General features: G+C 45.7%; 1 protein-coding gene across 1 annotated transcript; it reads left to right on the top strand.

The window, feature by feature from the left end:
• Positions 1 to 25,241: 25,241 nt before the first annotated feature.
• On the top strand, positions 25,242 to 47,676 carry LOC144822628 (ferroportin-like). The gene is made up of 8 exons (XM_078680362.1): positions 25,242 to 25,668; positions 28,260 to 28,327; positions 32,466 to 32,625; positions 33,022 to 33,137; positions 33,588 to 33,714; positions 38,144 to 38,389; positions 39,239 to 39,889; positions 44,538 to 47,676. Exons 1-8 carry the CDS (start codon positions 25,641 to 25,643, stop codon positions 44,855 to 44,857), a joined length of 1,716 nt encoding a protein of 571 aa, XP_078536488.1. The 5' UTR covers positions 25,242 to 25,640; the 3' UTR covers positions 44,858 to 47,676.
• The last annotated feature ends 24,413 nt before the right edge of the window (positions 47,677 to 72,089 follow it).

Raw genomic sequence — 72,089 nt, 5'->3', positions numbered from 1 at the left:
CAGGTCAGTGATGCCCCAACTGACTAAAAAAAGTTCCCTCCCTTGCTTAAGTATGCCCAGGTCAGGTGACCACTCTAAGGTGGCAAAAATCAGGTCCGCCTTCCTTCTGGAAGGTTCCAGGAGCTTCCCCACTCTACCTATGGACAGGGGAGGGGTGGCTGGCATTGCAACATTGTATGGGGATCCAGCCTGCTCCTGGCAGCTAGGGTGCTACACTAAAAAGACCACGTTGCTGTAGCAGGGGCCAGTGGCAGCCATGTTTGAAGTAGAGAGCACCTGCACCCTAACATAGATTAGCCATGAAAAGGTGCCCGAAGACCTAAGGGTCAACAAAAAGAAGGTGGGAAAAATGAGGCAAGGGCAAAAAAAAAAAAACACAGGGAAAGACCACCCTAGGGCTGACAGGTCTAACATGCATCCCCCCCAGCCGAAAGAGGGGAGAACTACCCAGCCTCTATGGAGTTCTCGTCGCTAAGGCGGAAAAACCGGGAGAGACCGTCAGCATTGGCGTGGTCAGCTCCGGGCCGATATTCCACCCTAAAGTCCATCCCCTGTAGGGAAATGGACCACCTTAGCAACTTGGGATTTTTGCCTCTCATCTGCATGAGCCAGCGAAGGGGTCGGTGGTCGGTCTGAATCAGGAAGTGAGAGCCAAAGAGGTATGGCCTCAACTTCTTCAAAGCCCAAACCATAGCGAAGGCTTCTCGCTCGATGGTACTCCATCGCTGTTCCTGAGGGAGGATTATTCAGGAGATGAAGGCCACAGGTTGGTCTTGGCCATCATCGTTGAGTTGCGACAGCACGGCGCCTACGCCATGCTCTGAGGCATCTGTCTGCACGATGAATTCTTTTTGGAAGTCCGGAGTGGCCAGCACCGGAGCGGTGCACATCGCGCGCTTCAGTGTTTCAAATGCCTCCTAGCAAGCAGCTGTCCAGATGACCTTGCGTGGCTGCTTCTTGGACGTCAACTCGGTCAAGGGGGCCACAATGGTGCCATACCCCTTGACGAACCTACGGTTATAGCCAGTGAGGCCGAGGAAAGCTCGGACCTCAGTCTGCGTTTTGGGGGGCTCCCAGGCCATGATGGTCTCAATTTTGGCCTGGAGGGGTTGCACCTTACCTCCGCCCACCAAGTGTCCCAGGTACACGACAGATCCCTTTCCAATCTGGCACTTGCTAGCCTTGATGGTGAGGCCAGCATGTTGTAACGCCCGCAGCACCTCCTGGAGATGCTGCAGATGGTCCTCCCAGGTGCTACTGAAGACAGCTATGTCATCCAGGTATGCCACTGAGAAGGACTCCAGGCCAGATAGCACCTGGTTCACCAACCGCTGGAAGGTGGCCGGAGCATTCTTGAGCCCGAAGGGCATCACTCGAAATTGGAAGGGGCCCTCGGGGGTGGAGAACTCTGTTTTCTCCTTTGCTCCATCGGCCATGCCAGTACCCTGATGTCAAGTCGATGGTGCTGAGGTACTTGGCTGCTCCCAGCCGGTCAATCAGCTCGTCTGCCCGTGGTATCGGGTGAGCATCTGTCTTGGTGACAGAATTCAACCTCCGATAGTCCACACAGAACCGAAGCTCTGGTGTGGTGCCCGGTGGAGCCGCTTTCTGCACCAGCACAACCGGACTAGCCCACGGGCTGCTGGAGGGTTCGATCACACCCAGCTCCAGCATCTTGGCCACCTCACCCTGAATGCTGTTCCTCACCTTCTCGGACAGCCGGTAAGACTTGGTTTTCACTGGCGGACTGTCCCCTGTGTCCACATCATGGGTACATAGATGTGTGATTCCAGGCATGACGGAGAACAACGAGGCGTGCTGCGCCAATACCTGGCGGCAGTCCCTCTGTTGCTCTGGGGTCAAGGATGGGGAGAGGACAACTCCCTCCACTGAACCATCCTTTTCCTGAGCCGCTAGAAGGTCAGGAAGAGGCTCACTCTCCTCCTCCTCGCTCCCATCCGCCACCATGAGGAGAGCAAGCTCCGATCGCTCATGGTGAGGCTTCAGGCGGTTGACGTGGAGCACCCGATGGGGCTGACGGGGGGTCTTCAAGTCAACTACGTAGGTGGTCTGGCCTCGATGCTCCACAATCTCGTACGGACCAGTCCACCGGTCCTGGAGGGCACTAAGCTCCCTAGGCTCCATGACCCACACCTTCTGTCCAGCGTCCAACTCTTCCGTCCGAGCGTTGCGCTCATACCACTCCTTCATGACGGCTTGGCTAGCCTCTAAGTTGTCTGAGGCTTCCTTCCACAGCTTGGCCATCTGGCTGCGGAACGCCAGCATGTAGCTGACAACATCACGGGGAAGCTTCTTCGAAGTCTTCTCCCACCCCTCTTTGACCAGACTGAGGGGTCCCCTAACGGGATGGCCATAGAGCAATTCGAAGGGGCTGAACCCGACTCCCTTCTGGGGTACCTCGCGGTATGAGAACAGCAAGCAAGGGAGGAGGATATCCCATTTCCGCCTCAAGTCTTCTGGCAGGCTCCGGATCATCCCCTTCAAGGTCTTGTTGAAGCGCTCTAAGAGCCCGTTAGTCTGGGGGTGGTAAGGAGTGGAGAACCGATAGGTCACCACGCACTCCTTCCACATGGCCTGCATATAGGCCGACATGAAATTTGTGCCCCTGTCCGACACCACGACCTTGGGGAATCCCACTCGGGTGAATATCCCCATCAGGGCCCTCGCCACCACAGGTGCAGTAACGGTCCTCAGAGGGATAGCCTCCGGGTACCGAGTGGCGTGGTCCACCAACACCAGGATGAACCGATGTCCCGTAGAGGTCAGAGGGTCCAACGGCCCAACGATGTCAATACCGACCCGCTCGAAAGGGGTCCCGACCACTGGGAGTGGTTCCAATGGGGCCTTCACTTTGGTCCCCGTCTTGCCACTGGCCTGGCAAGTCTTGCAGGTCTTGCAATAGGTGGCAGAGGCAACTCTCATCCTAGGCCAATAAAAATGTGGGACTAGCCTCGCAAAGGTCTTGTCCTGGCCCAGGTGTCCGGCTAAGGGTATCTCATGCGCCAGTCCCATCAGAAAGGCCCGGTAACACTGGGGGACCACTAAGGCCCTCGAAGATCCATGCACCGGAACCCTTGGCTCACTGTACAGGAGGCCATCCTCCCAATACACGTGATAACTGCCGGCCTCTCAGTTAGCCGCTTGGGCTTCGGTCTGTCGCCGCATGCCTTCAAGCGCGGGGCACTCCTTCTGCGCCCGACAGAATTCCTCCCGGGTAGGCCCTCCTTCCACATGCCACTCGGCAAGGGTCGGCAAGTCCCCCACGGGAACGACATCCACCTCCACGGACTCCGGGGTTACCTCCGCGGGCTCCCCGTCCATCACACGGGGGGTGTCCTCCACAACACTCTCCTCTGGACCGGCACTGGGTTGGGCCGTTGTTTCAGGCTCCAACCCGGGTTGAGCTTCTTGCCGGGCAGCCATGGACCGCGTGACTACGCAAGTCCACCCTGGTAATCCCAGCATCTCAGTGTGGGCCTTAAACTCCACTTCCTTCCAGGCGGTATGTTCGAGGTCATTACCGAGCAGACAGTCCACAGGCAAGGCAGGGCTAATCGCAACTCTCAACGGGCCTGACACTCCTCCCCACTCAAAGGGAACTTGAGCCACGGGATAGTAGCTCATACGGCCGTCAGCCAACACGGCCGGATGGAACACATCAGGTACTACCTGCTCAGGGGACACCAGCCGCCTCACTACGGTGGTCATGCTGGCTCCTGTGTTCCTCAGAGCCTCCACCTCCTCCCCATTGACCTTCACCCTCTGCAGGTACTTACCAGTATTCGATGGTAAGGGCGTCACTGGGACCATCTCTCTATCCCCAAGTGAAACCAGGGTCAGGCCTGTCCACTCCCCTTCCCTATCTAAGGGCAGCTCCATCCCCAGCGCTACGCTAGCCACCCCGGGACTCTTGCCACCAATGGGGGTTGGGGGTCGTTTGCGACACTGGGCATCTCCCTTGTAGTGTCCGACCTCTCCGCACTCATAGCACCGGACCACTTTTGGCAGCTGACTCTTGTGAAGGTAAGTGGGTTTTGGGGAACGGTTCTGAGATGGGGTACCTACTCCTTTCCCAAACTGTCTAGTTTGTGGGCCTCGTGAGAACTCTGGTCTTTTATCTCCACCCTCTTTCTTCTGAGGGGCGCCCTGTCCGCCTTTCGGGCCATCGCCCCCGGGGCCCTTGTGTGACACCCGGGTGCTAACCCAAGTATCCGCCTCCTCCGTAAGCTCACGGGGATCAGTAAGCTTGCGGTCCACCAGATGTTGGCGTAGCTCCGGAAAACACTTATCCAAGAGGTGCTCTCTCAAAAAAAGGTTGTATAGGCCCTCAAAATCACGCACCTCGCGGCCACGCACCCAACCATCCAGAGCCTTACGGGCATACTAAAAAAAATCCACCCAATTCTACGTGGACAGCTTATGGCTGCCACCGAACCTCTGGCGATACCTTTCGGGGGTGAGGCCAAAATGTTTGATAAGCGCCTCCTTCATGGGGGAATACCTAAACTGGTCTGCCTTATCCAGATACAGGAGTGAGTCCCTGACGTCAGGAGGTATATACCGGTACAAACCACCTCCCCAATGTTTCTCAGGCACCCCATGGGCAGTCAAGGCCACTTCATACGCCTCCAACCTCCTGGCAATGTCATACCCCTTGGTGTAGCTCGCTATCACCTCCTTAGGTAACCAGAATCTGGGCTCCTGCTGAGCCTCTGGTATGCTGCCACCATTCGGACTCCCTGGCGCAACCAACTGTAATGCCCCCAGCTCCATTCCCTTGAGCTGAAGCTCGTGCGCCAGTTTCCTTTCCTCCATAGCTAGTCTTTCTCTCTCTAAAGCCAGCTTCTTATCTTCCCTTTCTCTCTCCCTCTCGTGCTCTAACTTGGCACGCTCCCACTTCAATCGCCTCTCCTCCCTCCTGTCCTCGTACTCCTGCGTTGACACACTCCCCCTGGATACACTACTCCCTGCCCCGGAACGTCTTCTTGGCAATACATTGTCTGACATGTCAATGTTGAGTAGGCCTGGGTCTCCTTGAGTGTGCACCTCCCCCTGTGTGTCCTGTTCCTCTGGTTCCTCATCCTCTCTCTCCCCTGGGTGGGCCCTTACCCATGCCCTCAAGGCGGTACGGAGCTCTTCTTTTACAGCTCTCGTCCCCACAGGCACCCCCATCCCCTGACAAAACTCCCTTAACTGCACTGCCGTGTACCTATCAAGGTCAGCCAGCTGGAACTCCATTCTGTCAGGTGGGGACCCAGATAACCTGAAAGAAAAATTCTAGGACGTAGGCAATAACGCTGGGTCAACACAGGTTCCTACACACTTTGCAGGCTAGACAGTGGCGGGCAATTGGGTTAGCTTGTAGCACGATAGGTGTCCAATTAATTGCAGCACACTCTGTCCCACTGGTGGGTGTTAGGTAGGTACAGGTCCTGGATCCCACCGCTCGCCAACAATGTAAGAACTGGGACCACCAGTTCTCCGGGGGGTAGCTTGGCTCGAGCAGGAAGGCAGCCAGGGGCTTACGTGTAAGGCAGCTACTCAACACATGCATCCACTGAGACACGAAGTGGGCGCAATATTAGAGACCACACCAGTAGTTGTGTTTGTAAATCAAGAACTTTTATATAGATTTTAGATCAAAGCAATTAAGGCATTAGCAAATCATTAGCATTGCATCAAAGTACCTCATTAAAACATTTCATGAACACCTTTCAAAATGCATTTCCTGTAAAATGGTAAAACATTTCATTACGTACTTTCAGTACAGCAGAAAACTCCAAATAACACAGCCTGTCGTGTTATACTATTCAGCAGGCTAAAAGGTAGTCTCATAAACCAGGGATTAACCTGTAGGAAGCAATCATAAGCATTTCCTCTTGTAAATATCAACCATGTAGTAGCCAAAGGCAGAACATCGAAACAGTACTGGCATAAATCACTAGGGTCCAGAACTTAACCCCATCAGGAACTGTAGAAGCCCGCCCCTGCAAGAAATTCAGTACAGGGAAAAAGATCCTCTCATAAGCAGGCATGAAAACATATAAGCAAGTATGAACAGTAAAGGCAGCTTAAGACTGCCACCATGCACCAACAGTCAATGCAGTGAATGTTCTTATCACCAAATGGTCCGGACACAGCTAATGTAGTGTAGCCTGCTCCTCAGGCCCCCACAGTCAATGGGCCCGAGTCATCTAGATACTCAATTCAGGCCTCCCAGTCTCTCAAGCTCATGCGGGGCCCAGTCACCACTCTTCCCGGGGGAGGGGCGAACTCGGGGTCAAAACCGGCCTTCCGCCCTCCTCCCCGGGGTTACCTGTTGTCTTCGGCTTCTTCGAGAGCCCTTGCGATGGTTCTGTGGCAGGGGTGAGGACTCTTCCCCCCTCCGTAGGGCCCTCCGGCAGTGTTCGTAGGCCCCAGGGGGGGTGGTAGGCCGTACGGGGAGACCCGCGCTACTCTCGCGCTCCTCCCCGGGTCTCCCTCCGGCCCCAGGGCAGCCCCGACTTCCTTCTCGGCCCTTGCGAGGGCCCGGGACCAATCCGGATGCGTCCTCAGGGGGCGGGGGAGTCACCCGCCAATCGCGGCGCGGCCAGTGACAAGGCCGGGCCGCGGGACCAGTCGCGGCACGAAAGGGACGGGGCGTGGCCAGGGACGAGGCCGAGCGCCCTCGTCACGTGATGAAGGTGGTGGTGGCTTCAGGCCTAACGAGGCCTGTCTGGAATGCGCGGCGGCCTTCCTCGGCTCCGGGGGCCGCCGCGGGACCTTCTCTCCGTCGGGTCAGGCCTGGAAACACGGCGGCGGCCCTCGACTGGTGCCGGGGGCCGCCGAGGGGGATCACAGCACTTCAGACCCGGCACGTCATGGGGATCTGCGGCGGTGAGTGGGGGGATGCTAGCGCCTCGTGGAGGCAGCTGTGCGGGTCCTGCATACAGCGCTAGCTCGCGCACCACAGGTCAAGGCACAGCAGCCGGGCCAGACAGTGGGGCGTTGTACAGGGCACAGCAGCCGGGCGCTTCAGGTGACAGGGCAGGCAGTTCAGGAAGCACGTGGTGACCCTCGATGTGGGACCCTCCCAGCAGCTCGGCGAGGCCTGGGGCAAGAGCGCTTAGCAGGCAGCCCAGGGCCGGATAAAAGTCCGTGGCACTGGGAATTTAGAGCGCTTTACAGGGCAGCAGGGACTGCAGACAGGTTGAGGGGCACAGCAAGACAGTCAGGGAGAGACAGGTAGGGCAAGATGGGCCCAGATGAAGGCAGGGAGTGCGCAGGGCAGCACAGTCCAGTACCTGGTCGAACCCCCCAGCAGTCTCTGGTCACAGGAAAGTAGACTTCTTGGCGCTTGGATGGTTCTGCGCCCTTAGGTGATTGTTTCTTGAAGGTAACCGGGGGTGGGGGGTGAGTTGAAGGCTTGATGAGTTTTCCTCAGTCACTGCAGATGGACCCTGGGGTTCCCTACGCTAGGCCAGATCAGGGGGCTAGTCTAGGACACCTCACCCAGCTTAAGAGGTAGCACCTAAATCCTGTCACTCCCAGTAGCATAGGTTCCTATCTAGGCCCTCCCGCCTAAAACTCCTGTGTGGGTTCCCCAGGTCAGTGATGCCCCAACTGACTAAATAAAGTTCCCTCCCTTGCTTAAGTATGCCCAGGTCAGGTGACCACTCTCTAAGGCGGCAAAAATCAGGTCCGCCTTCCTTCTGGAAGGTTCCAGGAGCTTCCCGACTCTACCTATGGACATGGGAGGGGTGGCTGGCATTGCAACATTGTATGGGGATCCAGCCTGCTCCTGGCAGCTAGGGTGCTACACTAAAAAGACCACACTGCAGTAGCAGGGGCCAGTGGCAGCCATGTTTGAAGTAGAGAGCACCTGCACCCTAACACAGATTAGCCATGAAAAGGTGCCCGAAGACCTAAGGGCCAACAAAAAGAAGGTGGGAAAAATGAGGCAAGGGCTAAAAAAAACACAGGGAAAGACCACCCTAGGGCTGACAGGTCTAACAGTCTGTGTTATCTAAGACCTTTTCAGTTTACTAAAGTTTGTATATCATAGTTACTTATAGGGGTTTTCAGCCATACGTCATCCATTAGTCTGTGAATGTGCCATTAACATTTTTCTTCTACCCTCTTCAGCATGCATCAAGGGTAAATGTTAGCCTATTTCAGTCCATTATTGACTTTACTATGAATTACAGCATGCTGCTCTTCCACACGGAGCACATCCACACACAAGGTAGTTTTATTCAGAGCTGAGTGTACCAGAGTAAAGTGTAATTTTGAGATAAGAAAAACACTTTTTCCTTTAGCCAATGTTTTTCTTTAAATGTAATATGGGCTCAGAAGCTTCCTGAACAAAAAAATGATTACAAAAATCATGACAAAACAAAAAAGAATTGCCAAAAGGCTGGCAGCCAATGCCAGACCTATTGGCTTTGCCCATGCTTGTTATAAACTGATTTCAGACTTCTTGAGTGTCTCCTTTATATCTTCAATTCTTTTGATGCTGTTTAAATGCTTTACACTTGTTTCCTTGAGGAGTCCTGACTACTCAGAGCCACAGCTAACCAGGGTTGAGCCAAAGGTTTAACAAACTAAACCTATTGGTTCTAAAGGGGTTGGTAAGTATATTACACTGTGCAGTGGCACAAGCACACCATATAATACACCCCATTTCCTCACAATATTAAACAGAAAATTGTGCATTGTGTGTGTGGACTGTATGGATGTTATACATACAAGAGCAAAATATTGCACCATGTTACGAGCAGCCGAAAAGCAGTGTAAAATCATGTGGGACTATATTATCCATTAATAAAGATATGAGCCTGATTCACCAATAAAAACATAAACATTACAGGTAGAGATCTAGATCTACATCTGGATGTACTCTTACATTGTTAGACTACACCTACATTCACAGTAGTGAGCCTGGAAATCTGCTCCAGGTGTAGCTTTCCAAGCACACTTATAGGAATGTTCAATGATAATCACTGCGGGTTCCTTTTCCCACTGTGGGGTGTGCAATGCAGCACCCTTACAAATGCACATGTTTCCACTTTTTTTATCCATGGGGAAACCTGTGGAGAAAACTCTTCCCTTATACCGCTAGGAAAATTGAGATTCATCTGTTCCCATTCCCTTCCTGGATAAATCGGACCTTTTCCAAGTTGGAAAGTGGTCGCACTCGAGTTTGGGAACTTCTGATGCAAACCACACCTTGGGATTCCCATTTTCCACCCACTGAAAGGGACGCACTATGTGGATTTCTCGGCCCTTGTTGCGGAGGATGATAGTTAGATTGCACAAATGTCCTCCTTCAGCGGGTTCAATGTGATGTGATCAAATTGTTTTGTACCACTGTCGAGCCTGGCCTCTTTGTTTAATGGCGATTTAAAAGAGTCGAAGTGTACTGTAAGGATTCCTGCAAGCAGCGAGCTTTACACCCTCAATAAGCTAAGTATGTAAGTTAGATTGTTCTTGCTCCCATGTAATTATCTTTATTATAAATGGGACGATATGGTTTAAGAACCTAGAGAAAATATATATGCGTAAAATTGTTACGTGTATGTATGCGTACACATTGATGTTGTAACATCTTAACACATTTCCATAACAGCTGCCACAGTGATGAGCAGGAAGCACTGAGAAAGTAGTAAACACCCAAAACACCAAACAGCTCTGCCGCATGTCACTTGTCAACGTAGACACAAGTTAGTACTCCAGCAATGGTAATGTGTTTGTAGTCAGACCGGTTCTACCTGTACAGTTAAACCTTCATGGCACAACCGGTTAAGAATAGAAAAAAAAAACTCCCCTCCAAAGCCAAGTGAAAGCTCAATAGAGCGCAGAGACTGACTTACCTGTCTCATTCACTGTTTAAACGAAGTGACCCCATCTCACTGGCTGTCGTGATGTCACTACACTGACTGCTGGGAATGGTTCAAATTCAAAGCATTTTGTCCAGTCAATAAGGCCCTGCGCAGCTGCCCATTAAAGACCCAGGCCAAAAATCACGGCTACCACGTCACTGGATTAGACACCCTCACTGTCCTCCCTTCACTGAGCATGGAGAGATACGAATGATTTAAAAGAAGCTTCCTGCGCTTTTGAGGCTCATATCTTTGAACTCCACCCCACCTGGTTTCTTTGCCTTGAGAGTATGTGGAGAACATACCATAAACACCCTCGAGACCCCCTCTTCTGTAACTATAGGGCCTCGATGCGGTACCGGTATTCTGGTGGGTGCTCCTCCACTCCTTACTTAGTCCCTGTCCATGAGGGCTCTGAAGCATTAGTGCAGTTGCAATAGAGCTATTCAAAAGCAATAAAGAAAATAATGAAAGGAGGCCTTCTAACACAGCTAAACATAAAACCACATGTACAAGAATGCTAAGATGAAACCTGGACCGGTTTAGCTTCTTGCACGTTGATGCGGGACCCTTGAGAGCTCTGATTTCAATGAATGCGTAAGCTATATGGAAAATATAAAGACATTTGGAACTTTTCACTGTAACCTTTTCAAACAAACATATATTTTTTTTATCTTTGTGTTTATTTCCAGATCATAAGAACTAGGATACATATCACTACAAACCTATTTTCACTTTACAGCTAAGGATACATAGCCAAAGGACAATCCCAGTGGAGCACAACGTTCCACCAGTATCCTCTGTCTTACTGATAACTCATGGTGGGTGTGGTGGTTCCAGACTCTCCACACCCCTACAGCCCCTCCGAGTCTCCGCATCCTTTGATGGATGCTTCTTCCTCTCATTATCCATAGAAGTCTCTCCACCTCCCCCAAATATTTGTAAAACTTTTGGGGGCAACCCAGAATCTTGAAAGTCAGTCTTTCGGCCCCCATGCACCAATCCATTCCAAGTTGCTATTCTTGCTTTGCTGTCATGTGCTGAGATCCCTACTTCCTAGCAATGTCGCGTTTCGCTATTATCCATAGCATTCAAAATGGAAGTCCAGAGAGAGAAAGAATGCAAGAAAACTATTGCGGGATTTTTAATTGAATCAGGTGCAACCTTCTCCTATCTCCATTGAGAGCATCAGCGTGACTTCCCAATATATTTCCTCCATTGTACCCAAGTGCTCTCACATCTGCCCATCAGCTTCCGCAGGCAGGCACGTTGTTCATGAGGGTCCTATAGTCAAAGAAATGGTTAATTTCGTACATTCCCCACAACGTTCGGCTCGCTAGTGGGGCGTTCTCGGGGACCTCAGACCAGTTCAGCGCCTTGAGAATTTGTAAGCCTAGGTCTAGGCCACATTGTATACACCCTGTGGACGTGAAAGGATTGTATACTTTTTTCTTCCAGTAGGTTTCTTCCTTTACAAATACTTCAGCGAGCATTTGTCTACTAAGCCAAATTTGCGCATGCATTGGTCGAGGAAGGGCCATGAGACTCTGTCGAAGACCTTCTCTGCGTCTAGCGCAATCATTACTGCCTTCTCCATACTATTTGCCGTGCGGTTTATGAGATGGCAGAGCAGTCTAGTGTTGTCTTGTGCGAGTCTGTTTTCCAGGTAGCCTACTTGGGATTTGTGTATGAGGTGAGGTAGGTAGGTGCCTTGCCGCCATTACTTTGGCGTAGATTTTGCAATCCACGTTTATTAGTGATATCGGGCGATAGTTTTGTGGAAACTGTGGATCCTTCCCTTCTTTGGGGATGACGATGATGTTCGCCTCCGCCATCGAGTTTGTCATGCTACCTCTGTTTGCACATGTTGTGAAGACTTTAACCATGGTCTCCCTGAGTAGGTGCTGGAATTGTTTGTAGAAGGCGGCCGTGAACCCGTCAGGACCTGGCGCTTTGTTTGGCTTTAGAGATTCTATTGCCATCCCTACCTGAGTTCCCGTTATGTCCTGCTCTAGTGAGTCTCTCTGTTCAGTAGTTAGTTTGGGGAGTGTGAGTTTCTCTAGCAGTTTGGCACCTCCGTCTGATGCAAGTGATTTGTCTGCTGTGTACAGCTCTTTGTAAAAATCCTTGAAGGTTTCCAGGATTTGTTTGTTGGCGGTGTGCGTCTTGTTCCCTCTGTCTGTTATCGCTGCCACTGCGTGCTGCCTCTGCTTAGCCTTCAGGTAGCCTGCTAAGGCTTTGCCTGCCCTATTTGCTGAGCATAAGTTTATGGATTTGTACTTGTTAATCCAGGTACCAGCCCTCTCGCTCAGTATCCTGTTGAGTTCATATTTCTTTTTTTGTAAGGTGAAAACACTAGCGAACAAAGAATGGTATGGGAAAAACATCACCACATCGGCCCAACTAGAGGTAGGAAATAACCCACTCACATTCAAGGCGTTACAGCAGATACATGGCCTACCAAAACAGGAGTTCTACGAATTCCTCAAGATAAAAGCAGCCATCACCAAAGCCAACCTTTCGAAACACAGACCCTCCATCATACAGTACGCTCACAATCTAAACAAGATAGGCCATCAAACAGCACACATATACAAATTCATCACCCCTCGCACCACAACACTGAACAACAAAACGCTAACATTCTGGGAAGGGATGTTACAAAGACCCCTAAATGAAGAGGAAAGGTCCAGGTTATGGGTGTCATGCTCCAAAAACAAAGAGCGGTAACTGCAAACACAACAATGATGGACAGAATGTGGATCAATGTCACACATTCACCCCAGTCCAAAGATCTGGGCCCAAATCCATCGTTTTTCCACTCCACACCACCCTGGGTTAGACAATGGCGATATGCAAATCAGCGCTGACCCTGTGCCCCATGGGAACAGTCCAGTCCGAACTACAAAAGCCATGTCCTTCCCAGAACGGAAACAAGCATCCGAGGACCGGCCCGGTTTCGAGGTAACACCTCTCATCAGCCCGGCTAGCTTGATTCCAGTGGTGTGGAGTGCCTGGGACTCACGTCTGAGCATCCCCAGTACACTTAGAGCGGTAACTGCAAACACAACAATGATGGACAGAATGTGGATCAATGTCACACATTCACCCCAGTCCAAAGATCTGGGCCCAAATCCATTGTTTTTCCACTCCACACCACCCTGGGTTAGACAATGGCGATATGCAAATCAGCGCTGACCCTGTGCCCCATGGGAACAGTCCAGTCCGTACTACAAAAGCCATGTCCTTCCCAGAACGGAAACAAGCATCCGAGGACCGGCCCGGTTTCGAGGTAACACCTCTCATCAGCCCGGCTAGCTTCATTCCAGCGGTGTGGAGTGCCTGGGACTCACGTCTGAGCATCCCCAGTACACTTAGAGCGGTAACTGCAAACACAACAATGATGGACAGAATGTGGATCAATGTCACACATTCACCCCAGTCCAAAGATCTGGGCCCAAATCCATCGTTTTTCCACTCCACACCACCCTGGGTTAGACAATGGCGATATGCAAATCAGCGCTGATCCTGTGCCCCATGGGAACAGTCCAGTCCGAACTACAAAAGCCATGTCCTTCCCAGAACGGAAACAAGCATCCGAGGACCGGCCCGGTTTCGAGGTAACACCTCTCATCAGCCCGGCTAGCTTGATTCCAGTGGTGTGGAGTGACTGGGACTCACGTCTGAGCATCCCCAGTACACTTAGAGCGGTAACTGCAAACACAACAATGATGGACAGAATGTGGATCAATGTCACACATTCACCCCAGTCCAAAGATGTGGGCCCAAATCCATCGTTTTTCGACTCCACACCACCCTGGGTTAGACAATGGCGATATGCAAATCAGCGCTGACCCTGTGCCCCATGGGAACAGTCCAGTCCGAACTACAAAAGCCATGTCCTTCCCAGAACGGAAACAAGCATCCGAGGACCGGCCCGGTTTCGAGGTAACACCTCTCATCAGCCCGGCTAGCTTGATTCCAGTGGTGTGGAGTGCCTGGGACTCACGTCTGAGCATCCCCAGTACACTTAGAGCGGTAACTGCAAACACAACAATGATGGACAGAATGTGGATCAATGTCACACATTCACCCCAGTCCAAAGATCTGGGCCCAAATCCATCGTTTTTCCACTCCACACCACCCTGGGTTAGACAATGGCGATATGCAAATCAACGCTGACCCTGTGCCCCATGGGAACAGTCCAGTCCGAACTACAAAAGCCATGTCCTTCCCAGAACGAAAACAAGCATCCGAGGACCGGCCCGGTTTCGAGGTAACACCTCTCATCAGCCCGGCTAGCTTGATTCCAGTGGTGTGGAGTGCCTGGGACTCACGTCTGAGCATCCCCAGTACACTTAGAGCGGTAACTGCAAACACAACAATGATGGACAGAATGTGGATCAATGTCACACATTCACCCCAGTCCAAAGATCTGGGCCCAAATCCATCGTTTTTCCACTCCACACCACCCTGGGTTAGACAATGGCGATATGCAAATCAGCGCTGACCCTGTGCCCCATGGGAACAGTCCAGTCCGAACTACAAAAGCCATGTCCTTCCCAGAACGGAAACAAGCATCCGAGGACCGGCCCGGTTTCGAGGTAACACCTCTCATCAGCCCGGCTAGCTTGATTCCAGTGGTGTGGAGTGCCTGGGACTCACGTCTGAGCATCCCCAGTACACTTAGAGCGGTAACTGCAAACACAACAATGATGGACAGAATGTGGATCAATGTCACACATTCACCCCAGTCCAAAGATCTGGGCCCAAATCCATCGTTTTTCCACTCCACACCACCCTGGGTTAGACAATGGCGATATGCAAATCAGCGCTGACCCTGTGCCCCATGGGAACAGTCCAGTCCGAACTACAAAAGCCATGTCCTTCCCAGAACGGAAACAAGCATCCGAGGACCAGCCCGGTTTCGAGGTAACACCTCTCATCAGCCCGGCTAGCTTGATTCCAGTGGTGTGGAGTGCCTGGGACTCACGTCTGAGCATCCCCAGTACACTTAGAGCGGTAACTGCAAACACAACAATGATGGACAGAATGTGGATCAATGTCACACATTCACCCCAGTCCAAAGATCTGGGCCCAAATCCATCGTTTTTCCACTCCACACCACCCTGGGTTAGACAATGGCGATATGCAAATCAGCGCTGACCCTGTGCCCCATGGGAACAGTCCAGTCCGAACTACAAAAGCCATGTCCTTCCCAGAACGGAAACAAGCATCCGAGGACCGGCCCGGTTTCGAGGTAACACCTCTCATCAGCCCGGCTATCTTGATTCCAGTGGTGTGGAGTGCCTGGGACTCACGTCTGAGCATCCCCACTACACTTAGAGCGGTAACTGCAAACACAACAATGATGGACAGAATGTGGATCAATGTCACACATTCACCCCAGTCCAAAGATCTGGGCCCAAATCCATCGTTTTTCCACTCCACACCACCCTGGGTTAGACAATGGCGATATGCAAATCAGCGCTGACCCTGTGCCCCATGGGAACAGTCCAGTCCGAACTACAAAAGCCATGTCCTTCCCAGAACGGAAACAAGCATCCGAGGACCGGCCCGGTTTCGAGGTAACACCTCTCATCAGCCCGGCTAGCTTGATTCCAGTGGTGTGGAGTGCCTGGGACTCACGTCTGAGCATCCCCAGTACACTTAGAGCGGTAACTGCAAACACAACAATGATGGACAGAATGTGGATCAATGTCACACATTCACCCCAGTCCAAAGATCTGGGCCCAAATCCATCGTTTTTCCACTCCACACCACCCTGGGTTAGACAATGGCGATATGCAAATCAGCGCTGACCCTGTGCCCCATGGGAACAGTCCAGTCCGAACTACAAAAGCCATGTCCTTCCCAGAACGGAAACAAGCATCCGAGGACCGGCCCGGTTTCGAGGTAACACCTCTCATCAGCCCGGCTAGCTTGATTCCAGTGGTGTGGAGTGCCTGGGACTCACGTCTGAGCATCCCCACTACACTTAGAGCGGTAACTGCAAACACAACAATGATGGACAGAATGTGGATCAATGTCACACATTCACCCCAGTCCAAAGATCTGGGCCCAAATCCATCGTTTTTCCACTCCACACCACCCTGGGTTAGACAATGGCGATATGCAAATCAGTGCTGACTCTGTGCCCCATGGGAACAGTCCAGTCTGAACTACAAAAGCCATGTCCTTCCCAGAACGGAAACAAGCATCCGAGGACCGGCCCGGTTTCGAGGTAACACCTCTCATCAGCCCGGCTAGCTTGATTCCAGTGGTGTGGAGTGCCTGGGACTCACGTCTGAGCATCCCCAGTACACTTAGAGCGGTAACTGCAAACACAACAATGATGGACAGAATGTGGATCAATGTCACACATTCACCCCAGTCCAAAGATCTGGGCCCAAATCCATCGTTTTTCCACTCCACACCACCCTGGGTTAGACAATGGCGATATGCAAATCAGCGCTGACCCTGTGCCCCATGGGAACAGTCCAGTCCGAACTACAAAAGCCATGTCCTTCCCAGAACGGAAACAAGCATCCGAGGACCGGCCCGGTTTCGAGGTAACACCTCTCATCAGCCCGGCTAGCTTGATTCCAGTGGTGTGGAGTGCCTGGGACTCACGTCTGAGCATCCCCAGTACACTTAGAGCGGTAACTGCAAACACAACAATGATGGACAGAATGTGGATCAATGTCACACATTCACCCCAGTCCAAAGATCTGGGCCCAAATCCATCGTTTTTCCACTCCACACCACCCTGGGTTAGACAATGGCGATATGCAAATCAGCGCTGACCCTGTGCCCCATGGGAACAGTCCAGTCCGAACTACAAAAGCCATGTCCTTCCCAGAACGGAAACAAGCATCCGAGGACCGGCCCGGTTTCGAGGTAACACCTCTCATCAGCCCGGCTAGCTTGATTCCAGTGGTGTGGAGTGCCTGGGACTCACGTCTGAGCATCCCCAGTACACTTAGAGCGGTAACTGCAAACACAACAATGATGGACAGAATGTGGATCAATGTCACACATTCACCCCAGTCCAAAGATCTGGGCCCAAATCCATCGTTTTTCCACTCCACACCACCCTGGGTTAGACAATGGCGATATGCAAATCAGCGCTGACCCTGTGCCCCATGGGAACAGTCCAGTCCGAACTACAAAAGCCATGTCCTTCCCAGAACGGAAACAAGCATCCAAGGACCGGCCCGGTTTCGAGGTAACACCTCTCATCAGCCCGGCTAGCTTGATTCCAGTGGTGTGGAGTGCCTGGGACTCACGTCTGAGCATCCCCAGTACACTTAGAGCGGTAACTGCAAACACAACAATGATGGACAGAATGAATGTGGATCAATGTCACACATTCACCCCAGTCCAAAGATCTGGGCCCAAATCCATCGTTTTTCCACTCCACACCACCCTGGGTTAGACAATGGCGATATGCAAATCAGCGCTGACCCTGTGCCCCATGGGAACAGTCCAGTCCGAACTACAAAAGCCATGTCCTTCCCAGAACGGAAACAAGCATCCGAGGACCGGCCCGGTTTCGAGGTAACACCTCTCATAAGCCCGGCTAGCTTGATTCCAGTGGTGTGGAGTGCCTGGGACTCACGTCTGAGCATCCCCAGTACACTTAGAGCGGTAACTGCAAACACAACAATGATGGACAGAATGTGGATCAATGTCACACATTCACCTCAGTCCAAAGATCTGGGCCCAAATCCATCGTTTTCCCATCAGCGCTGACCCTGTGCCCCATGGGAACAGTCCAGTCCGAACTACAAAAGCCATGTCCTTCCCAGTGTTTGCAATTACAGCTCTAAGTGTACTGGGGATGCTCAGACGTGAGTCCCAGGCACTCCACACCACTGGAATCAAGCTAGCCGGGCTGATGAGAGGTGTTACCTCGAAACCGGGCCGGTCCTCGGATGCTTGTTTCCGTTCTGGGAAGGACATGGCTTTTGTAGTTCGGACTGGACTGTTCCCATGGGGCACAGGGTCAGCGCTGATTTGCATATCGCCATTGTCTAACCCAGGTTGGTGTGGAGTGGAAAAACGATGGATTTGGGCCCAGATCTTTGGACTGGGGTGAATGTGTGACATTGCTCCACATTCTGTCCATCACTGTTGTGTTTGCAATTACCGCTCTAAGTGTACTGGGGATGCTCAGACGTGAGTCCCAGGCACTCCACACCACTGGAATCAAGCTAGCCGGGCTGATGAGAGGTGTTACCTCGAAACCGGGCCGGTCCTCGGATACTTGTTTCCGTTCTGGGAAGGACATGGCTTTTGTAGTTCGGACTGGACTGTTCCCATGGGGCACAGGGTCAGCGCTGATTTGCATATCGCCATTGTCTAACCCAGGGTGGTGTGGAGTGGAAAAACGATGGATTTGGGCCCAGATCTTTGGACTGGGGTGAATGTGTGACATTGATCCACATTCTGTCCATCACTGTTGTGTTTGCAATTACCGCTCTAAGTGTACTGGGGATGCTCAGACGTGAGTCCCAGGCACTCCACACCACTGGAATCAAGCTAGCCGGGCTGATGAGAGGTGTTACCTCGAAACCGGGCCGGTCCTCGGATGCTTGTTTCCGTTCTGGGAAGGAAATGGCTTTTGTAGTTCGGACTGGACTGTTCCCATGGGGCACAGGGTCAGCGCTGATTTGCATATCGCCATTGTCTAACCCAGGGTGGTGTGGAGTGGAAAAACGATGGATTTGGGCCCAGATCTTTGGACTGGGGTGAATGTGTGACATTGATCCACATTCTGTCCATCACTGTTGTGTTTGCAATTACCGCTCTAAGTGTACTGGGGATGCTCAGACGTGAGTCCCAGGCACTCCACACCACTGGAATCAAGCTAGCCGGGCTGATGAGAGGTGTTACCTCGAAACCGGGCCGGTCCTCGGATGCTTGTTTCCGTTCTGGGAAGGACATGGCTTTTGTAGTTCGGACTGGACTGTTCCCATGGGGCACAGGGTCAGCGCTGATTTGCATATCGCCATTGTCTAACCCAGGGTGGTGTGGAGTGGAAAAACGATGGATTTGGGCCCAGATCTTTGGACTGGGGTGAATGTGTGACATTGATCCACATTCTGTCCATCACTGTTGTGTTTGCAATTACCGCTCTAAGTGTACTGGGGATGCTCAGACGTGAGTCCCAGGCACTCCACACCACTGGAATCAAGCTAGCCGGGCTGATGAGAGGTGTTTCCTCGAAACCGGGCCGGTCCTCGGATGCTTGTTTCCGTTCTGGGAAGGACATGGCTTTTGTAGTTCGGACTGGACTGTTCCCATGGGGCACAGGGTCAGCGCTGATTTGCATATCGCCATTGTCTAACCCAGGGTGGTGTGGAGTGGAAAAACGATGGATTTGGGCCCAGATCTTTGGACTGGGGTGAATGTGTGACATTGATCCACATTCTGTCCATCACTGTTGTGTTTGCAATTACCGCTCTAAGTGTACTGGGGATGCTCAGACGTGAGTCCCAGGCACTCCACACCACTGGAATCAAGCTAGCCGGGCTGATGAGAGGTGTTATCTCGAAACCGGGCCGGTCCTCGGATGCTTGTTTCCGTTCTGGGAAGGACATGGCTTTTGTAGTTCGGACTGGACTGTTCCCATGGGGCACAGGGTCAGCGCTGATTTGCATATCGCCATTGTCTAACCCAGGGTGGTGTGGAGTGGAAAAACGATGGATTTGGGCCCAGATCTTTGGACTGGGGTGAATGTGTGACATTGATCCACATTCTGTCCATCACTGTTGTGTTTGCAATTACCGCTCTAAGTGTACTGGGGATGCTCAGACGTGAGTCCCAGGCACTCCACACCACTGGAATCAAGCTAGCCGGGCTGATGAGAGGTGTTACCTCGAAACCGGGCCGGTCCTCGGATGCTTGTTTCCGTTCTGGGAAGGACATGGCTTTTGTAGTTCGGACTGGACTGTTCCCATGGGGCACAGGGTCAGCGCTGATTTGCATATCGCCATTGTCTAACCCAGGGTGGTGTGGAGTGGAAAAACGATGGATTTGGGCCCAGATCTTTGGACTGGGGTGAATGTGTGACATTGATCCACATTCTGTCCATCACTGTTGTGTTTGCAATTACCGCTCTAAGTGTACTGGGGATGCTCAGACGTGAGTCCCAGGCACTCCACACCACTGGAATCAAGCTAGACGGGCTGATGAGAGGTGTTACCTCGAAACCGGGCCGGTCCTCGGATGCTTGTTTCCGTTCTGGGAAGGACATGGCTTTTGTAGTTCGGACTGGACTGTTCCCATGGGGCACAGGGTCAGCGCTGATTTGCATATCGCCATTGTCTAACCCAGGGTGGTGTGGAGTGGAAAAACGATGGACTGGGGTGAATGTGTGACATTGATCCTCATTCTGTCCATCACTGTTGTGTTTGCAATTAATGCTCCAAAAACAAGGTAACGCCGCAGCTAGCCCAAACAAAATACTGGCTACTACACAAACTACACTGGACACCAGCCAAACTGGAAGCAGTAGGAGCCAGGGACGCAGACACATGCTGGAACTGTCTAAAGGCCAAGGGAGACCTATCCCACATACTATACGAATGTCCCAAGGTTAAGACATTCTGGAGCAAAGTTTATGACTTCATAGACACACTGTTGGGATGTAACACAAAGCGGCATTCCTGGCCATTGAGCTCGACTCCAAAGAAGATCGAGACCTAGTTGACCTATTGCTCACGGCAGCTGCCAAAACTATCTTAGCAAACTGGAAGAACACAGGCAAGGCCACTTTCAAGCGATGGTTCAACTGGGTAATCTTTCTGAGGGGAGCCGACAACATCACCGCAAACCACCGCCCAGTAAACCACACAGCCTGAGGGGGAATGTGGGCAGCTCTAGACGCCCACCTGGGACGTTAAGCCCCCCCCTCTCTTCTTTCCTTCTCTCCTCTCTCCTTTTTCTCTCTCCGCAGTCAACAGCCAAGCAGTGCTTGTAACAATGCCAATTTGTCTTGACTCTGCATTGTACTATACTGTAAATTTATTTTCAATAAAATACTTTGAAATAAAAAAAAGAAATACTTCAGCGAGCCCACGCTCGGGACCCTTTTAATTTGTGTTGTTCTTTCAGCAAACCCTTAAACATAGGCCTTGATAACTCCTGAAGATCTGTACCTATCACGTTCTCTTCCAGTGTGTGTTCTGCTGCATAGCTAGCTCCCTTCACAAAGGACTGACCGCCATATTTGGTGAGAACATTATGCGGCACACTGACAGTATATGTTGCTTTCTGTACCCTGTAAATACCAATAAAAATACTTTAAAAAGAAAAAAAGAACATTTTCTTTTCTGATGAACGGCCGTTCCTCCTGTGAGTGAATGCGTGCCATTATTCGCTACGAAAATACAGACATGACGTGAAAAAACAAGTTCTGTCAGTACTGGCCGCTGGTTGTACCCTATCAAAGGCGCATGCGCAATTGTGTGCAAATATTTCCGGACAAGGCGTTTTGTACATAGATTAGGGACACAAGATGGGACCTGCATTTTTGTTGATTATAGTCCGGTTGACCTATTGTTATCCTGTGCCATATCTGCAGATGCTGAAGATTTGAACAGCAATGTCTGAAAAGGAAGGCTGTTTTTTGGGAGGAGGGGCGGTGCAGGAGGGGAGCAGATGTAACATGAGAGGTTTCAGTGCCGCTTCTGTGGCGGTGACCTCCGCCGTGACCCGCAGCTTGCCTTTAGCAAGCAAAAAAGGATCAAGTTAGTGCGAGGGAAGAAACTGAGGAGGAGGAGGGAAAGTGGGGAGGCTTACTGATGCTGTGGTTATGAGTGAGATGTAGGTGAAAAGGCAAGAGACCTCCAACATCTCTTCAGCAGCACATGTATCCTGAAAAATAATCCTTCTATTTTTTGTCATTGGTCAACACATGATTTGTGCGAACGCTCAAAGCAGCAGGTTTAAGGTAAAAGCCCTTTCTTAAGCAGCAAAAAATAAAAATGATGATTCATGCAGATGCCATGTAACCACTTTATCTGGCTAAAAATATTTCCTTTGTGTGCTCTTCTCTGCAAACAAGTCCCAAAAGCTCTAAGCTTAAAAGCGAAGCTCATCCTGGTAAACAAAATGAATGCTAAGGTTTCCCTATCAAGCCATACCGAAAACAAAACAATACGATCTAGGTCTGTGCTACATATGGATTATTAGCATGTTATTTATACATTACGCTGGATATTCAATTTTGTAAACATCAGTTTTATTAAACAAATGTATTGACATAAATTGTAAACTTTTGGAGGCAAAAATTTAGCAAAGTGGGTAATTTTTGTATAAATAAAAAATGAAAATTAGTCACACAACAGTTTGGGGAAGCAATTTTGACAAACTGTTAAACATAGTGTGTGTTTGAAACCCGAAAAATATTGAGAGATTACGTTTCTAAACTAGTACTAAAACTAACAGGCGACAAATTAAATGTGTTTCTACACAAATAAAATTATTTTCAACAGGAGTACAGATGTATTTTTCGCATGCATCTCAGAATTCAATAAAGGGACAGTGTAGGACTATGGAAACAAAACATGAACCCCAGTCTCAGAAAATGCAGTGATATGCCTCCGAATTGAAAATATTTCAGCATTACTCAAGATCAACCTCATGCCTACTCGAGGGAAAACTACGATCTTCCTAGTCGCCCTTGCATATGAATATCAGCTGTCAGGATGCACTTGTGAAAAATGTACAGGTGAAGAGTTGTGGCTTGGCATTTCCAAGGTCTCCCTCCTCTCTTTTTCACACATGCCTACTTCTAGTGTGAGTCTGGATGTGCTGTGAGTGTGGTAAAAGCCATTATCAATGTTTTGACTACCTAAAAAGGAACAGCTTTTCAGTGTTCACCACAAAGGAGGTGCCCCTTTCAATAACCTACGTAAATACACCCCCATTCCACCCCATTTCCATCCCTACCCCACACTTTCAGCTAAAGCAGATCCATTATGATGGAGGCTTTTCCATAGTAGTATGTGCCATCAACGCCCTAAAGAAACACTGATTCTTACTCTGTGAACGAGGAGCTGTGACTTGAAGGGCTGCTGCAGCGATTACGCAACCTATGAATTACCTCAAAATTTTAATAATTGACACCCTTTTCTTTTTGTAGCATATTTTTTTAATGTACTTTAAAAAAAAGAAACAATTATTTCTGTTTCTAGCCAAATGCCACAAAGTACACTCAAAGCATGTTTGGTTTGTTAACGTGTTATCCATACAACAACATTTTGTACAGTGCTTTTGAGTCACACAAATTGGTAGAAAGTAGTACAGAGCTTTGTAATGTTGGGAAGGATGAAGATAGCTATTATAAAAAGATAGATGTATGGATGGATGGACGGACGGATGGACGGATGAAAGGACAAATGGGTAAATAGGTGGACTCATAGATTGATAGAAAAAATGTGGTGGGGTGGAAATGATCATTTTAGATGATCTCTGCTCAATCAGGCTGTTAGGAGGGGCTATTGAACATTTTCATTTCATGTCGATCTATTATTGCAATTGTTGTAACGGTGGAAACTCAGTTAACATCTTCAGTAAGACAAGCTTCATTATTTAAAGCAGCAAACTTTGCCAAACCTTGATTGAAACTTCACTATCAATCTCAAACTCGCAACCCTTCTTGTTAACCATGCCACTCAACTATCAAGCACACACGACCACTGCTTACAAAGAGCTTACTACTTCCCCATTTCAATTCCATTCTTATCATTCTATCCAGGGCTGTTCTAAATAGGAATGACCGACACAGTGCCCTGGGTGGAAAGAACATTTGGTGTTTGTTTTGGGGGCGGTGGATCATTGCAGTGTGACGGCAGGAGGTATGAGGTAGATGGGAGGACGGCAGGTGGTTGATGGGGTGCTAACAATTACACTGAGGTACATTAAGGGCTGATTACAAAGTCTTCAACTGGACCTGATTGAGACCAAGTGGGGTGATCAAGCTGCTGTTTGCATGACATTAGGTCAGGCAGCTCCCTGCTGTGCCTCTGTCTCGGAATATTGGCACCATAGAACCAGCTTGGCCATGCCCAATGCTGGCCCTGATTTTATCCCTAATCCAAACTCCCCCTTTTCAAATCCATTTCTATCATTCTTTCCCTACTCCGAACTCTACTAAATACTCATGAAATCAAGAGCACAAATCTAACAAAACTAATGTGCAAGAAAAAAAAAAAAAAAAAATTATGCTATTGAAAAGAGGTGTGGCACCGCGGCCAGGGCGACTGACGCTGGATGCTGGGGTCACGGTTCGATCTCTGGCTCCTGCGGCAGGGGTCTGCCCAGCACCATGTGACTCTGGGCAATAGCTCGCTTAATCTTCCCAACGGCCCCCAGCGCCGAGATTCCCCTTCGGGGGTGATTGGTGCGCTATACAAGTACTGGATTTAAATTTTTTACATACTAACAACTAATCTTGGGTGCCAGAGTAGGGTGCTTCAATACCTTGCCAGGGGTCGTAAGCATTATATAAATACATTTACATTTACAATTATAATCAAACAGAGCCTAGGATAATTGAACGTGAAAAGGGACGACAAAAACGCAGGCAGTCTGAAATGCCGCCTTAAAAGCAGTCGTAGTAACTTTAATTTATCGTTTTATTATACGATTGGCCATAAATGTTACTTCTCATAAGGTTAGAGGCTCAACTCCTCGACTTTTTCCTTGAAGAAAGCACACTTGTTCTTGTTTCAGTATGCTGGCATGATAGTAGGTGGCAGCACACAGTGTACCACATCTCTTCAGCTCCCTTTTAATTTCCTTTTATTTTCTATTTCATTAACTAGCATCTTATGATGTATGCATTCGATAACGTGAGTTGTATGACTGGATGAATGGGTCGTGCGATGCCTTTAGATGTTACACAGGCCAAGATATACTGCTGTTACCACGGTAACATGTCAGGAACGCTAGAGAACTATTACTAAAAGCTATGTGTGTGATTATTGTGTTGTAATTTATGAAGTGCGAATGCGGTCTCATGTCCAGTTAAGTGAAAGACCACTTTAGTCCGTATTTTATTCTATGCGCGTGCCTGTCATCTTATTTTCTCTGTTTTCCGTGTGGGTCTTTTGGTAAGGTGTGTTTGGCCTTAACTTTGCTTTATTATAGGTGTGGTAACAATACCCCCTCTGACAGCTTTCGTTAGTCCCATAAAAAACAAGACTGACAGTGCTTGACACTAAGCCCTGTGGTTTCCGAAAACCGCAGCAGCGCACGCATGCGCAGTGCCCGTGTGCAGCTGCCAGTGCAAAACAAAGCAACGCGGAGAAAGAAACAAGGCGTGTCTATGCAAATCTCTGCATGATTATTGGCCAGTAGCGGAATCCCAGCCTCGAGCCGTGTGCAGAGGCAGCTGAGCGAAGTACCAAGGAAAGAGATATAAATGGAGGGGATGTGAGGACTAGCAGAACAGTGCCTGGTTGAGCAGCAGGGCAGAGGCACCGTCTCCGCTCCCAAAGACTCTCTCCGAACCGAGCAATAAGGACTAAGCTTTCCGACTTCAGCTACAGTGTTAGCTAAGTTTGGAAGGGAGGAAAAGGGGACCCGCTTTGCCTCTGGCCGGTTGACACTCTCCGCTGTAGACCGTAAACACCAGGGCTGTTGTGCTGCACTCCTGCCGAATACTGCAAAAAAGAACTGCTCCTGCCTGCACTCCTAAAGTACTGCACAACAAGAGGTGTCCAGAGACGGGCGACAGCTGTCACCATGAGCAGGGACGAGCAGAGCTGCTGCGGTGAGTTCTCGGGGCTGCAGCCACCAGGGGGGTTAACGTGCAGAGCAATCAAGTTAATGGGTTTGCCATTCACTTCAACGTTAAACTACATATACTTCAATGCTTTATTGTCGGTTATTTCCACAAGTGAAAGATTGCTATAAATATGCATAAAATCCGCATTATTGATATGCCAATGTAGCTCATTAGGCCATGTGCATCACACAAAGGTTCTAGGCTGGAAGTTTAATCAGGACTGGCTCAGCTTTTCCTCTATCTAGGGTGGATGCAAAATGAATATCGTTGCATTGGGTAATACAAACACAAATTATTGAGCCGCTTAGTAATACCAAAAAATGGTTCCCTGCAGTCTATATTAATATTACCAGGTATACACTAATATTCACCTTCCTTTGGGAGCCATACTGCATGGATGTTCATATAACAGTTATCATAATGTCCACATCGTTTTTATCAATGTGTATATGCACCATCACTATAACGAGTGATTATGCTGGTATTAACAGCACTCATATTTTTCTTAATATGAATATAATTTCTGTTAGGGTACATATGTCTATATATTTATATATAGGGAATTCCCATTTACTCCTTTGGCGAGCATAGCGCCTGCTTGGTTTAATATAGATTTGCTCGCATGGACTCTCTTATGCTTAAATTCAAGTTATAAGCTGCGGAGGATACAAAACAAACTATTTTGTATCCACTTGCACAATTTAGAGCCTGTCTCTCAAAGCATCCTTCAGATGTTAAGGATTCTTTGTCCACATAACCCATGGGCATTCTCCCATGATGGCTGCAGTTTTAATTTATCAGGAAAAATTCAGTTGGTATGGAAGCAGGAGGCAAAAAGTGTGCCTTCAGTGAATCTATGATTCATTCATGAGAAGAACAGCACATCTACCATTGTTTCATTTAATTTTTCCAAAGATTATTTTATGTATTGAAAAAGAGATGGATTTTGTGGGATAAGATGACTATTCGCAAGAGGATTTTGGACATTCATAATGCCGTTAGATCCGAAGAAGACCAAACAATGTTAAAAAACTGATAATCTTTAACTTGAGAGCAGGAAAATGTATAGAGCCTTACATCATTGCATAAGTAATATTCTATGAAATGTGCTTTTCCAACCAGTAGCAAATTTCATTAGAATGCACTAGGCCGCAAATAAGTTGGTAGCCTCAAGTCTCTGTTACAGGAGCTTGGCTACAAATCCTTGAGTAAATACAAAATGTCTGTGTCAGCTGACAGTTGTGAAACTGGCCTGCCTTTTATTTGATTTGTGTTTGCTATGTTGACTCTCACGGGAAACTATTCTGATTTTCTGTTGTTGGAGTTAGATACTAGAAATTTAGAGCAATCTTCATGGTTTATTTTCGGGGGTGTTGCTCTGATTGATAAATATGGTCATGTAAGTGACATGGACATGTCTTAGTCAGTTTCTTTTTCTGGAGAAATATTTGTAGAGGTTACATTTGCAAACCTCTGTAGAAAAAATTAAGTTTCCTTCCATGATTAGGTAATTCCATTTAAATTGCTTCACTTTGTGTGGCAATCTTTTATGAAGTAATTGGAACCGTGTGGTAGGCCCATATACAAATCATAAGGCTGCCGGTGGCCTTCAGTACTAAATTTAGCTGAAAGGTCCAACTCTCACCACTCTAAATTATTCTCCTTATAATATTCCCTGAATTTCGTCGAAATAGTAGAGTTAGTCCTCTCAAGAGTTAGAGTTGCTCAATTGTCAAGACCGTCAGAATTTCATTTATGATCTCAGTCATAGAATAATGTATATAATATTTCTGTTAAAATGCCATGCATGTATAAAATTGCAATTTGAGTGCCATAGGTTTCTGCAAAGGTTGAACGTGTAGTTGAAGAACGTGCAAAGAAAATATATAGCTGGATTTATAATAAGCATTTCTGCACTTAGCATCTATCTAGATTATGCAATCACGAATATGTAATTTGTATTATAATGTATAAAAATGTATTTTTGATTGAGCTGCCTGATTGTATGTTTTTTTAAAGGTAGTTAGTTATAAGGCTATCTAGCTGCAAAAATATTGCCAGATATACAGTCATTATTACAGCAGCACTACATTGCCATTTTTATATCCCAGTGAATTTCATGAGGTTAAATATTTTGATGGGTAAAATAAGTGTTCTCTTTTATTTTCCTTCATGCTACTCCTGTATGATTACATTTCCAGGGGCTTTTTCATACATTTGTGGTGCATTCAGTTAAGGTTAATTTACAAGGCCAATGAGTTACCTTTTCAGTCATTTTCTAAAAGAAAAACAAAAATTTAATTTTTTGATTTGTAAAATAGAGATTTTTTCAAACAATTGTAGAGTGTGGTGTTCACTGTACGTTTCTTCTCTGGAAGGCAGTGGATTTACCTACACTCGCAGCTTATATTTTAGCTTAATTTTACTTTCGGACATGATTGGGGCAATCATTTTAGAGCAGTTGCTGGGGTGAGTTTGTGCTGTCTATACATTCACACTGTTGCACCACTGAAGTGTCTATTTGATCATTAAACATGTGCCCCTTCTTAAATACTGTTTGTGCCTTTGCATTGCAGGCTCCGTTGCCAATTACCTTACTTCTGCAAAGTTTCTCCTTTACGTCGGACATGCATTGTCCACATGGGTAAGTTGAAAGGGGTTTATCTGCCCTGTTTATTTTTACAGTTGCATAGCGGCCCCTCAGGAATAATAGGTTAAAGGCTGACTAGCATGTAGGAACATTTGATTTTTTTGGGTGTGCGGGCAGTAGATCCCATAGAAGGCACATGTGATACAGCATACCGGACAGCTGGCCATTTAAAGACACCCATCAATCAATCAATCAATCAATCAATAATCTTTATTCGGATATAAAATATCCATAAAAGCACAGGTCGAGAATACCAGCAACAGTACAATTTTGTTAAAAACACAGTATAAATACAATAGATAAAAAGGGGATTGTCAAGTTACAAAGACTTCAATTATGAGCATATATTAAAAAGAACATATTATAAAAAACAACAATATCATAAGAAGAGTTAAAAACGGGTAGATAGCAGCATAATAGTGTTGAACACTTTCAGGGGTTCAACAAACAGATAGCAGCTTATTATAATAAAGTGAGATCGATTGTAAACAGATTTAGCAGCATAATATAAAGTGCAATTAAAAATAATCTTTTTAGGTAGTCCAGTCTACGGGTAAAGCTTTTGTTTGACGTTCCATACTATAGAGTAGAGGTAGATTCATGCTGTGAAGACAGTGTTGTGTGCTCAGGTACACTTAAATGCGTTACAAAGACACCATTCAGCATTTTGCAAATTAACCACATTTCCCCATAAGCTAACGTGCCTTTGAGATGCTTCCTTTAAGTGATTTGTAGTTGTAGTTGTACAGTTTTTTGACTGTAGCTAGCTCTTTGCAGCTGAAGGGGTAATTATAGTGGAATGATTTTTGTTTGCCAGAATACGTTTACTAAACACGAGACTACACTTAGGTTGCCAAAAGCTCCGAAAATCGTTCCCAGAGTGGACTGTGTGAGTTTAGCTTTGTCATGGCCTTGGAAGAGATACTGAAAATGTTGCTGCCAAACAGAGAAGCCTATGACCTAATTGGCAATGTTACCACTTGCTCATCAGAGTGACACCACCCATCATATCAATGCTGTTAAAATATTTGGGATAGTGCAGGACAAAGTAATTCCAGGTGGAGATTGTTTATATTGTTAAATGATGAAGCAATTAACACATTACAACAATAAAACATTTTCCTATTCGTTCTGTTCGTCATAACGTGTTCAGTTGATGTTGGCAGTCCCAGCAAAGGATCACTGGTCAAGTTAAAACATATATGCTTCGACTTTTGGAAATTGCACTTGTCCTCTGTACATAATAGAGGTTGTGTAGGCTTCTCACTTGCCTATTTATGAACCTGATGGCTTACTCAGAAACATACAGATTAGTGGCTATGCCACTCCCCAGGCAGACAGCAAGCTAGACACAGATCTTCTGTGTGGACTTCCTGTTAATTAAACACATCTTTCATATTTTCTCTAGCCAATCCTTCAAACTACTTCTTCCATTTTACACGGATTCTTTGTTATTTGCTTCAGTAATGTGCTGTGGGTTCCTAATAAAGCAAGAGTACATTTTTCAGATTTTTTAACTTGGAGAGGGGTGTAGCTACATACATTTGGAATCGTGGTAATCTGACAACAAAACCCCGCCAAACTGGGTTCTTTTATCTTCCTACTTCCTGCATAGAGCTTCACATTATGTAGTGCACCTCTGTGGTGTCTCATGGCATCTACATCCTTTTCCTTCCCAAATGTGCAACTTTTTAACGTTTAAACAATTTACCAAAAGGCTAGTTCCTGTTGAGAAAAATGTAGCAAAAAGCAGGGACATTTATAGTAAAAATGCAATGATGTGTATTTAAATATATATATTGTTAAGTACTGTTTAGAATCTGGGCTTGTGAGGACATTAGATGGGTCGATAAGAACGCTTGGTGGAAACTAATGATCAGACACCGATAGTTTTGGGGACTATCATTCACACAAGACACGAAGCTAGTGTTTTTTTTTGCCCACTTACATCTGTAGTCATGTAATTCAGTCTGGAAAATAAATTATACCAGAAACAATTGTATATTTGAATGGGTGAAACCTTTAGGAACCGCACATTTCTGATTGTTGGGGTTTTTGCAAGACTGCAAAGTCTTAATAAAAATGGAAAAGTGAGCTGGCTGAACAAGAACACGGAGAACTCGCAATAAGTCAGAAAAGAAATACCTACCCCTCCCTGAAAATTGGGATGATTCTTCATTTTTAGAAGTTTATGGGGAAGTGTGTTCCTGGCCCCACGCATGATGGTCATTTACTGTATGTTAATGAGGTAGTACTAAGCTATCTGTCCCTTGGGTCGTTGTTTGGGAGATGGTGAATAAATCTAAAAGTTGGAGGTAAAGCAAAAGAGGGAGTTTGCCAAAAAACATCAATGAAGTGAGCACAGAGATTGAAAGAGAATGACAGACTCCTCTGAGAGACATCAAAGGGCTGCAATGGCTAGTTAAGGTTGCATACTTGTGTTCTAGGATTCCAGTTTGTATCAAAATTTACATTTCTGCCAGTTGGGAAATAGGCCTGGAGCACAGCTACAGAAAGAGAAATTGTGCAGGTCCACTTCAAAATGTATACTTTGTGTGGCCACTGTGACCAATTGTAGCACTCATTCAGTAAGAGTGTGGTTAAAATCTAACAGGATACAAGAGGCATATATCAAGGTTGAATATGTCTTTTTGATATCAAAAATAAGAAAAGGCTCAGAGGATAGCCAGTTACCATGTATTCCAGGAATCCTTACAGAAATCTTACTTAGGGCAGTTCCACTTTATTTCTCAAAGTGCTGACGTGGATCGCATTGTCAAGTGCAAACAGGCACACATTGCCAAGTACAGTAAACTAGTCTAATAAAATATGAACCTTGAGTTCTTGTAAAAGGTGCATATTTATTAGGATCTGCGGCTGCAAAGGGGTGTCGCGGGACTGGTCAACAGAGGAAATATCTGAAGAATCCCACAGATCTGTCTGGACTACGCACATCAAACTTCTCATTGTCTATCACTGGTATCACTAGTAGGTATAAAGAAAGGGGTGTCTACGGATACCTGGAAGGGACCTGAGGTGCCATCAAATTCAAGGACCGTCTCATACATTGCACCACGGTGCAGGCAACACGTTTTCAACTGAGTGAAATAACATTGCACTGTTCATCTTATTGTGTTCTTATAGTTATCATCACCCATTTCACTTTAAGCAGGCCCCTGTTGACAAGCTTAGCATCCTGCTGACAACATATTCCATCTTCAAAAGCAACATCTAAACATAAGGGGGGCTGTTATGTAATGTCTGCCTTCATGTTACTAGCCAGCATACATGTGCGTTAGGCCAGTACTTGGCCTTTACCTCGTGGTTATAATTCCACTGGTCCTAAACACGTTTGCAGGTTTCATACGCGGAATTGCTGATGCACAATGGATGTGCATGTTGATAAAGTAGGCGTTTACATATAGTTAAGGCATGACATATATTTGTAGATAGGGTGCTTGTGTGGTTCAGGTGCCACAAATGCTGTTACAGTAAAATAAGCAGTATTAGCAAAAGATATACATGATCTTGATAATGTAATGGGATCAGCAGCAGCAGCTTACACACAAGAACGAGAAGAGATTCTTAGAAAGTACAGTAAAATACCACTGTCCGTAGCACATAGCTACTTTTCCACTTTATCAGGAGATTCATGAAGTAAAGATAGAGACAGCCTCCCTATATACTTCTTGTCTGTCAGTCCTTTGAAACAAGATGTGGGCTAGAAATCTATTCTTCTGTAAATGGCGTGAACCTTCTTTGTACAACCAATGTCTGCATCCCTGTGACCTGTTATGCTTATCAGTGCTGTGACCTGTTATGCTTATCAGATGCACTGCATGGGAATAAAGTCCAAGGGGAATATAAGAAATTCAGGAATTTTGCTAGGTTTGCCACTTTATATCTTGCTGTCCTCTAGTTATTGTTATAGGGAAGGCTACATGTGATCAACACAGGAGTAATAAAACAACAACTGATGTTAGCCAATACCCCCTACAGATAAAATGGATTGAGAAGAGATGTCAATAGTAGATTTGATCTCAATATAAAGCAATTTGTTTGTAGGTCACTGAGCTTTAGAAAGGCCTGCAACAGCTTGTGAATCTTATACATGTGTTCTTTTTCTTTGTAGGGAGATCGCATGTGGCATTTTGCAGTCGCTCTCTTTTTGGTTGAACTTTATGGCAACAGTCTTCTCTTAACAGCTGTCTACGGTCTAGTCGTTGCCGGGTCCGTGCTGCTTCTGGGAGCCATCATCGGAGACTGGGTGGACAAAAATGCAAGACTTAAAGGTAAAGAAGCATTGATATAAATATGTTACTCATGCTTACGGAACACTAAAGCACCATTCTTTTTTACTTCATGTTTTTTAAATATATCAGTGTATGTGTTCCTTTTAGAAACGTCATCCTTTTTTATCTACTGGGTGTTTTTTCCTTCCTACCATGCTTTCCAAAATTGCATGCATTTTTTTCCAAATTGAACCAGTCTGTTACACTGCATTTTTTCCTTTACTATGCATGCTGTTATTCTGTTAGCATACCCTCTTTTCCATCCACATCAAGCATTCTACCCTGCATTCCATAGGAGCATACTTCTGTCCCATCATACCTTGTCCTCTATATAAGCATACTTTTGTTTTCACTGTGCCACAAATTCTTACCTGTGCTTCTTTTCTTCCTGAACAGTGGCACAAACTTCTCTGATTGTTCAGAATGCCTCTGTCATCATTTGCGGCATGGTCCTAATGGTCGTCTTTCTCTTCAAAACACAGATGACATCCATGTATCACGGCTGGCTTCTTGTAAGTCCTGCACTCATCTCCTCCTAGTTTTAGTACTATAAAATTATCATGTAAAGCGGTTTGTCGTGTATGAAGTTTCTTTCATCAGTCAACATCAAGGCCGGCTATTGTTGAACATTGCAACTATAGTATGAATACAGACTTGACCCTGCCCTTCTAATGTGAGCACACTACTCCATATTTTTCATTTGGAAAAAGTGCCATAGCAGATTAAAAGGAAAGAAACCAGCTGCAGACCAATAACGGATGTCAATATTCTTCTTTCAATCCCAAGCAAAAATAGTATCTTGCAATCTTAGTTAATAGTTCAGCTCTTCATTAAAACATAGACTGTTTGGAGTTTCATTTTGATAGTTGTTTGGATTGGATTTTCCATGAATACTTGCACTGAAACTCCCCATGTGGAAGCCAGCAGTTGATAATGCTTTCCTGTTACTTGTTTATTTGCAGACTGCTTGCTACATCTTTGTCATCAGTGTCGCCAACATCGCAAACCTTGCCAGCACCGCAATGTCGATCACCATTCAGAGAGACTGGATTGTGGTGGTTGCAAACGAAGATAGGGGCAGACTCGCAGGTAAAATATGGTTTCTCATGCAAAATATTTGCAGAAAATGAGGGCATTTTCCCAGCATTCTTTAAGTTTGGCACATGACTGGCAAAGGCTAAGAATAGACAGTTTTTCTCTTTATTTACCAAGAAGTTTTCTTACACTGTTGTACTTTTGCTTTTCATTTTGCATATTCTTAGTACAATGATTTCATTTTAAGCATTATTGGTACAAATTACAATCCAGAGATAATTTTCTCATATTAGTAAAAATTAGATCAAAGTTGAAGAGCCATGATAGGCGTGGTAGTCAGTAGAAGTGAGAATACTTGGCATTCTGCATCTGACAGTTTGATGTTATGATTATGAATAGCAATTCATATACAGAATATACAAGAAGAAAGATTTTGGACATCTAGATGTAAAGTATATTTGTCCATTTTTGTGTATTGCAGTTATTCTGCATTTTTAATATGCGTTAAATAGCTGAAAAAAACGAAGTTCAGACACTTTTCCATCTGCTGTTGAGAGCTGCCATTTCTTAGCTAACATTTTGGCAAATTGGAAACTTGACAGAGATTTAGCTGAAATTTTGACAGGAACGAACAGAATAAAAAAGTGTATACCAGGGCCACCACAATTTCCTGCAGTCTTTGAACTGTCTAGTAGTGCTGTAAATGGGAAGATCAGTGACTTGTCGTACTGTTGCAAGGCCACGTTTTCAGACTTTGAAAATAGAAGTTGCACAATTCTAGATACAATGCATATCTTATCCATACCCATGAGCTGTATATTTGTTCGTTTTGTTGTATATTTAATTTGTAAATCTTTTCCTGGTTTAAATAGTCTTTGATCTGTGCTTGAGAATTGTCTTTGTGCTCATGAGTTGCAAATGGACAAACAAGCTGGCACAGTAACATTCACGATTAAGGTTTCTCTAAGATCACATTTGTTTTATTGTCCCTTGCTTTATTGGCCAAGCACCAGATGCTTTTCATATCAGTCATCTGCAATACCTTTATGTGGGCCATGATGACGGCTGTAGTCCTAGATTTTTTCATTGCTTGGAACATGCCATTTCATCTATCTTATTACGAAATTTAGTGTGCTGTTCAAGTTTGAACAAGGGCTTTATTATAAATAACCATACATTATGCCACTGTTCATAAAGCAGTGTTAAAACGGGCAATAGTAAAAATTAAAGGGTGGGAGGCAGGCCTAGATATTGGTGAAATAAAGCATGCAGAGCTATAGCAATGCTCCATGGAAAAATCAAGCAGTGCTATATTTTACCGAAGTGCACAGACTTCATCGCCATATTGATATATATTTCAATAACAGCACTGCATTATACGTGTCTTAACAATCAACATATCTTGAGAAACACTCTTATGTCTTTAACATTAGACCATGTACGCAATTCAGCTCAATGATCAGTGTCATGCAACAATTAACAATTAATTGACCCCCCTAGGGGAGACCTTGTATTTCATGATGGTTCCCTGTTCTAAAAACAAGAGAAAAGTAAATTAGATTTGCTTGGCCCATGGGCTCCGTAAGTAAGGGAGAAGATAAGAAAATTGTACATGAGCACAGAGAATCCTCAAAATAAAGCATAGCTTCTTCAGCGGCTCTGCAAATTTGTTAACTTCTATACCCTTTGGCCCACTTTGACTTGTTATATGTGGTCTTGCAAGTTCACCCCCATATCTTGCAAAGTTTACGTATGCATTAGTTTTCATTTTAAATAATCTACTTGGAACTCTTCTGCACAAGGTCTATTTTGCTGAATCAGATCACAGTATGATTTAGCGTGTCTGTTAACCTTGATCTTTGGTGACTTTCTATATTTCATAAGACAAGTTCTTCCAAAATTGGAAAACCCTTTGGCAAGTTGTAAAGATTTATCTTACGTGAACATTTTATTTTAAACTCGCACTTTGGAACCTTGCTTATCACCGAATGGAGAAGTAATTTGGGGAGAGGGGTTGGCCTAACGGCTAAGGCGCTCCACCTCGGACCTAGGGATCTGGGTTCGGGTCTCGGTAACAACGCCAAAAACCCCCTGTGATTCTGGGCAAATCACTTAATCTCCCGGTGCCTAAAATGAATGCGTGTCCTCATGTAACGTAACTGGTGCTATGTAAAGCGCTCTGATAACTGATTCGGTTCGGTTCTAGTTCGCGCTATATAAAACTCTGCAAAAAAAAAATGAAAAAAAATTAGTATGATCTGTAGGCTGTAGCGAGTTTAGTGTACAAAGGGAAAAGTGAATTATTAATTCTAGGTATGTCAAATAGAATGATCCAAGTTCAAGTTATAGGAGCTCAGACAGACCATTTAATTGCAGCAGATTCTGTGCTTGAGAAACTTAGTCACTAGACTACATCACCCCTCAAAATAAAGCTGCTTCCATATTTTGTTGTGATAATGGTTTTCACTTCCTAGGCAGCCAGTGATGTCATTGCCTTTTTATTAATCTGCGATTTGGATATATTTTCATTTAGCAAAAAGTAGACAAAACTTCACAAAGTTAAGTAATCTGTTTTCTGTTAAAACCCTGGCAGAGATGATGGGTTCCAACCAATGAATATTTGAGTGTTTGTCTAATTTAATCACATACTAAAGTTGGAGTAGAGCTTGAAGTGCCTGAAAAATGGGATCTGTTTCTGAAGTTGCTTGTCTACTGTCCTAGGATTATTTATGAATCATCAAATTATTGGCCCCGATATTTCAGTTTCCCTTATCCTTCTATGCACTCCTTATGGTAGAAAGGTATTTTAATATGAATTTTGTAGTGTATTGAATGGGCAGATACAAGATACCCCTTCAGGAATGTATGGGTATGTAAGATTACCATAGTTTGCACCCTATGTCAAACTGAGATACATTTGTTTTGTCCCGCCTCTCTAAATACATATTCATTCACAAACTGATAGGTGAGGCACCCACCCCAGACTATTATCAACAAAGTTGATAGTCATAGTCATAATCTTTATTCGATTGTATGGATAAAATCACAAAAGACAGATAATTAAAAACAATATACACAATTTCAGTGCCAAAATCATTCATGTTTGAAAACCGCCATCAAAGTTGATAGCTTTATCACTTGTGATGGTGTCTCATCTTTTGTCATTATGTACCTTTGCAGGTGAAATGCATTCATGCAGAGGTGAAATGCCTGCTATTTGCCAATGCATATGTCCCATCTAGATAAAGGCATAGAAAAATATGTTTGACTTGAATCTTTGACACATAGTAGGCCTGTTTTGTACCAGGGACAAGAATAACATTCTAATACTATTAGTTGAGCATGTACCTGCTCAATAGAACATAAACCAACTAGACATTCCAGTAGTAATCCAATTGTTTTATATTGTTGCTAATTACTGCATGGTCAGGATTGAAAGAGCCAGTGTTGTAGCTGTGTTCCACTAGAACTAGCAAATCTTCAATTTCCTTCATATTCGAAAGCAGGCTTCCTACTTGATTGTAGTCTATGTTGGAGGTGTGTGCATGTACCATCCTATTGTGTGACTAACGTGTCCAACGTGTAGAACGTGTAGAACTACCAAGAGCGACCATATTTAGTGAATACACTGAGAATATCAGCTAATCTGCAAGTTCTTTGAACTCTTGTCACTCTAAGCAGTGAGTAAGAGGTGAACAGATGAACTTTGTACAGAGAAATCCGTACAAACGTGTGTTGCGGTGGCTTATGTAGGCAAAGCTTGAGTGCGGAAAATTGAGAGCATTCCAAAGTTCTATTTGTATTTCAAAAGGAGCTCATTTGAAAAAGGAAATTGGAGGCACAGGGAAGAATAAATAAGAAATGCTGAGACAGTTATAGTAAAATAATTTCCAGACGTGCTCAGCAGTTTTTGCAAAAAAAAAAACAGTGTGTCTGGACCCACATTGTACAGGGCTAGCAGTGGAAGTTTAGTCAGACTGCCCCAGGTGCACATCGTAAAATTATTTGGCGCTCTGTTTGTGTGAAACACCTGACTGGGTTACCAAGAAGTGGGAGGACTCGTAGTGCTTCTGTTATGTGTCTGTTCTGCCTTCACTAAATAGCGCTATTCAGGCTCTAAAATCCATAAGTGCTGGTACCGCAGAGTATGACACAGTACTTACCTGGTTAAAACCCCATTTCTGGGAAGCAACAGGATCACATACTGCCCCAGTGCAGTAAGATGCACATGCATATTATGGAACTGAATCCCCTCTTGCCGTAAGTTAAACTCACATGGCATAGGGTGCAGGCTTTGTCCAAAAGAACAGGATCAACAGTGATGTATTTCTTTCACAAACAGTACATCAAATGCCAATAACCTGAATTTCCCAAATGATCATGGAATATTAATTCATTATGAAATAACTCTTCTTTCAATATGTTGTATTTGCAAACTATCAATTACCAATATTGAACTTTTAAGTTTTAAACTTTCCCACAGATATGAATGCCAACGTGCGGAGAATTGACCAGCTTACCAATATTTTGGCACCAATGGCAGTCGGACAAATCATGACCTTCGGCTCTCCGGTGATCGGCTGTGGATTTATTGCTGGTTGGAACCTGCTGTCTATGTGTGTTGAATATCTTCTGCTCTGGAAGGTTTACCAGAAGACTCCTGCCTTAGCGATAAAGGCAGGCCAGAAAGTAGAAGAGAAGGAATTAAAGCAAATCAACATTCTGAGAGGTACAATTACACTTTAAAGAAACATATTGAGGCTACATTTGTTTTACAATGGTACACATTCATTAGTATTTACTCAATTCTGATTTGATTTAGGTAGCATTATGCAAAGGTCTTACCAACTAGTAACACAATAGCTTTCTTATAGACATAGAAGTTAATTCACAAGAATCTGTTAATAATATGTAGCACACTAATGTTCTCTCTAAAATGGTTGAATGCAAAGGAATAGGCTACATGATCATGAATGCTAAAGCATGTACTATGTGCCCTATTAACTGTACAGATCCGTTCACCGAATCACTAAAGTACCATTGTCAGTAACATAGCTCAGTATGCTACTACATGTACCACTGTAGCATTCAAAAGCTGCAGGCATTCTGTGCTCAGGTCCTCCCAGCTGCTCTATCTTTCATGGTCAAAAAGATATCTATAATTGAGTTGGTGACAGTGAAACCTGTTGGCAGCACCTAAAGACAATTTACTTTTTAAAGTGTTTTACGTGAGAGCAACTGTCATTATTCACTACTGGAGGCTGACTCGCTTTTACTCTCTAGAGGTTTAAGTCCCTCACCTTTTACTTCACTTCTTTAAATCCAACATTGTTAATTTGGCCATAAAGGCACCCTAATCTATACATTTCATTCTTCTGGTATTGCTCAAAACTTTAAATATATATATCATCAAGTAGGTTAACCTTAAAAAACAGCTCAATAATGTTAGTTGGAATTCAGTGTTTTGTTCCTTGCATTTTCTCCATAAGTTTAAAGTCTAACTGACTTAGTTAACAAAGTAGTGTACGTTTTATGGGAAATTTGTGGTTTCTGACTACTTTACGTTTTTTGTCTTTAGATTTAGAAAACAATCCAGATAAACTCAAAGAAGATTCACAGTTGATGGGGGAGAAATCCGTAGCAGTTGTTGAGCCACTAAAGGAGCCCAGCTGTGCAGACCGGATAGCCGAGCCCTTCCGCACATTCAGAGATGGATGGGTCGCCTACTACAACCAGTCCGTGTTCATGGCAGGCATGGGTCTGGCATTTCTCTACATGACCGTTCTGGGCTTTGACTGCATCACCACTGGTTACGCCTATACGCAAGGTCTTAGCGGTTCTGTACTTAGCCTTCTGATGGGAGCTTCAGCCATTACTGGTATCCTGGGCACTGTGGCCTTCACTTGGCTAAGGCGCAAGTGTGGTCTTATCCGCACAGGCTTAATCTCTGGAATTGCCCAGTTTGCTTGCCTCATCCTGTGTGTGGTCTCTGTGTTCATGCCTGGAAGCCCTCTAGATTTGGCCGTTTCTCCTTTTGACGACATCAGCTCAAGATTGTTTTCATCAGAGCCACTTCCTACTTTCGCCCCAGATGTGAATGAAATTCTCCTGTCCACTGGAATGCCCATCACTGTGAATGGTTCCACAATACTGAATGGTGAACCAGAAAACTCCGTGCCTTTGATTTCCGTCAGTCTGCTTTTTGCAGGCGTCATTGCTGCTAGAGTCGGTAAGTAAATTGTCTGCCAGCTATTGTTCACATAACATGATTTGCATTCTTTCTCATGTTGTATCACCCACTAACTAAAGACTGACAGAACGTGTCCCAAGGTGAAGTGTATTGCTTTATGAAACCATATTGTTGCTGCATTTGCGTGTATTTTCACTTGGTATGGAGTAGAACTCTCTTGGAAGCCTGGTTGAGGGATGTCTTCCTAGAGCTCTTTATTGGCTTTCAAAATAATCTCATTGACCTCACATAAAAGGTAGGGTTGTGTAAATATCAAAAGGCTGGTGGTGCGTTGAGGTTATTTTGTCCCCATGGTGAAAATCCTTCTCACAAAAACTTTAAAACAGTAGCTGCCTTTGAGTTCACTAGGTTAAAATGGTGTGCCAGACAACTCACAGACCAGGTCAACTAGTAAAGTATTTCCAGAAACCATAAAGGAGTGTGTACGAATCAGGTTCGCACACTATTGTACTAGGTAGCCTACCTACTAAGTCACGTACTGCAGTATCTCCTGGGAGCCAAATGGGTGGGCTCTGCCCTACCTGTTGCACAGTAGAAACAGGATATAACAAGTACATGGTTTTCACCACTTGAAACATCTATTTTGAAACGTACTGCTGCTGTTTCAAAGATTGCCTAAATACACATTACACACAAGATCTACAGATTTCACCCCAGTAGGCCTCGGCGCACCCTTGTCGCGATGCCTTTAATACTGTTCTCTTTGGACAGCTTGGTGGCCTGTTATTCTGCCTTCGTTACTCATGTTAGTTCAGGGATGCTCTGACAAATGGTGCAAGCCTGACAGCCTCTTTCTCTTGCTTCAGGAAAAAGTTGAAGACTATTTGGTTAGACTGGTAGGTAATGTGGACTAAAGAAATGTAGTTACCCTAGTCAGTCGGTCAGGAAAGACGCTAAACACACTGATTCAAAGACTTAGTCTACTGTCAGGATGAGTCAGGTAAAGATTTAGGCTGCAATATTGTCAAGTTAAGTTTGTGTCACAAGTTAAATATTACAGTGGCTCACAGAAGGCTACTGATCTGCAGAAGGACAGTCTTCCTGTTTTAATTGGAAAACGAATCCTAAAGTTGTAAATAGTTAATTAAAAAGAACAATATTACTGATTCGTCTGTACGAACAGCACAACATCAATGTGGTGTTCATTGACTAAACGTTAGTGACCTATAGTGCAAGGCAAGGTTGCAAATGTTAAACATACAAGTGACATCAAGATCCATCCACTTATGTGTCAGACTTAGAATACTTATTTTGACTTTGGCCTCCTAATATCCAGCAAACTCTGTATCTAGAAGCACTGTCAAGTAGGCAGCAATTACCTGTTTGCTGAGACCACTTGATCAGACTGAACTTTGTGAACGTCTTAATAAAATATATATCATGTTCTCAACAGATGTGCTTAGTAGGCAGATTGTACTGGGTAGCTGTCAACACTGCATGCTTGTTGTAGGCCCATTATTGTAATTAGTTTGAGAAGTTACAAATGCATACTGCTAATTAAGCGTTAAAATAAACATATATCACTCAAGGAAGGCAGTTTTATTTATACTTTCAGGGTTAAGATACAGATGGCAAATACAATTATATATTTCCACACAGTGTAAGTTGTGTTCAGGCAACACCCTGTTTGGTAAAGTCGGTTTCAGAGTCCAGTCTTGATTATTGCTCTCTTGATGACAAGTGTTGCGCCATCACATACCATTTGCTCTTAAGTACACACATGTGGAGTCACAGACCCGGACCCGTACTTCTTTAAGTTGCATTCTCAGAGTGGTTCAAAGAATCTCATGTATTCAGTTTTGGACTAATGTGGAATGCAGAACAAACCACATTGTTTATAAATCAGTTTAGCCATTTGAGAAGAAATGTGTGATTAATGGCTGATTATTTTATCACATTGTGCCTTATTTTCCATAGCTCTCAAATTTGGCAGTGCTTTGAAAGGACTAAATGCCAAGTTCGTTTCTTGAAAAACATAAATTGACTGTTACCACGCAAGCAGTTTACAGAGAAACCCCAGGGGGGATGGGGAGGGGCATTGGCCTACAAATCTCCTCCCTATCAGACCTGGCATTGTAACTGTGCCAATATCTGGCTTGGCACAGCAGAAACATTTTTCTCCCTATGCTGGGAGCACACTACATTCTGTGCTTACAAATTTGCCAGAAGTTTTATTTTTAGATTAACTTTGTTTATTGGTTATTGGCAAATATGCATACACCCGCCAACATCCTGTGGCAGGTGGGGGTCAGCGCCGTAAACATATTACATATGTTTTAGAACGCGCCATAAAAGCACATAACTCCTGTAGGAGAGGAAGACAACTTAGTTCACCATGTGAAATCAATTGTGCAACTCTATCCCACAATTATAACACTATCCCCACAACCTTTGTCGATTCTCCTTAGTTAACTTTAATTGGCCTTGTATATACCCTTCCCTCATGTTATATCTCCCTTGTCTTTCTTTTGTATCGAAGTAGACACATCTATTACAAAGCATGCTTTGCCAGCATTAGCATCAGTCTCAAGGAGGTTCCTTGAGACATAACACCCTCAAGGACCTGAGGAAGATAACCATGAACTCTGAAGACAACAGAGTGAGACATGATTCCTATATTGAAGCAAATTGTTTGCTTCTTCCCATGATTGACATTGAAATCTTCTCTGCACCCAACAATTCCTAAACTCTTTATAGCCATGACCTATGAGTATGAGTGGCCTTTTTCCCCCACAAACCCAGAAACATCTGTTTGGCTGCACACAAGAGTAGGGTGATCAACCTGCTTCTTGTAGATCTCAAGTGGGTAAGAGGCAGTCAGGCACTCCTAAAATATGCTATGCTTCTGAGTAATTCTGTGTCAAACATTAAATCTGTGTCATCTGTGGCTTCCCTCCGAAATCTATTACGTTTGGGGCAATGCCACAAGAACTGTAACAGAGACCACGTGTTTGCACATCCCCTCCACCAACCCCCCTTCACTTGAAAGTAATATTTTGAATCAAATATTCCATATTAATAATGTGTCATGCAATTCAGTTTTATACGGATTACTCCTGATGCCAGTAAGTCATGTTACTTTGTTTCTAATATGACGGAACTCTCCCATAAATAAAATATAGCCTAGAATTGATTGGGGGCCATTATGCCTGCAGTGTCACTCTGTTGAAACCATCAGGGCCGCTACTTCTCGCCATATTTTATGTTATTCCTTAATGTTTTTCTGAAACAAATATAAAGGTATTCGCCCCATAATGCAAAATATCACTATTTTAACTATCAGCAGAAGGTTAGTGTTTCCACCATCCAAAATATGGCAGATGAAGGGAGTTTAAAAAAAATAGGCAATATTTTATAGGCCTGCTTGGATATATGCACTGTAATTTCAGTATGGAAATCGCACCTAACACGAGTAAATGGCACCTCGTTGGAATCTCATGGAAGCAAACACTGCTATCATCTGATATGAACACGATAGTAGGCAAAATCATTCTTCAGTTGTAGTCTGATGTTCGTCATAACACAGGATCAGGCCTGTAGTTCATTACAGCAGTACAATGAAGTATTTTGCACTTTCTAATTATTATCCAAAATGATCTGTGTAGAAAAGTTTTACTCATAAACAACACATATATTTTATAATTGCCATTGGGGAAGTATTACAAGAAGTAATCTTAAGCTGCCCCATTAGCTTTTTCACTCATGTTGCTGATTACTCAGGTGTTTCAAGAATCAACAACATTGCCTGCCTAGAGACCACATGTCCTTAACATTCTCAAAAACCAGAGACCTTAACCCCTTCGACGCTCATGACGAGCTCAGCTCGTCATGAGGTACACCTCTCGTACGCTCATGGCGAGCTGAGCTCGTCATGAACCGCGGGTTTTTAAAATTTTCAGCGCACCGCGGAAATCTGCACCGCACGCATGGTGTTAAAGCAGAATAGTCAACAAGAAGAAAGGTCCACACTAATGAATTTTACAGAGAGGGGAAAGTAATGGTATTATAAAAAAATGTTTATAGCCACATATTTTGGTCACCACTCTTTCTTATTTTGAAAAATGCTACTACTTATACCTGACCTCAAACAGAGATTTTAAAGATTGTTATTCCTCTTGTAAGCAAGGAGCAGTCTGTCTACACATTCTTCACCGGTTGCTAATACCATATCTTCATCCCTTACAGAAGAATATGCCAGTGAAATCCTAATGGTTTCTCAGGACCACATTCCTTTCAGGCTGTGCATGTTTGAGAATGTATGTGTGTATATAGTATTTGTGTAGCGGACCTAGCCAAATGCAGCAGAACATTGTACATGGTCATAGGGAAGTTTAGTCAGGAAATAAGAGAGAAAGCTGAGCTGTGGCAGGGGAATGTGTGACATGCACACTCGCTATACATCCTTATAGTCTAAATGCTCGTGTTTGTATGCCTTTTCCTTATTACATAATGATACACCTAAGCATTGTTTTTCCCATGTTGTTGAAGCCCTTGCCTTAAAAGTCATCTGTGTTGTTCCTTCAGCGCCCATTTTTTCCTCAGTGTATGTCTTTGAGTTAATTGCAGCTACAATATTGCTATTGCGAGAGAATACATCACTGGCTAATATGATGTTTTTATTTTACAGGTCTTTGGTCATTTGACTTGACTGTGACACAGCTAATCCAAGAAAATGTGATTGAGTCTGAACGAGGTGTTATAAACGGTGTCCAAAACTCCATGAATTATCTCCTCGACCTTATGCATTTCATCATGGTCATCTTAGCCCCCAACCCTGAAGCCTTTGGCCTACTAGTGCTAATTTCTGTCACATTTGTCGCCATGGGTCATTTAATGTACTTTCGCTATGCCCACAAAAACTTAGGTAAACAGCTTCTTGCATGCTGTTCCCCAGATCCAAAAACGATGTCAGTTGAGCCACAAAAAGCTGAATCATCTAGTGTGTAACAAGGAGTATTTATTGGTGTTACTTAAATACAACCAGCTAGTATTGCATTGTTTGACACGTGACCGTGCAAACAGAGGTGTTTCTCTTAGGTTGTCTTTAATTACGAGAGTGTCACATCTTTAAAGTATTAATCTGGGGAAGACTTGAGAGAAAGTGTTTCTAGATGAGTCCCAGTCTATACACAGAGGAAATGTCTTTAGTGACAAGTTTCGGAGCTCTTATGTTGAAATTATTGCTTTTGGGCCACAGATCCAGAATCCAGTTGCATTCTAAATGGTGAAATGCTTCCCTCTGACGGGTGGATGCGCAAATCCCTTGGTCTAAACGTTATTTCTTATGCCAGAACTAATTTTCTACACAGGGTTACAACACCAAAAAAGCAAATGTTGGGTGCTTGGGTTAACCAAAGAATGGTGTTGGGCAACACTGAAATGATCCAAATTCAGGGAACTATCATGTATTTGCTTTAATTTCCCTCCAAAACAAAAATGGCTTAGTGGACTGACCGGATCCCTAAACAGATTTCCATCGCCGGGCTTCAGCTTTCAACATACCCTAAGTCTTGACTTGCCACCAAAAGAGGCCATTGTTTTCAAGAATGATGTAACTTTTCGAAATTTCAACAAACTCCTATTAGCCACGAACTCCACCTTCAGAAATACAGAGTGGCTCTAAAAGTATTCCAGTTTCGTGCAGCTGAGTAAGGTTCTGATGAATAGCAACAATAATTAGAGCTCAGAGTGGCACCAAATAATCAAAGGTGTTAAACAACAAAGTACAATTTGCTGTAGAAGCTCTAAATGTCCTGGTGCTTACCCATCGTCGCAACACAGAATAGATTTTCTCGTGTTCGACCATTTACATAAGGAAATAGTTGCCACCCTCATCAGCTCCGTAATTAAAATCAAGAAACACCTCTGTTTTTGTTATTATATCTGTGTAATGTGTTGTGGTGAACGTATTGTATTACATTTTAGTAGCACTTCCTAGTATATTATATATGTATATATCCTTGTGCGAACAACAGGACATCACATGCAGATTGTAGCATTGCACCAACAGCTTACTAGGCAGACTGACTGTAAAGATGTCCAAAGTTTTAGGTTAGTCTTCCGATTCAGACACAAAGAAATGTAAGCTAAAGTCAAATTCAAATGCAAAGGCCTAGGGATTTGTTACTTGGGGGCATAGGTCGAGAACTGCACAAAGTCTTCGCCTATATTGACCACTCAGTAATGTAAGCAGTCAATCAGTACTTATATGGCCTGTCTGCACACAATACAGGCGCAGACATGGAGTTTTAAGCTAGCTTCGAACACATTTAATGAATAAGGTGATCAGTTAGGATGCTTTTATAAATGTTAAGTTTAACACACTTTATTTTTTACAATGTTTATACAGAACTGAAACTTATGATGCTTTTTTTGTTTTAGATAGTTGTGAAGTGTGTCTTGCAAGAGCACAGGACAAAGGGTTGTGCATTTTAACGCCTTCATTGGGATGCCTTTCCAGTACACAAACACATTATCTACACTTTTGCAATAGACGTATATGCACTTTCAGAACATAACTGCACCAATGCTGGATAAGCACTTTTCTTCTGGGATTTTGACATAAAGAATTAGCCGCCTCCTTTTGACTGATATTGCCAATGTTCTGGGAAACTTTTTTATGATCATTGTTCGATTTCAATGTCTACGGTAAAATTAGCATTTATATAAACAAGCATAGGAAAACAGTATGTTTCTAATGCAATCTTCAGAGACTGTAACGCTATGGATCCTGCAAAAGTTACAGTACGTTGGTTCACAGTGTCTCTTTCCTCCTCACAGTACATATTTCTTCATGATCGCCGTTTTGTTAAGAAACCTCTGTCAGAATTGTTTGTGTGAAAAATGTGTGTGTATATGTATATATATATATGTATAAATATGTGATTTCTTACAATGCAGAACATTTAACAGATCTCTTAGCTACTAAACATATTTCCTGGGGAGCTGTAATCGCTTCTGCAGTGCACAGTCATATTAACATATTTTAGATAATTGTCTCGTATTTTTACAGGAGGACATTGGATGGGGGAAATGTAGTACAGAAAAACATAATTTTTGCAAGTGTTCAAGTATAACCGGCTAATGCTCTAGTAAATCCAGTGGTGCCTAGCTTGCTTTAGGTCGTACTCAAGGTTTGTGCCCTCTGGAACTTTGAGGGCTTCCTAACTTACAGTGACAGTCCTGAAAGGCTGCCCCTGTTACTGGTCCAAATGAAAGAATACTATTGCACTCACAAATTACCTAGTGGTTCCTTACAGATGTCTACCTCGGCTATGGGAAACTACTATGCAGAACTCAGTGAAAAACACCAGCAGAAGTTTCCTCTTCGGTCAAGTGTACTTATACATGATAACCCTTGTTGCTGTCGCTGTTTGCTCACACAAAAGTGACTTGTAGATTCATTTAAAGCATGCCTTGTCAGAGGAAAGGGTGCCAAAAAGCCTCAGAATGTAGTGACAGCAATGATGATCCAGAATGGACTGCTGGTAGTCACTGGATCCTTGTTGTACACAACTCGGGCAGGCATGCTATTTGGGATGGTTTGTTGACTTTAACGTGAGCAGCCAAGACTTCTTTGCCTTGTGAATAAATTGTCTACAAAGCCAAGGGTGCTTATTACAGCAGAATCTTTAATTTTGCGGAATACCCTCTGCTTCTCATAGCCAATACTAACAGTAAGAAATGCTTCCAAAATGCCAAATTTACTCCCCAGAAATACTCTGTATCTGACTTTGATTTATAAAAAATAAATTTATGGTTATATATTTCTTGTTTTGTGTCATTCTTAATGTTCTTTATTTAAGTTCATTTTTGGGGAAGGCAAGCCGGCAAAGAGGTGACGCCATGCTGCATGAGAGAAGTTCTTGGTGCAATTAGTATAGCAGTGAAAAGCTGGCTAGTGTGGAAAAAAGAAATGTATTAATAAGTCATGATTCAAGTACAATGACATTCCATATTCAACATGGCAAAGAGAGACCCATAGCAGGGGGGCCACGAATCAAACTTTAAGGAAAATGTGAGGGATTGACTTCTAGACCTGGTTTAGAGTTGGATAGTAATGGAGCTAAGCCAGCATTTTGGAGGAAGAGTTGATTCCAGAAGAGAATTCACGGGTAGAAATGTCTCCAATGTGCTCTCCCTATGGTTAAGGAATCTTACTGGTCGATTCGTCTTTACAGTAAGCACCTCCTCCAGAAATTGAAAGTTTTCCTCCTACTACTCACATCTGAAGCATTCCCCAGATGTATGTTGTTTGTTCTCCAGCAGTGTATAAATAGTATACTGTGACAGATGTCTACACTTAAGAGCATAAGAGAATTTGCTGAAAATGCATGTTTGAATAATTCAGTAAGATGGTTTACTTATGCTCAAAATCAGTCGCATGTGCCATATTCTATGGGGACCATAGACAACATTATTCTTTACACACACTTTTTTTTTCTTACTTGGCTCTCCAGGTTAAATGCTGATAACTCTTCAGGAACAACCTCCTAATATCCATTGTTATCCCATTTCGACGTCCTTGAAGCGATCATTATTTATGCTCTATGTGCCGACTTTCAGTTAACAATCACAGTCTATCACTGGATTGTGTGTTTGCTTTGATGTAAATGGTCTGCATGAGAGTCAGTGTAGGTGCTCTCAGGGCTATTAAATGCAGGACGGACTATGAAGCTTTTGAAGAGTTTTCTTTTGACCTGAAGATCAATCACAGGTTCAATCCATGCTCAGGATAATGTCAATAAAAAGTAAATCATATCCTTGTTAGAAAGAAGAATATCACATTGCGCAGCTACAAAATGCAGATTTCAGCAAAGTGATTTCTATTCACGGGTTCCTTTATTCTAAATTCATTTTCACAGGTGAAGGACCAAGTACTTTGTGGAAGATCATGTGAAGAATCTCTTAGTGCGTCCCACACATTCTATTGACATTTCTTGTCATTTTGTCACAGAGGCTGCAGCGTTTTTATTGAATAGTTTGCTCATCAGTGATATCAAAATGTAATAACATGCAAAGAGGCCTTTGCACAGGATCTCCCACTAGATTTAGACATAAGTGAGCAATAACTGGTATGGTGCTACGGTACCATACTGTTGCAAATAAATTACCAAGAACTCCCTGTCAGCAATTGACTTTCTCAGGGTAGCAGGGTCGAGCAGTAAAGGCCTACTCTGTCGTGTAGTTCCTATACAACTTATACAGGATCTGCGCGTTCGTACAGCATACACTGTAGGATTGATGTCGGACTGATTCGGAACACCCCCACCGGGTATGTTGGCCTTTTGTATCAGCTAGCTCACCGTGTCACTAGAGTCTATTCTTACCAAGGAGAGAATAGTTCTTGGCATCCTTTGAACACGACAACCCTGATCCCTCAGGACCATGGAAACAATACACCACTTTTCGCTCAGTCACTCGTGCTTACTTAGTCTGTCTTAGAGAGATACACAGAATGAAGAGGCTGGGCGTTTTCAATAAGTATTTATTGAACAGTTGTTATTCTGGTGTAAAATAGATGAGTTGCAACAACCATTATGCAGTAAAATATATAAATAATTAGCAGTACTATGAAAGTAAACGGATGACATAGCTCTACCACCTTGCAGTAATCATGAATACATACAAGTATATAAAAGACATGACACTAAAAAGATGCGTACTACTACGATTCCTCCCTAACTAGATGTACCTAAGTGTACCTAGCATGTGTACAGGTGTTTAGCTAAGAATCCTCTAGGATAAAGTCTACCCCATTACCTGAAGTGAGAGACTGTGGGACCCCGTCCTGGTTTCGAGTTAGACACCCCGTGAGGGATGTTAGACCACTGCGAGCTGGAGTGTCTGCATGCAGGAACCTCAGCGTCTCTGCTCAGTGTGTCGGCCGGGAAGTCCTGATCTCCTTTGGCTATTTGAGCAAGATGTGATGTATATACACCCATAGGTCTCCCCAGCGGTCCTACCTCTCTGTATACTGTGTCGGACTAATGATGACGTTGGGCTTGGACTTTATACATAGATATTATACAGGAGATGGTAGTCCTGCTGTGCTTCCAAGAATACTCATGCGTAATGTATGAGATTTTAAACTAGGGAAAATCTGCATTCTGAATGCAGTGTCATATCTAGGTAAAAGGTCAGTCCCTGTAAACTGTTATAAGTGTAATGTAGGGAAGAATATAAGTGGAGGGTTATGATGTTACCTAGGCCTATATTATGGTACCTATATGGAATATAACAACACCAGATACTGGAGTAGTAGAATTAAGAGTAAGTAGGACGAGGCATAAGTCATGTCAGCGTCCATACAGAGAAGTTTCCTATGTCTTTTCTTTCTGTATACTACTGAAACATTTCAAGTGCAGGTGACTGTTATAAACACTTTCAACAGAGCAGCACACATTCTAAATGCATTCACTTTTCAGCACGAAGCCAGAATCATTCATGATACAACCCAGGATCACTCATAATACTCAGAGATGTAGAAAAAATGGCTGTCTTCAAAACAGTATATCTGTATTATATTAATTGCCCTCAACAGTCTGACTTAGGGTCACTGGACTAGTATTTGTGTAACAATATTGTGAGTGACAGAGCTGGACTGGGTATCTCTAGACTGGACAGGATGGGTGAGAGGTCACATAGCCATACTAAAAGTAACTAAGGTGAGCAGGAAGATACTGGAGCAAGAGAGTACGGGTTTATTATGTTGAGGATGCATTCACTGGAGTGTGCTATGTTGTCATGAACATGTGCTGGTAGTCACTGGGCAAAAATGGGCATCTCTTGAATAGACAGGGGTTCACTGGCCAACATGGCACTCACGGTCCTTAATTGGGTAGTTAAAGTAGACAGATTGCTCATCACTTACACCCAATGAAGCATGGGACATTCGTCAGCTGGAAAAACACGCTGTTAACAATTACAGAGTACAAAGGCAGCTCTCACCTGTACCAGGCATCCTTCATTCCACAAAAATGAGAATGGTGAAGAATTGGGACATGTCTTAGTTGTCCTTGTACCTTGTTCGGAACAGCGAACGTGCAGGAGACAAAGCTGTCAAGTACCCTGGTCCTCCTGAATCTAAACCACTTTGCAGACCAAGGAAATCTGTAGCAGGTCAATGTTGTTCTGGTACCCTCATAGCTTTTGAAAACAGGCCACCGTCCATTTCTTAGTTGTCCCAGGCTTCCATCACCAAGTAGGAAGGACTCAATTTTGATGTGACCTGATTTGGCTGTTAGGACAAATACAATCACATATTGAAAACAGCACTGGTGTCATTAGGTATCATCTTAACACCTCGTCAATTCTAGGTTCTGTTTTGTTTTGTTTAGCAACAATAACTTCTCTATCACCGTTCTGGTGTAAAAGAATGTAAGCGTACGTTGAAGTCTTATGAGCAGAAGAAACAATGACATAAAAAATAGGGTTTCAGTGTTTTTTAATTATAATATGTTATTGTGTCTAACACCACTGCATGCAACTTTCAGCTTTGCACAGAAGTTTGCCGCAGGCCAGGCCCAACATCAAACCTCCAATACACCAAACCTCGGCAGTGTATGGCCTTTTGGTGTGCACAGGTGGTGCTATTCGCATGGCCTGATCTAAAGCAGACCACATGCCCAATTTCCTGTGTACCCAACTATTGCAAGGCACCCACGAAATGTGCGGAATGTTGCCTGTTCCATGTTCTGCAAAGTAGGCGGAACAGGCAAATCTCCGCACACTTGGGCCGGAGCAGAGTTGACCTCCCGCCCGCCTCCCCCCCGCCTCCCGCCCGCAACTTCTTCTTGAAAACTGCACGGGCACCTGCGCATGCGCATTTCTAGCAAGGAATGCGCATGCGTGGGCGCCCGCACATGTGCAGTTTTCCAGAAGAAGGAGCGATGGAGAAGGAGGGAAGCCCGGGGATGCCGCCGATAAGGTAAGGTGTTTTAAATTCTTATTTATAATGTTTTAATAGTGCGGGTGGGGGCCGGGTGGCACTTAGCGGCGCTATGCAGTGTGTGCAGAGATTGATTCCGTCTCTGTGGCACTCCGCGTAGCCCCGTAACGCCCACTACACCCACCCCTAAAAAATATATCACTGTATATTGTTGTATGGCGTTTTAGATTCCGAATGAATTTTCCCGATTCATGCCCTTATATAGGTATAATTCACATTGCCCTTATAAAGGCATAGAAATCAAGCCCTTATTTTGGCATAGCCCATGCTACCCAAATACAGGCATGGCTACTTCCATCCATTCATCAACGTCACAACGATTTCTTGGAAAACCAGACTTTTATGCTGTAAGGGACTTCCCCTAGCCTGGATATTGATTTCTCCAAGAAACTCATTACTATGCATGAACAACTATTCCTTAGGGGTTCATCCATGATATTCATATGCCCGACTTTACGTCAAAGCTGGCATTCCTAAACACCTTCAAGGTATAAATATACCTTCACTTGCTATAGCAAAGCACGGTGTGGTTCGGTGCAGTTTACCTACGTGCCCGACGCAGCTTGCTACAGCAAGTGCCAAAGGAAGCCAACTCTCCAGCGGACGCACTGACAAGAAGCTGTCCTCCTCTGCCGAGAATCCAACTCCAGTGTTTCTGACTCCCCTTGCGGGGTGTTGGGAAATCGAGTCCAAGACAGAGATACCAACCTCTTTCATTCTAAGGTATGGAGCTAATTAGAACCTAGAGAAACCATTGGCAGTTCTTGGCAAAAACTAAACCTATGCTAAAGACCATACTTACTTCTTCCCTCGTACTAGACTTAGGTTAGCTACATTGGGGTAGGCGTATTTTAGAAGCACCAGTTGAGTATTGTAGCCTGTGTTATTTATGTATGTATTTTTATATGTGATAGCACTAGACAATGCTATTACAGTATTATTTTATAATACTATTTTTGCTGTACGCATTATACTTTGCATTCTGTCTAACGATTGTAGCAGTTCACCTCTTGCATGAGAAAGAAGACTGTTCAATGAACCCTTTTATTGAAAATGCCCATCTCACTATTTCTCTGCAACTCTGTAGAAACGAAGCATGCTCGATTGACTGAGTGAAATAGTTATCTATTGTTTCCACGACTCTGAAGATATTTTCCTGTCCTAGGGAAACAAAGATGTCATGTTTATGCGGTTGTCAGAAAAAATCCCTTCTTGTGTATTCGAGAAAGTTTCTAGTGACCACTGAGCTAGCTGGCACTCACAATTAAGTTTAGTATATTCGATAGAGACATACTGACCTCAGTCCTATGTTATATCTATAGGGTATATTATTCCAATGCGCAGAGCCTATTGGGAATATAGGAACTACACTACAATATTATAAAGGGAGTGAGCGAAGGGAGCAAGCCTGGCTCCCGATGGCAATTGGCAGAAAGTTATTACGCTGTAATAATTAAAAAGAAATAGTGAGATATTGACTTCACTGGCATCTACTAAATTATTTTATTTAATTCTGTTATAGTGCTACTCGTCTAAGTGTGCTTTCATCACACAGAAAGGCACAATAAATCATACAAGTGGGAAAATCAATGTACTGGAAATATTACACAAGACAGTGAGGGTTATAGGGTGTAGGAATCACATATCATCCATACTTGTAGACATTATATGTTAAAACTGGTCAGGAGAAACGCATTCAGGATATAAAACGTAGCACAGTGATTGCGGCTGTCCGCACTTACAAGACTTTCTCACTTCCCAAAGAAGCCCTTCTTTGCAATCGTGGAATAACAACAGATTGAGGAAAAAAACAATAAGGATCTAAACAGATGACTTACATTTTGCATGCAGCGCATTGATGCCAGAAAATAGATCACTGTACTACATTAGTAGGATGGCAATTCATGAACTGGTAGTAGCAAAAGGATCTCAGTGTCAGAAGCAGTAGTCCACTTGCCTAGCTAAATAATCTGTGATCTGTATGTTACACGGTGTGCCTTGCAGTAGGTACATTACACCCCAATACTACTATATGTGTCAAAGGTGTGACTGGGCAAAACAGAGAACTGTCCCAGAGCTGTTTGAAACACTAGTTATCTCACCACTATTAAAATCCCCTCACCACTATTAAAATCCCCACACAATTGATGGGCAGACAGAGATCTCTGCATCAGTGTCTAAACCATGTAAGATATTTTAAAATGCAGCCTTTTTGTGACCAATCAGATAATCTAGTACAGATTTACTGTACCATATGTGTTTGCTGCCAATTTAATTGCTGCAGATTTATTTTAAAACAAATGTGCAAATTGACTCTTAGACTCTGCTTTTTAAGCTCCAGCCCTCATGACTTAACACCAGTTTCATCTGCCACACATTGACCCCCAATTTATGGGTTCCTGGAGATATTTATTTTCCAATTCCTGTGCTTCAACTCAATGATAATTAAAACAAAAGAAGACAGAATGGTCATGTTAACAATGATTACAGAAGATCTGTATAAAAAGTGCACAGATGATGCAGGATTGTCATGTATGAGGGAAACATGTAGGAAATGCTCCAAAATTAATGGTTACTGCAGGCAACATTGGAAAATTGTGTTGGGCTTCATTTAAAGGCAGTGTTCAATCTCGGTAGGCCTGGGGCTCGTTGTGGTGGAATTCCTCCTATAGTTTGCTGCATGTTTCTGCAAGTCTTGGATGCTCCATTCGGCTTTTTGATTTCTGCGGATTTCAGCCATACCAGAAATCAAGATAGATCTGAGGGGTAACTCTTTTTTCAACCATCTCCATCCTGACTCCTGAGAGGGCTTCTGCGATTTTGCCTTACAGCCGTGCATGCATCAATTCTTAGGCAAGCTGCACTGTGAATGGCCTGCGCTTCATGTCTTTGGGTTGCAAATGTGTGAAGAGGACTGAACTGAAAAATATTCTTCACAAAAGCACAATTAATGGAGCCCGAAGCATCCCTCCCCAGGGCTGTTCCTCTGCACACTTCTGTTGCCACCAGCACAGAAATGAAAGTCAAAAAACCTGGGGAAATCTATCAGTACATATATTTACATGTTTGCAGCCTGGAGATACAAACAGCAGCTTTATCTCCTCCTACATGCTGGTGTTAGTAGGTTTCAACCTTGCGTCCCTTGTGGACCAGTCGCAACTGGCCCCTCAGCTCCATGTTCCACTTCAAGCAAGGAGGGAGAATGGAGGAGCTACAGCAGTCACCACGGGCCGTCCTCACAGTCCCCAGTGTCCTCAAGTATCAATCTGCCATCAGCTGTTCGCCGAGGCTCGGGGCCTCTTGATTGTGATCCTGCCGCTGGTATTATTGCCTTCTATTGGCATTATTTCAGAACTAATCTCAAAGCAGGCAGCTGGGAATCTTCTCCAACCTGTGAGACAGTCTTTTTCTGTCCCACTTTCAATGGGCTATTCGCAGACTTTACAGCGCCCTAAGATTGAGAAAGGCTGCTGCAGGGAGTCCTGCAGGCTACTGCCCCAGCTTCCTCCAGGTCCCTATGCCACCCCCCTCAGTTTTTCCATTCCCGCAAGGCGAGCCAGGCCTCTGGCAGGAAAGTTTTCACCCTGGGGCTGACCTTGTAGTCTACAAAGTAGGGTAAATGGTATTTAAAAGTGGGACTTATAGAAATATAAGGTTAACATGTTCCTACAGTGACTAGCACCAAAAAGTTCATTTTGCCCCTTCTGCTTGGTGGATTGGCATGAAACTTTCCATGAAGGAACTAACATGGGCGAAGTTCTTTGTGCATTATTCTCAAATGGCACCAAAGTTATTTTTTTTAAAAAACACCTTTCTATGGCAATGCTGATTTCTCCACCTAATGCCGGTATGCCGCCATTGTGATGTATCTTTAAATAATGTTTTGAAGACATGAAGACATGAAGACATGAAACTATATAGTCTAGACAACACCTAAGTAATCAGCTGTTTCACACACATATTTGTACTGGTTGATAGAGTACATCCAATGTACCTCTGATAACTCACAGTGCATCAACTTCTCGATAGATGTTCTTGTTTGAAGATTTTTATTATCGTCTGGTTTGACAGCACAGGTCTCTGAGTTAAAAATTTCAGGAGCACACACATAACATTGTAATGCTTTTATAAAGTCTTAGATAACTAGACAATTGTGGGTGTTTTTCTCTGGCAGCTGCACCGATGGAAGAAGTCAGTCTTTAACCTATGTGAATGTTTAGGTCGGACTTGACAGTCTAACTTCTACTTGACCATACTATTTACTGGTAATGTTTCACATCACCATACTGCATAAATTGAAAGCCAGACCTATTGGCATTGCCAATGCGTGTTATTGTGGACTGGCTTGACAGCACAGCTGTTGCCAGACAATTATGTGAGCATCAATAGAGAGGGACTTTGGCACACATGGTGGGAGCCAGGAGGACATGTTTTGATTGGTCAGAGGTTGTTTGCTTTCACAAAAAGATGCTTGTTCTCCATACAGTCATGATCATTTTGTTTATTTATCCGTCTAAAGTGTCTTAGGTAACTAGATAATGTAGTGTTTTTCTCTGGCAGCAGCACAGCTGGAGGAGGGCAGTCATTGGCCTAGGTGGATGCTTAGGCCTGGCTTGACAGTCCAACTGTCCCTTGACCTTTTAACCTACACTAGTATTATTCAACAATTCTTCGCTTCGATAAAAAAATAGATCCATTCCCATGCTTTTTATTTGTAATTCTTCAAATTGCCATTCAACATAATTTGAAAGCCAGACCTAATGGCATTGCCAATGCTTGTGAAAACACAAATATGAAAAGAAACATAACATTAAGGAGACAAATGCCTTGGGCCTCTAAAGCGGTTTCGTTCATAGATGAATTGTAATCTTCTCTTCACTGTTATTTAAAAATAAAGTACTTTGCATGTTAACAGATAACAGGGAACGAGATTGCCGAAACACTTTTTCATTTTAAAGTTCAAAGTCGTCAACAGTGGCAGATTGTTTTCAGTAAACGAAGCAAGAATGCAGCCTGGAAAGGTGTGCTCTGAAATGCTGTGCAAAAACAGTGCTTTTACAGGCCACAGAAGCTTTCTCACCAAATACCTCAAGTGAAAACATGAACAAAGCTGGATTTAAAAACGCATATAGAGAGTTTTTATTGTTCTTTGCATTGACAACATGTTGACCTAGAAATCCGACCTTCCTCCACCGGAAGTTGATCTGCAGGGGCGGGCACTGAAGGGGACTCACACTGCACTGCTGAGGACAAGCAGCTGAACAGAAGCCTGGGAGAAGTTTGGAGACACAGCGCTGTTTCCACACCCTGTTCATGAACGTATTTCAAGAGGAACACTCTGCCGATCTCATTGTGTAAATCGTGTGTCTAACTGCATACACGTCCACCAGAGCAATGCTATCTTTTACTTGGGATCAAGGACCCGCGCAAGAATATGATTTAGAACTTCACAAACCATAGGATCACCATTTTGTGATGCACATTTGTTCTTTCCATGCCTCACCCTACCTTAAGTTCGACCTGAAAATCAACCCTCACCAACTGTGACACAGACAGGCATGAATGTAGAGGCTGCGGGAGATGCCTGCGGTACACTCTAAGAAAAAATTACACCTGGTCAAACCGTGCAATCGGAGGAGTTGAGGGCTGGTGGCCTCATTCGTTGTAGTTTAGACAAAGACCTTACTAACCACAATTCTGCGACCCAGCTTTGTACTTGGATTAACAAAAGCTTTTATTAATACCTTCCCAAACTAAATTGAATGTAATTAGAGGCCCCGGTAAGTGCTGGCTCAGTTCAGAGGCTGTCGCACTTTACCCTGCAGCTTTCAGTATCCATCCAGCGTGAAAATGAAGGAGTGCTCTCACTTTGATGTGACATTCAGGGGTATATTCACAAGAACGTGTGATAACTACCGCAAGAGCAGCGTAACGGAACTTTCAACATTACAGCCTCTTGCGGGAAAATAACCCAGTGGCAACATGGAATTCACAACGCGACGGTAGCATGCGATAGTCTGACGAAACCGCCGACATTGTCCGCGATACAACCACCGCGATGGAGTCAAAAACACAAACCACAACACCAAAAAACCTGCGATGGACTAAAGCTTCATGAGGAAAACAGCGATAAGCAGCACCTGGCCTGCAACACACACCTGGCAGGTGGGAAACATCTGCATAAAAGTAGAACAAAAACAACAAAAACAAACTGACCAACACCCAAGCACCATGGAGGCAGCTGGAGCAGGCGCAGGACGAGCACAACCCCACAAGCAGCCCGGACTACCAGCCTGGGACCTCGGGGACAGGGAAGAAGATGAAGGCGAATTTCCGTCCACAGGCAAACAGGATCATAGTCACGGAGGTGATGGACTACCATCAACAACTCTTCGTCACCTCCAACCTGTCATTGGACACAAAAAATTGAATCTTGTGGGACATCGTGGACAAGGTGAATGCCGTCTGTGAGCACAAGAGGACAATGGACGAGGTCAAGAGGCGATGGAATGACATTAAGCAGAGGACCAAGGAGAAACTCTGCGCCAACCAGAAGGCAGCAATGCAGACTGGAGGTGGGGCCCAGTGCCTCAGTTCGAGCTGAATGACATGGAGGAGCTGGTGTCGACAGTCATCAGTGTGGGGACTATGCCCGGAGTCAGGGGATCGGATACTGCTCGACAGGACATAACACGACCACAACAAGGTGAGTAACCACCAAGTACTGGGGGGATGGGTGGAGATGGCCACAATGGCACACATGCACAATCAAGCAGAGCACAGTGCACACCCACAATGACTCTGGGTCCTCACCCAGATCTACAGTCTGTCACAATGTACAATGCCATGCTGTCTGATTGTCAACATGTACCATGCGGCCACATATATGTGGACACATTGTAATACACCGTCTCCCCTTCACATCGCAGGGGCACCGTCAACACCTCCTGCAGGGCAGTCCCAGCCACTCTTCACTGATGACGAGGAGGACAACACCAGCATCGACACCCAAGCCATCCAAGACATCATTGACCTCATCCGCCACTCACCTCCAGGATCAGGGCTGGCCAGCTACATCAAGGAGACCCCACCCACTACCAAAAGCACCCAGCAGGAGGCACCCACAGCCCTGGCACTCCCCCAAGAACCCCAGGAACAACACATGGCCTTCCAACGCCATGTGCTGCAGTGCCAGAGGGAGACCGTAGAGCAACGACATGGACTGCCACATCCTGTTTGATGATCAGTGACAAAGCGACCAGACTGCGGACTGCACCCCTCCTCTTCCGCAGTACTTGTCTTCCACGGATGGACTCTGGCTGTCCTGCCACGGGCCCATATAGTGTAGTGTATTCGGCAGTGCCCTGTACTGCTCCAGTTGCGGAAGTGCACTGGATGTGCAATAAACATCCAGTGACGCACTGCTGTGTCATGTCTTTCATCATTCATGTATGTATGTGTGGATGAATGTAGGGACAGTGATTTCCCTTGCATCAATGAAGCTCATCCTGTGGGATGCCAGTCAGAGGGTGCTACATAGCAATTTGTGTCATGGGTCCCGTGGTGTGGCAACAGGGACACACGCATCAGCCACTTTCTTGTCCGGACATGGACTGAACCATGCACAGTGCCCCACGATTCATTTTTGCAAGCCCTCCGCTGGCCGACCACTCTGCTCACCCTCCCAGGGGCGGCCTCATTCCTACCCATCGCAGGTGTACCCGCTGGTGGTGTCCAGGTCACTGGTCTAGTTGTCAGCATGTCACAGCCACTCCCTGAGGGCAGGTTTGCCCGCACACCAGACCCACCCAGCACAGGCATCACAGGCATGTGACCCCGCAAATATAAGGGGCAGACAACGTCACACACCCCTCTGCCGCTGATGACTGGATGACGGCCTTGAGGCCGGCACGGGCCTACCACCACATGGCGCTGACTGGGGTTGGACAGGGTTTGTGGCACACGCTGCATTGTGGTCTGCACAGGCACCCCGCCACGGGACACTGACTGGGGTTGGACAGGGTTTGTGGCACACGCTGCTTTGTGGCCTGCACAGGTACCCCGCCACTGGACGGTGACTTTGGGTGCACTGAGTCATTGGCACCTTGAGCTGCTGAGTGGGTGTGCAGCCTGCGATGATGCCCCCTCCCGGCGGTCCAGACTGCTTAGGATTTGTGTGCCTTGCTGGACCGCAGTGTAGGCCGTGCCAGCGGGCTGCGCGGGTCTACCGCCATGTGGCTTCACTTCAGGGATCACAGAGTTAGTGGCATCCATTGGGCTGAGCGGGTGTGCAGCCTGTGATGGTGCAGGGTGCACTGGTATGTCCTATGCCATGGAGTAATCAAGACCCAGCACCAGACGTGAGACCTGGTGACCTGCGCAGCGTGGCTGCATGATGTGAAGGGTGCCAAGTCTATGGGCCCCGGGCTTGTGGCTTGCAGCGGCACCTGGTGAGACTTGCAGTCTACATGCCGGTGGAGGAAGGTGAGCAGTGAGGCCCGAGTGTGCATGGGCGGGCATGCTCCCATGGCGGGAGGGGCTGGGATGCCTCTGCCTGGGGGTGCATGGGCGGGCGGGCGATGTTGTCTTGTGCAAGTGTGTGTACGGTGCCAGTCATGTCTCTGGACTCTGTTTCAGATGACGGCTCTGTCTCAGATGTGTGACCTGGTATACTGCTATATGTACTGGCAAGTGGTTGGAGACGCACCAGTGGCAGCAGGTGAGCACTGTGGGATGGATGCGCAGGGTGGGCTCTCTCTCTCTCTCCCCCTCTATTCTTCTCTCTCTCTCCCCCTCTCTTCTTCTCTCTCTCTCTCTCTCTCTTCTCCCCCTTCTCTTCTTCTCTCTCTCTCTCTCCCCCTACCTTCTTCTCGCTCTCTCTCTCCCCCTCTCTTTTCTCTCTCTCTCCCCCTCCCTTCTTCTTCTCTCTATCCTTCGCTCTCTCTCTGTCCTTTGATGTGCGCAGGACACATCTTCTCCTCATGTTTTTTTGTCTTGCAGGCTGTGACCGACGGATTGTGTCGAGGGGAGCCAACATGTGTCTTTATTTCATTCCTGTGTTCATTTCAATAACGTTTCATTGTTTTCTTTCGAAGGTGAAAGTGTGATGCTCATTTCTGTGACGACACATGCATGTCACCAGTTGTGATTGTGTGACATCAGGCGGATTATTTCGTACATGTTTTGGTGTAGCTGATGTGGCATGTCTTTGGTCGGGGGAGTACCTGGGAGGGGTGGTCCTGGGTGTGGTGTAGGTGGGTGTTGTGGCCCTCTTGGGTGTCCGTGCTGCATGTTCAGTTGCTCCATGACATCTGTTTGTCTTCAGGTGTGGCTGTGGGCTGTGCTCCCTTTTGTGGTGCAGGCTGTGGTCCAACTTTACTCCAGGTCAGAGCAGGTGTTAATTTCCTGCTGCTAACCTGCTTTATCACGTGTTTTGTGTTCTTATCGCTGATGTGGCTGGTCGCTGTGAATGCTGAGGTGTGGTGTTGTCGCGACTTTTTGCACGGGAACGCCTACTCTGCATCTCATTAGCGATAGTTACAGGGGTCCTCTGTGGTGATGTTTTTTGCGGCTGCTATCGTGGAAAAACTTATGCTGTGGGCTGTTAGCACCAGCTTGTGAATGGTGGGGTACATTTATCATAACTTTGGCTGCAATAAAGTGCCGCTAATTTGGCGATAGATCCTTGTGAATATACCCTCAGTCTTATTTTTGTTTACTTAGTATTCTGAGCATGTTGGCTGCTGGTTGTTTATGGCTTTTAAAAAGCAACAAACTCACGAATAGGAGCATAGCTAGGTTCCATTGCAACAGTTCAAAGGAGGGCCAGCACCTGATTAGTTCTTTGAATGAAGCATCCACTGCAGCGACAGCCTGGACTGAAAGTCTGCTATGGCGTGAATCTTAATTTGTAGATCGCGATGTAGAACAGATCAGCAGCGCCAATAGTTATAGATTGCGTACAGCAGAGTATTCATATCTAAAAGGCACTTAAATGTCAGACACAGGATGTAAAACTTAATTTCTGCACCAAAAAAGATGGAGGCCAATGGAGGTTCCTTAGTCAAATCACTTCAATTTAATTAAATTTTATTGTTTAGGCAACTAGAAATAACAAACTGACAGTCTTTTTCAAATAATCTTACAGGGAAATTAAGTAGAACTTTTCAACTATTTTATTTAATAAATAACAATGTTTAGGTAGTTTTAACATACACACTTAGAATCTGGTGTTATCTTCGATGCGTTTTTTCCATATTGTAGATGGCTGTTCATACAAACTTTTGCTTCCAGCAAAGTGGTTTTTGTTTTTATTGTCAACTAATTGAATTGTACATCAGCATCAGCTACAAAGAAAAATATCCCAAATTACTGCCATTTTAGAAATCCTTGTCAGACAAGGTCAAATGGTAATCACACAATTCAAAACAGGTCAAACATTGCGTAAACTGAATAATAACTTACAGTGTACGCTCTACAATGCACTGGATAAATGAAAGAAGTTCATATTTCAGAAAAACAGTAGCTGTAGTCGCTTCCTTTAAGTTTCCCTGTATTCCTTATTCTTATTTTCGTCAGAGGAAATTTCCCCCACACATTACTCTTTTTTCGTTACTGTGAGTGGACTAGATGGAACTCTCCATGTTGTATCCAAAAATGTTACACAATGGGGTCGATTCCGATTTGGGAAACAAACGTCCGTACGATTTGTATCCGGAGCCCTCTCCGTACAAATCATACCCGTCTGTCCGAGTTGCGTAGTACAATCCGTATTCCGTGAATCCGTCCGAATCCTCGCGATCCGTACGTATTGCAAGGCTGAAACGGTGAACCGGGGTATGAGGACGCGGTTCGTACGGTCCACGTCAGGTTAAGGGCAAGTCGTACGGAAAAGCACACAAACACATACACACCGTACGGTCCGTACCCCCCATGATCGCAGGGGTACGGTGCGTACCCCTGCGATCATGGGGTGTATGCACCGTACCCCATGTACGATGGTTGTACGCACCGTACCCCATGTACGATGGGTGTACGCACCGTACATGGGGTATGGTGCGTACACCCATCGTACATGTGGTATGGTGCGTACACCCATCGTACATGGGGTACGGTTCGTACACCCATCGTATATGGGGTACGGTGCGTACACCCATCGTACATGGGGTACGGTGCGTACACCCATCGTACATGGGGTACGGTGCGTACACCCATCGTACATGCGGTACGGTGCATACACCCCATGATCGCAGGGATATGCACCATACCCTGCGATCATGGGGGGTACGCACCGTACCCGGGGGGGCCGTTCCGTACCTGTTTCGGCACGAACTCTGCTTTTACGGCTGTTTTCAGCTCCCATAGAAAAAGGGTCGTTCGGTGCGTCCCCGACACGTATCGTACTTGCTGGGTCGTACAAACCATCCGCAAACCGTACAGATGTCGCGTACAGCGGGTTCCGAGGGAGAATCTTACGGAGATTAGAGTCGTACGGTCTCTGTACGCTCGTACGGAGTACGGCTCCTGGTACTTCGTCGTACTTCGTCGTACGTACAGGGGACGTTGCAGGGTACGATTCGTACGTGAAAAACGTTCCGAACGGCTATTCGGAGCGGTTTTTCCTGAATCGGAATCGGCCCCATAGTGTTGCAATGAACAAGTTGTTGCCATGACTACGAGCATATCCCTTCAGTGGAATGAACACTGTAATGATTAATTGTTAGGAAACCTTGGATTTTCCACTTTAGGCGATTGAAGTGCCATTTGCTCTGAGAGCCCTATCTTTCTCCTGTCACTTCTCTACAAAGTTAGATGATGTTCCAGTGGTCCACACACATAACGTTGGCTCCTAAATTTTCAGTAATCAAATATCATCTGGAAAATGCTTATCTCCTTTTTTGCATGTGCCTTTCCAATGTTTTATGAATTTAGATACGCAATCACTAAAATCTGTAAAGGTACACGTTCTGCATGATTCTCAAAAGATATCAAACACACTAACAAATACAGGGGCATATTATCAAGAACGGAGTTAAGATTATTGCCGCTTTAGCGGCAGGAAACTGCTGCTAAAGCGGAGATAATGGGCTTGATAATATGCCATAGAGAATTCCCATAGGAGCCCATGTTCACACCAGAACATGGGCTTCTATAGGAATTCACAAGGACATTTTATCTAGCCCATTATCGCCGCTTTAGCGGCAGTTTTCTGCCGCTAAAGAGGGGATCATAATTATGTCGTGTCTTGATGATATGCCCCACAGTTTTTAGTGATCGTCAATAGTTTTCCAGACTCTCATTCCACAAATTAGTGGGTGGCACTGTTTGCAAAAGAATCAACACAGTATTATATACTACACATTTTTTTTTTAAAACTCTTTATTCATGACTGTAGCAGTTATTTCACAGTACATTCAATCATTTCACATTGCATCAGTCTTTTCCTTTTTCTTTAACTTTAACTTGTGATAGCATGGCTTTCAAATTAACTTTCATCGCGTCTTACAGTTCTCCGGATATCTCCCAATTACAGCGTTCAATTGTCATATATGTGACTTATATAATCTGCTAAACCCAAACTACCCCACCCTCCCTGCCCTCCCTCCCCCCATCTCCTGGTCATTCTCATACACACACTCTACATTTCGGACCTGTAAGCTTTCGCCTTTCCAGAGAGTGTTACAGGTCGTAGGCTTGGCTATCCAGTACAACTTTTGACCGCATCCGTGCACTCTGGCAGTCTGCTGTGGTGTGTGTGTAGTCATACCGCTGGGTCTTGCGACATTTCTAGGTCTATCCCTCCCACTTCTATCAGCATTTGGTCCCATTCTTGCGCTATAGGGTATTTGCGAAGACCCCTTTCCTCCTCCCCTCGCAGCGCCGCGGATTCTGCCTTGCCCCATTTCAACAAGTCAGATCGCCATATTTCTGCCGCTGGGGATCTGGGCGATTTCCATCTCATAGTAAGTACCCTGAGTGCCAATAAGAGCGCCAAGTCCATAAATTTCAGTTGTGCTTTACATGTTTTGGATCTCTTCCTGTGCCCTATCAAGCAGGGTAGTGCCCCTTCAGGGCTCTGCAGTGCTGTGACAGTGTGCAATGTGTTTCTGATCGTCGCCCAGTAAATGCGTATTTTCGGGCATGCCCATAGCATATGGAGGATGTGTGCCTCATCCTCTTGACATCTCGGGCAGCTCGGGCAGCAGTGGGGAGTGGCAGGGAACATCCTGTGGATTCTCTGGGGTGTGAGATATGCTCTATGGAAAATCATGGCCTGTATGAACTTGAACTTAACGTTTCTAGACACTCTCCTATCGTGTCCAAGGATGACCTTCCATTTCCCGTCCGTTATGGGTTCCCCTGTGTCCGCAGTCCTAATCTCCCTGAGTGTGGTGAAGGGCGACGCTACATGTTCCCTAATACCCACATAGAGCCATCTCACCAGGTGTCCACCTGTTCCCATATAGTGCAGGAGGTGTACTAAGTCATGTTGGTCTGGTTTGGTGTGTTGCGGGGCCCATGCGCGTCTTATGTAGTGTGTCACCGAGGCATGTAACAGGTATAATCGCGGTGGGGCCCCTGTGAGGTGTGCAAATGAGGCATGATCCAATTAGGTATCGTCTCCGAACAAGTCCCCCACTCTATCCACCCCGGCCTCTGTCCAGGGACACAGTCTGCATTGTGTCAGGTTTCCTTGCGGTGTTGGGAGTCCCAGGAGGGGAATGTTATCCGCATATGGAGTGGTCCCTGCTGTGTACTTCAGTGCCTTTCTCCAACAGCTCAGAGCCACATGCAGAAGGGGGTGGCAGTCCCTGGGGATCTTGGCAGTGGGCAGGAGGAGGGAGTGGAGATCCCCGCGTGCCAATTTGTCTGTTGTGAAAGCGATCTCATGTAGGTCCCTGCCCGCCACCCATCGTGTCAACCATTGGAGTTGGCTTGCATAGTAGTAACTCCGTAGGTCCGGTACGCCTAGGCCTCCCTGTCTGGTGTTCAGTTGCAATTTCTTAAGGCTTACTCTTCTTCTCCCCAAACCCCAAACGAGGTTGATCAATATTTATTCAGTGTGGTAAAAATTTGTTGTGGAAGTAGCACCGGCAGGTTTACAAAATATTACAGTATCCGGGGAAGTAGGACCATCTTCGAGACCGCCACCCGTCCCATTACAGATAGGGGCAGGGATGTCCAGAAGTTTACACTACCTCGAAGGCCATTGATTGCCCTCCGAACGTTACCTACAATCTGGTCTTCCGAGTTCCGGTATACATTTATCCCGAGATATTTAAACGTGGTCTCTCATAGGCACCAAACTGTATATTGGAAGGCTGCTGTCTGTCCCGGAAAAAGAAGCCCAGATATTTCCCCGGGTTTATGGCCAGGCCAGATACAATCTCGAATCGTTCGAAGATAGTCGCCAGGTGTGAGTGGTCCCCACGTAGGTTCCGGAGGAACACCAATATGTCGTCGGCATATATAAAGACCAAGTTATTGATGTCACCAACCGGTATGCCCGCCTCCGCAGCTCTAGTCCGGAGCGCAATCGCCAAGGGTTCTAGCGTCAGCACGAACAGCAACGGTGACAGCGGGCAACCCTGTCGGGTGCCCCTATGGACGCCATAACTGTCCGAGGAGTACCTTCCTGTGCGTGCCCTAGCTGTCGGGCTCGCATATAGCAGGCGGATCCATTTTATGAGGGCATCTGGAAAGCCAAAGCGGCTTAGGGCTTCGAACATAAAATCCCACGTTAGGGAATCAAATGCTTGTCGGAGATCCAGGGCTATGCAGCCAGCATGTGGCAAATCCTGGGGGGTAGTTGTCATTAGGGCGTGGAGTCGTCTCGAATTTTGGGAGGTGCTCCTCTCTGGGAGAAATCCACACTGTTCAGTGTGAATCAGGCCAGGGAGATGGTGTTGGATCTGCAGGGTGATAGCTTTACTAAGGATTTTATACTCTGTGGAGAGCATAGAGAGGGGCCTATAGTTGCTCACGTCCAGGGTATCCCTGCCGGGTTTAGGAATAGATATCACCAAAGCCTGCATAGTCGTGGCAGGTAGGTGGCCAGCCTCGTAAGCAGTTTTATATATTTTCTCCAGAACGGGTGCCAACATTTCAGAGTACGTTTGATAAAACTCCCCCGGCAGTCCATCCATACCCGGAGTCTTACCCCGGTTAAGTGTGTGGATCGCCACTTTGATTTCCTGCTGCGTTATGGGTCCGGCTAGGGCCGCCTGGACTTCTCGGGTTAAGGCTGGGATTGTTAGTTCTCCCAGGAAGTCCCTCATGTTGTCCCTGGCATCTACAGAGGGGGGAGCATAGAGTTTTTCAAGGTGGGACTTAAACACAGTGTTGATTTCTAGTTGTGTGTGTACCAGTTTACCTGTTGCATCTCGGATGCTCGTTATCGTAGGGCTCTCAGGGGCGTCTCCGATCAGACGAGCTAGCAAGGCACTGGATCTATCCGCTTCCGCCTGTTGGCGTCTCAGGTAGCTCCCATAATCCATTACCCTTAAGGTTTCCATGAGTTCTGCGTGCTCAATGTTACATAATTGTAGGTCTCCTTTACGTTCAGGGTCTAGCCCTGCCGCAGTCTCAAATTCCCTCAAGCGACTCTCTACTTCACAAAGTTTACCATGAATTTCTTGCCTGGCTCCTACTAATCGGCCGATAGCGGCCCCCCGCACCACAGCCTTCATTACATCCCACACTATCAGGTTCGAGGACGTAGAGTCCCAGTTCTCATTGAAGTAATCAGTCAAGGTGTCGGAGAGGTGTGTGCGAAACGGGCCATCCTCAAGTAGTGGGGGGTTGAGTCTCCATGTAGGCACTGGTGAGGGTATCCTTCCCCAGTGTAGGTCAAGTGTTAGCGGCCTATGGTCTGAAAATGTTTTAGCAAGATAGTCTGAGAAGATACACTTGGTCGTTAAGGAGTTAGAGCAGACAAATCTATCTAGTCGGGTATGCAGGTTGTGCACAGGAAAGAAATATGAGTATTCTTTGCGTGTTGGATGTAATGTACGCCAGATATCGGTCATTCCCCATCCCTGAAGCCATGTCCCAAATGACTCAGACAGCCTATATATCCCTGTCGCCTGGAGGGGGGGTGCGATCTGTCCAGGTCCACATCTAGTATCATGTTCCAGTCACCTCCCAGTAACCAGGGAACGACCACCCAGTCTGCCAATGCCCGGCCCACAACAGGAAGGAATTTATCCTGGTCGAAATTCGGGGCATAAAGCCTACCCAAGACTACCACTGTCCCATCTAGAGTGCCCCTCACCAGTATATAGCGCCCTTGTTCATCCGTTCGTCTGTCTAGCTCTACGAACGGAGTACCATGTCGTACCCATATCGTGGCCCCCCTAGAAAAGGCAGAGTATGTTGTAGAAAATATAGTTCCCCTCCATTTCTTCCGTAGTAGGAGTGCCTCGGACTGTGTTAGGTGTGATTCCAGTAGGAATACTATGTGCGCTCGTTGGCGAATCAAGAAGGCGTGTACTCTGTGTCTTTTCTGGACTGCCCCTAGCCCTCGCACATTCCAGGTAACCAGCCTATATTTCCCTCTCATATCAGCCATATCCAAATGTAGGTGTCATAATGAGTGTCCATCTGTGCTGCAATGTGTATTTCTTCAGTGTCAACCAGGAGACGGTTCCCTCCCTATCCCAAACCCCAACTCTGGAGGCGCAGCCTCTGAACCATGCTGTGCCAAACATTAAACATTGAAACATAGCTACACAAATTACGACACATACGCTTATGGGGGGTCGGCTAAGCATGGGCCGTGTCCAAAGAGCCATACTTGTGTTCGCCGTCGGCTCAACGGCGCCGCCGGGAGAGTCATCTTGGAGCCATCTAGTGCTGGTAGCCACGTTTTACAGGGGGGGAGGGGAAGGGGGGAAGAAGGGGGTAACTTCCCTATGCATATAGTAGTCCACAGCCGAGTATCCCAGGAATGTGGGAAGTATACGGTTCCCATCCTAGGAACAATATATAGAAAGAGCCCCTCCCCTCCCCAGTATGGTACCATGAGTTGCATTCCAACAATAAAGAAACACATATATGTACCTCGTTCGTAGGGTCCCCCCTCATCTCACAACTTTGCAGTACCAACAATTTATACAGAAAAGGATACCAGTTTGACCTGAGGCTTCAGGTCCTGTCCATAGGAGGAGTTATTCGTGGGCATTGTCTAGAAGGTCTTCTGCCGACCTGGGCGTTACAGTCGGGAATAACACCACACTATTGTCCGAGTCCGAATGTACAGTGCTGTCTTCAGTATCCGTATTGACTGTCTCTCGCTCCTCTCTGAAGGAACCCACCGTTGCAACAGCATCTTCCAGTCCTTGCTTCTGTTGGTGGGCAGTAGGTTTACGCCGTCTCGGGACCGTACTTCGGGCGCCGGATCTGTCCTCCTCGCAGATTGAGCCTTCTTTAGATCCATTGGCCGGTGATCCTTGCGCCGAGTCCATATGCTCATCGATATCCATCACTTCCAGCCACTCTTCCACGTTCGTGGGGCTTTCAAAAAAGTGAGTTTTGTTGTCGTGGATCACCTTTAGGCGCGCAGGAAATAGTAGGGCGTAGAGGAGTTTGGCCTTCTGGAGCCTCTTTTTTACCTCATAGTAGGAGGAGCGCTGTTTCTGCACCTGGCTTGTGTAGTCCAGGTACAGTGAGATACGTTTGTTCTCATACTCTACGACGGATTTTATTCAGGCCTGACTGAGTAGCATGTCCCTGTCTCGGTAATTCAGAATCTTAACGATCAGTGGTCGCGGTGGCTGTCCCGCTCTCGGTCGGCCAGTAGGGATCCTATGAGCTCTTTCTACACAGAAGAACGGCGACAGTCCCTCGGCGGCGACGTTATCCCAGAACCACTGTTCCATGAATTCTGTCGCGTGGGATCCCTCACTGCGTTCCGGAAGGCCAATGACGCGGATGTTGTTGCGTCGATTGCGCCCTTCGGCATCCTCCACGCGTTCCATCAGGGATTTCACCTGGTGTTGGATTTGTTGAATGGAGTCCGTGTGTTCCGCCACCACCGGGGCAAGGTCTGCCAGCGTCAGTCCCTGGTCTTTGACTTTATCTGCCAGCTTCCCGTGATCAGCTTTAAGCAAGGAGAGATTAGTGGTGAGGGTGCCCATTTGTGCCTCCATCGCAGCCCTGGAGGCTCTGATCTCTTTGAGTATGAGATCTAGTTTGTCACCTTGCTGGGCATCGGAAAGGGTGGAGGTCAGTGTCAGTGGTGTAGAGCCTCTCGGGTCCGCATCCAGAGTGGCCCCCGTAGACGCCCCATCCTTGCCGTCCACGGCCTTCAAGCCCTTCCGCACCATGATTAGCGTCTGAAGGCCCGTGTATTGCCGGGAGCACGTCGTAGAGCGAGCCCCCGCCGCCCGCCGTGTGCTTGTCCCACAAGTTCTTGCCCCGCTGGTCGTCCGTATCCTCTATTCCCTCGGCGTAGTTGCCCTCAGGACACCAGCGCTTCTTTGGTTATCGTCCCCCGCCTGCTCAGGGCAATTGCAGCCGTCCCCACCGCGTCCTCAACCCCAGCCAGGGTCTGCGCCGTCTCCCCGGCACCCTAGTCTCAGCAGCGTCAATGGGGAGCAGGGGGGGGGCGAAACAGAAAGAGGGGGGGAAAGGCCGGTTGCCTCTACGGTACCTCCGTGCCCTCCCCGCTCATCGTCTCCGGTCGGGGGGCCTCAGTGCGTGGAGCGGTTTCAGGGCCTTCCTCCAGCAGCGCTCACCTCCGGGCGGCAGTTCTTCACCCCCGGCGGTCTCACCCAGGCGTCCAGAAGCCGGTGGCAGAAATGTTGGGCCCCCTGGTTCGTGTTTCCGCTTTACCGCTATTAAGCGGACGGGCATCCAGATTTGTGCCGCCAGGCGAGCCCTCTCCACCTCGGCAGGCCACCGACAGCGTCCCGGGCCCAGTCCGCACCCGAGGCCCCGGTCCGCAGCGCGGGGTCAGGCCTCGGGCTCCTCCTCCTCCCTGGGCTCTTGGTTCCTCAGCTCCTCGGCTTCTCCCACCTAGGCCGAGGCGGGCGGGGTTTCAACAACAGGAGCCGGCCACCGGCGCAGGCCGCACCTCCTCACCACAGTCCGTCCCGTCCGGCGCCCCGGGCTCACTCCACACCCGAGGCCCCGGCTTGCGGCGTGGCGCTAGGCCTCAGGGTCCCACACGGCGTTCTCCAGGATCCCCCGTCTCCAAACCTCCCAAACTTGCAGCGAGGCGAGCGGGGAACCCTAACGGCAGGATGCGGTCGTCGGTGTGTCAAAACGACCCCTCGTCGCGGCCAGCAGGATGTTTATTCTCCCGGCGGCACCGGAGGTCTAACAGACTCCGTCCGCCATGGTAGCTTGCTAGCCACGCCCCCCCTATATACTACACATTATATAAATCCAAGGTGCTTCAATCTGCAAAAAAGTGAGTCGATAGCAATTATAATATATTAAAAGGCTTGTATTTATAATCACATAGCCTGTTGAATTCAGGTGCCATCATTAAAGTGCTATACAATTGTTAAAACCAGAGCATCAGTGTCCAAATGCATTCTGGGATATTCGGTTTTAAATAATAATTTATTTTATTTATTTGTCTATTCTCAACATAATAACTTCCAAAAGTCTGCTATACACACAAATAAGTTACTTCATCATGTATTTAAATATAATACCCAGCTAGCCTATAGTATATTTACATAAACAATTATAGTTACAAATAGCCTGATCATAATGAAACAGTGTTGCTACTGGATATTGGATCCTTCCTACATCAAATAACACTACTCTCAAGTAGTAGTCATTGAATAGAGATATCAAAAACTAATGTCAACCCTTGTCAGAGTTTAAACCGTTGGTTTTGCTTTAGATAGCAAAATAATCAAAATCTGTGATTTCAGGTGCATTAACTCAAACTCTCTATTTCCTTCTCAAGATCAGCAAGATGCCAACCCTTGTTGTTCAAGGCTGGCCTGCACGTAGATCCGTAGATCCATTGGTGTACTCTTTTTGGAGTGTGAGAGATGAGTTGACAGTTGAGGGTGGTTAACTTTTGAGGTGAAAGGCTGGTTCCTCCTGAAGGGATGAAAATTAAATAGATTACTCTAGCTCATGATGAAGGCTTGGGAGGAATTTAACTAAGGCAAAAGTAAGTGAAAGATATTGGTGGCCAGGGTTAGACCATCAGGTGGGAGAAGTGATTACATATTGCTATTTGTGTACCATGAATGACAAATCACA

Source organism: Lissotriton helveticus, chromosome 3_1 (genome assembly GCF_964261635.1).
Source record: "Lissotriton helveticus chromosome 3_1, aLisHel1.1, whole genome shotgun sequence".
NCBI lineage: Eukaryota > Metazoa > Chordata > Amphibia > Caudata > Salamandridae > Lissotriton > Lissotriton helveticus.
Note: the sequence above shows the minus strand (reverse complement) of the source record. Positions and strands in the feature narration are given on the sequence as shown.

Bases quoted from the DNA above. Each gene is read 5' to 3' on its own strand.
- LOC144822628 (XM_078680362.1), top strand. From the start codon at position 25,641: ATGAGCAGGGACGAGCAGAGCTGCTGCG. The intron at 28,328-32,465 runs GTAAGTTGAAAG...TTTTCTTTGTAG, and splicing joins GACATGCATTGTCCACATGG to GGAGATCGCATGTGGCATTT. The intron at 32,626-33,021 runs GTAAAGAAGCAT...CTTCCTGAACAG, and splicing joins CAAAAATGCAAGACTTAAAG to TGGCACAAACTTCTCTGATT.